This window comes from Oryx dammah, unplaced genomic scaffold (genome assembly GCF_014754425.2).
Source record: "Oryx dammah isolate SB20612 unplaced genomic scaffold, SCBI_Odam_1.1 HiC_scaffold_3, whole genome shotgun sequence".
Classification (NCBI taxonomy): Eukaryota; Metazoa; Chordata; class Mammalia; order Artiodactyla; family Bovidae; genus Oryx; species Oryx dammah.
The window spans coordinates 6,460,325-6,532,413 of NW_024070187.1; the positions used below are offsets into that span (position 1 = coordinate 6,460,325).

Here is a 72,089-nt window from a genome sequence, read left to right on the forward strand (position 1 = left end):
AAAGATCAGCTGTTATCCTTATGGGAATCCCCTTGTGTGTTATTTGTTGTTTTTCCCTTGCTGCTTTTAATATTTGTTGTTTGATCTTTGTTAACTTGATTAATATGTGTCTTGGGGTGTTGCTCCTTGAGTTTATCCTGTTTGGGACTCTCCGGGTTTCTTGGACTTGGGTGATTATTTCCTTCCCCATTTTAGGGAAGTTTTCAACTATTATCTCAAGTATTTTCTCATGGTCTTTCTTTTTGTCTTCTTCTTCTGGGACTCTTATGATTCAAATGTTGGGGCGTTTAACATTGTCCCAGAGGTCTCTGAGGTTGTCCTCACTTCTTTTAATTCTTTTTTTCCTATTTCATTTATTTCTACCATTCTATCTTCTACCTCACTTATCCTATCTTCTGCCTCCGTTATTCTACTGTTGGTTCCCTCCAGAGTGTTTTTTATCTCATTTATTGCATTATTCATTATATATTGACTTTTTTATTTCTTCTAGGTCCTTGTTAAACTTTTCTTGCATCTTCTCAATCCTTGTCTCCAGGCTATTTATCTATAACTCCAATTTGTTTTCAAGATTTTGGATCATTTTCACTATCATTATTTGCAATTCTTTATCAGCTAGATTCCCTATCTCTTCCTCTTTCGTTTGGTTTGGTGGGCATTTATCCTGTTCCTTTACCTGCTGGGTATTTCTCTGCCTTTTCATCTTGTTTATATTGCTGTGTTTGGGTTGGGCTTTCTGTATTCTGTCATTAGTGATTCCTCTTTATTGTGGAGGTTCCTTGCTGTGGATGGGGTTGGACAGGTGGCTTGTCAAGGCTTTCTGGTTAGGGAAGCTTGTATTGGTGTTCTGGTGGGTGGAGTTGGAGTTCTTCTTTCTGGAGTGCAATGAAATGTCCAGTAATAAGTTGAGATGTCAGTGGGTTTGGTGTGACTTTGGTCAGCCTGTGTATTGAGGCTCAGGGTTATGTTCCTGTGTTGCTGGAGAATTTGTGTGGTATGTCTTGCTCTGGGGCTTGTTGGCCCTTGGGTGGAGCTTGTTGGCCCTTGGTGGTGCTTGGTTTCAGTGTAGGTATGGAGGCGTTTGATGAGCTCCTGTCAAAATTTGGACTTAAGCCTCCTGCCTCTGGTTTTCAGTCTTATTCTTACAGTAGCCTCAAGACTTCTCCATCTATACAGTACCATTGATAAAAAATCTAGGTTAATGAAGTTTCTCTACAGTGAGGGACACCTGGAGAGGTACACAGTTACATGGAGAAGAGACGAGGGAGGAGGGAGATAGAAGTCACCAGGAGAAGAGGGGGAATCAAAAGGGGAGAGAGAAAGCTAGCCAGTAATCAATTCTCAATGTGCTCTCCACAGTCTGGACTCCTCAGAGATGTTCATGGAGTTACACAGAGAAGAGAAGAGGGAGGAAGGAGACAGAAGTGGCCAGAAGGATAAAAGGGGAAATCAAAAGAAGAGAGACAGATCCAGCCAGTAATCAGTTCCCTAAGTGTTCTCCACAGCCTGGAAAACACAGAGATTCACCAAGTTGGGTAAAGAAAGGGGGAGAAGGGAGATAGAGGCCACCTGTTGGAGGAAAAGGAGAATCAAAAGGGGGAGAGAGCAATCAGGCCAGTGATCTCGCTCCCAAGTAAAAATGGGTACTGAAGATTGAGTTCTTAAAGGTACAAAGTTGATAACAAATACCAAAAAGCAAATATTAAAAATTTTGAGTAGAGGTTAGATTCTCAAAAATATGATATTAAAGAAAACAAAAACAAAAAAACAAAGTCACAGAAATTATAAAATATATATATGAAGTTTGCTTAAAAATAGGGTCTTTTTTTTGGCAAGGTAATTATAGGCTATAAAAATGAAAATTAAAGGAGTAATGGCGACTTAAAAATAAAAAAAATAAAATTTTTTTTTAATTTAAAAAATGGTAATAGTAAAAATATATCTAAGACTTTCTCTGGAGCTGTTGCAGACAGTGTAGGGTCAGTTCATTTTCAGATAGTTCCTTGGTCCAGCTTGTACTTCTCACCGTCTATAGGCCCCTTCCTATGTAGTCAGTACTAACTACAGGGTTTTAATCTATTGCACCTGTCACTTCCCAAGTGGTTCCCTCTGCTTATTTTAGCTTCTTCTGTTTGCTGGTTTCTTCAGTGTCTAACTTCTGCCTTGACATAAGGGGCGCGGTGGTGAGCACTTTTTTTTTAAGGCTTACTTGTTCAGTCATGCTTTGGGGAGGGAGGAACACTGCAAACAAATATCACTGGCGTGTGTTCACAGTGATTCAGCCACACTGGGTTTGCCCTCTCTCACGGCATGTGTGCTTTCCCAGTCTACTGCTCAGACTCTAGGTTGCTCTGCTGGAAACTCTGCTGCGGGCCCTGGTTTGCATGCACTTCCCAGGTCTAAGCCCCTCAGGTTCAGGTTCTCGGGTACTCTACAAAGGCACAGACTTACTTGGGGCTGCGTTTTGCGCCTGTCCCAGGTCCGAGCAGCTCAGGTGACCATTTCCTTGGTGTGCATAGTCACTCCCAGTTTAAGGCTGCGACTTATCCCTTCCCCTGTCCCAGCTCGGTTTTCTGGGTGTACAACGAGCAAGCCTTTTGTCTCTTCTGGGAAGCTGATCTCTGGCTGCGACCCTCTCTGTGGATGTCAACCGTCCAGAATCCTAAGAAGTCTTGAAGACTGGTTGCAGTTTGGTACAGGATGCCTCTCTGGGGCCGCGATTGCCCTCTTATGGCTCTGGCTGCCCTCGCCTGCCTGTCTCCAGCAGGGGATGGGCCAGTCCACAGCTGGCTAGTTCTGCTCAGTCCTTTGTTCTGTGAGTGTGCCTGGCGGTGGTTAGGGCTTTTCCTGCGATTGCGGGATAGCTATCCCACAGTCTGGGTTGCTATTTTAAGCTAGTTCCCTCCGATGCCCTCAGGGCATTCAGGCCTGGTCCTTATTGTAAGCAACGCCACGCACTCCTCCCTGTCCCTTTCCAGCTTGCTAGTAGGGGATGTGAGCATCTGGGGTGTTGGACCACTGGGAGTTGCTATTAGGCATGTAATCTGTGGGTTTTAATTGTTTACTTATTTTTCCTCCCGGTTATTTTGCCCTCTGAGATTCCACGGCTTGCCACAGACCCACCAGAGAGAGTGTTTCCTGGTGTTTGGAAATGTCTCTCTTTTTTAAGACTCCCTTCCCGGGATGGATTTCCGTCCCTACCTCTTTTATCTTTTTATATTTTGTCCTATCTCCTTTCGAAGACAGTGGGCTGCTTTTCTGGGTGCCTGATGTCCCCTGCCAGCATTCACAAGTTGTTCTGTGGAATTTGCTTGGCACTCAAATGTTCTTTCGATGAATTTGTGGGGGAGAAAGTGGTCTCCTCACCCTGTTCCTCCACCATCTTCCTCCTTGATTCTTTGTATTTCTTGGTAAGAAAAGGGCTTATTAACTCTTATAGATTATTTCTCCCAGTGGGTGTTTCATGAAGAGGCAATGGCTTGTGCAGCTGTTCCTCAGCCTCTCTGGCTGCTCTGTGCATACGATCCCAGGGATAGATTGGAGAAATCTGCTTTTCTTTTTCTCTGTCTTCTGTTCTCCATCTCATCCTGTATTTCACCCTTAGTTTTTGCTGTCTGAGCTTCTCTTACTTCGATGGTCTTCTTGAAAGCTTCTATTGAAACCAGAGTACTCTTGAGGTTGTACTGAGACAGGGTTTGTTTGGACCTCTACCCTACTTGGGCTGTTTGAATCTCAGTTTGGGTTGTTACTGAGACCAAGGCAACCATTCCTGGGGGGATTCCCTTTCAGTTTGCCCAGTTTGGAGCCCCAGGATCAGGGGGCAAAGTAGGAGGACAGGAGGGAGCTGAAGGTTTCACACCCAAATCTGTACCCTTAGGACATAAATCTGGCATGTATCACAGAGAGAAAAAGGGCAACACATATGCTACTTCTAACCATCTCCCTTGTTTTCTACAGAACCAGTCTAATTGTAAAACAGTATTATACTTAAGAGACCATCCAACCGGCCACCATTCGCCGTCCTCCAGTGTGTACCGTGCCCATGCAGTATCACATATGAAGACCAGGCATGTCATCTTTAAGCCCTGGGGGTCAAATCTATCCCAGTTTTTCAAGATACAGTTCACAGGAGTGAGGCTGGAATTGTTAGCTACCATCTGTAAGAGAGAAAAAAGTGACCAGCACCCTCTTTCTACTGGAGGCATCCCTCCCTGCTCTAGATGGGGGTGTAGACAGACTTTCCACTGAAGCTTTCCTTCCCTGGTCGGACTTAGTCTGTCCCTTACCAACACAGGCACCATACTCGTCCCTCCCAGTTCCACCACTGAGATGGGGCAGACCTGATGGCATCCCAGACTAGTGTCCAGTTCCTCACCATTAAAGCCTTGCTTGCCTCTGATGCCACCCAGGGTGCAATCTAAGTAACCTTCCAGAATACCTCCCTAGCTAAGACCACTGGGGGAAACATTTGTCTCCTGAGTGCCTGTGCATGACCCTGAGTATATTCCTGACCACAATAAGACCAGTATAAACATAAAACCAAACTGTTCCTTCTGAGTGTCATCAAACCAGTATTCTCACAGATTCCACAGAAAGAATAGCTAAGGAGTTGGGACAAAAGCCACCAGAGAGCCTCCTCTGGTCCACTAAGAGCTAGTGTTAGCAAAGGAAGAGGCCCACTGTACTTCCTGAGTAACCTGGAACCTGAGAGATACTCTTGGAGCTAGAGCTTCGTCTAGCTTCTGAACTTTCGACTCCTAGCGAAGCGCACTTCCTGACTACCAATCTAAGTTTGGGACCTAAGTAACAGCACACAGTAACAGCATAGATCACAAGTCTCTTGAAAGTCTGTGGTCCGACAGTTTAGGTTAGTAGTTTTAACTTCCCAGGTGATTACGAAGTGGTCAAAGAGACCAGGAAAAGGTGACTGAGAAAGGAAAGTTCAGTCCACACGCTTTGCCCATCTCTGGTCGCTCCCCTCGCAGGGAAGTTGTGTGTCTCTTGGCATTGGCAGTTCAGTAAAAACCCCCAATAAGGTTCCCCTTTTGGGGGCTGCCTTCAGTCATTACAAGTCACCACAAAACCACAGAGCAGGGCTCATCACTTGTTTCATGCAGGGCGTGTCATTCAGTCACACAAGCACACTGAAAAGTTAATAAAGCAGAAAACGTGTATACTGATAAAGCAAAAAGGCTACAGCTCTGAGTGTTCTTACCTTGTCCTGAAGATCTCAGATGAGCCCCCAAGAAGATAGCTTACAGTGAATGGTGGCAGATTCGTGATCTTTGAAGATTTAACTTCGGGACCAGGGACCAGGCTTGATCACTCAAGAGCTTTTGGGTGGCAGAGTTTTATTAAAGTATGAAAAGGGACAGAAGCTTCTGACATAGACCTGCATCAGAAGGGGATGGAGAGTGCCCCCCTGCTAGTGTTAGCAAGCTGTTTTGTGTCTGTTAGAAAGCTATTAATCAGGTAAGAGAGACACTTCCAGGCTGACAGAGTTTCACCAGGCCCCTCCTCCACAATATGCTTTTTTGAGATAGGATGGCATGAGGTGTGTCATCCCCCAGCCATAAAACAGTTGATATGAATACTGGTTTGTTGAGCTATTATCAGCCCAAGAGAAAAGAAAAGTTACTTTTAGGTGGAACCATTTTGAAGAAGGGCAAATTTCAAAGCAAATACATAGTTTCATTAGCGTAGCTTAAGGAAAAAAAAAAAAAAATTCCATAGAGTTTGTTTCCTCCTGCCGCTTAAGGGAGAGAGAAAAAATGTCTGAGACTTGCAGCCTATTTTCTCCATTTGTAGACCCCTGACCTTCATGCCTGTTACCCTCTCAATAGAGAAAGCAATGTAATTCCAGAAGAACATCTACTTCTGTCCATTGACTACGCTAAAGCTTCTGGTTATCCACTTGTTGTGGATCACAACAAACTGTGGGAAATTATTAAACAGATGGGAATACCAGACCCTCTTACGTGCCTCCTGAGAAACCTGTATGCAGGTCAAGAAGCAACAGTTAGAACCAGACATGGAACAATCAAATGGTTCAAAATTGGGAAAGGAGTACATCAAGGCTGTATATTATCACCTTGCTTATTTAACATCTCTTCAGAGTACATCATGTGAAATGTGGGGCTGGATGAATGTCAAGCTGGAATCAAGATTGCCAGGAGAAATACCAGTAAGATATATGTCAGATATGCAGCTGATACCACCCTAATGGCAGACAGAGAAGAGGAACTAAAGAGCCTCCTGATGAAGGTGAAAGAGGACAGTGAAAAAGGTGGTTGAAAGCAATATTCAAAAACCTAAGATCATGGCATCCGGTCCCATCACTTCATAGCAAATAGATGGGGGGAAAAGTGTAAACAGTAACAGACTTTATTTTCTTGGGCTCCAAAATCATTGTGGACAGTGACTGCAGCCATGAAATTAAAAGACGCTTGCTCCTTGGAAGAAAAGCTATGACAAACCTAGACAGCGTATTAAAAAGCCTAAACATTACTTTGCCAACAAAGGTCAGAATAGACAAAGTTATGGTTTTTCCAGCAGTCATGTACAGATGTGAGAGTTGGACCAACCATAAAGAAAGCTGAGCACTGAAGAATTGATGCTTTCGAGCTGTGGGGTTAGAGAGCAGTCTTGAGAGTCTCTTGGAGAGCAAAGAGATCAAACCAATCAATCATAAAGGAAATCAACTCTATATTCATTGCAAGGGCTAATGCTGAAGCTCCAATACTTTGGCCACCTGATGTGAAGAACCAACTCACTGGAAAAGACCCTGATTTGGGGGAAAGACCGAAGGCAGAAGGAGAAAAGGGTGACAGAGGATTAGATCGTTGGATGGCATCACTGATTCAATGGACATGAGTCTGAGCAAACTCCAGGAGACAGTGAAGGACAGGGAAGTGTGGTGTGCCTGCAGTCCATGGGATAGCAAAGAGTCGGACATGACTGAGAGACTGAACAACAAGACAATGATGAAAGAAATTAAAGACAATACAAGCAGATAGAAAGGTATACTGTGTTCATGGATTGGAAGAATTAATATTGTTAAAATAACTTATCTATCTAAGGCAATCTACAGATTCAATGCAATCCCTATCAAAATACCAAGGGCATTTTTCACAGTAATAGAACAAATAATTTTAAAATCTGTATGGAAACATAAAAGGCCCCAAACAATCGCAAGAAAGAAAACCAGAACTAGAGGAATCACACTCCCTGACTTCAGCATATAATATGAAGCTACAGTAATAAAAATACTATAGTACTGGAACAAAAATAGACAAATAGATCAATAAAACAGAATAGACAGCCCAGAAATAAACTCAAGCATCTATGGTCAAAGCAAGAATATATAATGGAGAAAAGATAGTCTCTTCAATAAATGGTGGTAGGAAAACTGTAAAGTTATATGTTAAAGAATGAAATTAGAACATTCTCTAACACCACACACAAAAACAAACTCAAAATGTATTCAACACCTAAATTTAAAACCAGAAACCATAAATCTCCTGGAGGAAAACATAGGACAAACACTCTTTGACATAAGTTGTAGCAGTAATTTTTTTGTCTGTTTCCTAAAGCAAAGGAAATAAAAGCAAAATTAGACAAATGGGACCTGATTAAATTTAAAAGCTATTGTACAGCAAGGGAAACCATAAAATGAAAAGGTAATTACTAAATGGGAGAAAATATTTGCAACTGATATAACTAATAAGGGAATGCTATCTAAATATATATAAACAGCTCATAAACAAACAAAAAAATCCAACTAAAAACTGGGCAGAAGACCTGAAGAGACATTCTTCCAAGGCATAAAGATGGCCAGCAGGAAGGTGAAAAGCTGCTCAACATTGTTAATCAGAGAAATGCAAATCAAAACTACAATGAGCTACTAGAATGGCTAGCATCGAAAAGGACACAAATAACAAATAACAAGTGTTGGTGAAGATGGAGAAAAGGGAACCCTCACATACTGCCAGTGGAAATCAAACTGGTACAGCCACTGTGGAAAACAGTATGGAGGTTCCTCAAAAAACTAAAAACATAACTACCACATGACCTAGCAATTCCACTCCTGGGTACCTATTTGAAAAAAATAAAAACACTAATTTGAAAAGATACATGCACCCCGATGTAACACAGCAGCGAAGCTAAGCTAAGGAATAGTACAATAGCCAAGCTAGGGAAGCAGCCTAAGTGTTCATCAACAGATGAACAGATAAATATGTGGTACACACACACACACACACACACACACACTATCTCTCTCATACAATGAAATACTACTCAGCAACAACAGCAAAAAAAGAATGAAATTTTGCCAAATGCAACAATATGGATGGACTTGGAGGGTATTACGCTTAGTGAAATTAAGTCAGAAGATAAATACTGCATGTTATCATTTACATGTAGAGTCTAAGAAAATCAAAAAAAACTAGTGAACATAACAAAGAAACAGACTCACAGATATAGAGAACAACGGCTACCAGTAGGTAAAGGGAAGTGGGGTGGAAAGAACAAGATAGGAATAGGGTGTTAAGAGGTATAAATGACTATGCATAAAACAAAGTACAAGGATATATTGAACAATACAGGGAATATAGCCAATATTTCATAATAACTATACATGAGGTACAACTTAAGAAATTTTTTTTAAAGTCTGATTATTGCCCTGTGTGTTCCCAAGGGTATAGAAAATAGAACCAATAAATATAAGTGACAAGGTGCAACTCAACTGAAAGAAGGAACTTCTCAGTAATTAGGTAGGTGCTCAAAGAATGTACTGTTCAAAGAGGTAATCTGTTCTCACCTAACAAGTATTTATTTCACAGCTGCTGTGTGCAATGTGTCAGGCACTATACCCCTACTGGGGAGACAAACAACAAATAGTTAAGACCACAAACAAAATCTCATATATATACACTATATACACATATGTCTGTATGTATATATATCATATATGGGCTCCCTGGTGGCTCAACGGTATAGAATCTACCAGCAATGCAAGAAACGCAGGTTCAATCCTTGGGTCAGAAAGATCAAGGAAATGGTAACCTGCTCCAGTATTCTTGCCTGGAAATCCCATGGACTGAGAAGCCTGGCGGGCTTCCATCTGTGGGACTGCAAAAGAGTCGGGCATGACTGAGCACGCAGGCACATGCATGATATAGTATATATATTAGGGATATCTCATGTAATCTAGCTGGGGGCAGGGTATAGTCAGTAAAGATTTCACAGTACTTAAAACACTGAGGCTGAGACCTGGAAAATTTGGTAGACATCAGCCAGGTCATAGGGAGTACTGGTAAAATATTCCAGAATAGGGAAAAAAAATGCATGAAGGCCCACAGTGACAGACAGCATATACTACCCTTCCAATAAACCTAAGGGATTTTAAGTTTAAAGTTGACTGGAACTTACTAAGGAGAAAAAAGCAGCAAAAGAGAAAACTGAGTGAGTTCTGGTCGAGGGGAAGTTTGGACTTAAGCCTAAAGGCAAACTGCATACATTCAAAGTAACTTCAGCAAGCCAGATAAGATCATCCTTTAGGAAGGTCACTTTGGGCTGTGAGATAGCAGAACTAAAGCAGAGAAACCATTTAGGCAGCTCTCAGAACAGTCCCTTTGAGGACACATAGGGTGGCCTGAACTAAAATGATGGTATTTGACAGAAAAGGGCAGGGAAGAACTGGAGTTAGTGAGGGAGAAGGAAGTGTCTGAAAACGATTTCTGCTTTGGATAGCTGGGTAGACAGACCATTCCCTAAAAAAGGAAACATGGAGTTGAAACAGATTATGTGTGTGTCTTTGTGTGTAAGGGGTAGTTCACATCTGTACATGAAGGTACGTTGTAAGTTATGCAAGTGAGACCAACTACAGCACCTAAAAATATGGGTCTGAGGCTCAAGAAAGAACTCTGGGCTGGAAATGTGCAAGCCATCTACACAGAGAGGGGAAAAGCCACATAGGTGGATAAAATGAAAAAAAAAAAAAAAAAAAAACAAACCCATGGGAAATCCCGTAGTAACAGCACAACAAATCCTGGACAGACAGTAAAATAGAAACCTGGAGACTGAGAAGGAAGTGCCAGAGAAGGCGGAAGACATGGCAGGAGGGTGTCACAGCACCAAGGGAAAGGGGTACATGGAGGTGGACAGGCAAGTTCCAGGCTTCCCAAAGGCAAGCTATAAAGACTAAGAGGTACACTGGAGTTAGTTGAAAAAAAAAAGTCATGGGGAACTGGTAAGAGCAGTTTTACTGGGTCAATAAGCTTAAATGCTAGATGAGAAAAGGTTAAGGCATAGGAGACAGATGGAGGCAGCTCAAGAAAGGGATGAGAGAGGGTCACAGACAGAAGGAAGGATTTTGTTCTTTAAGACGGGTAGGGATCTGACATTTAAATACTGGCAGTCCAGTATTATATTGGAAAAAAAATAGTGGCAGTACTGTTTCATTCAACTCTAAGAATGCTGAAGGTTGAAAACAGAAAAACAGAAATAGAAACAAACAAAACCCTCAAGAGTCAGACTCAAGAGCACAGAATACAGAGTACAATAGAGACTGGATTTTGATCATTGGTGCATGTGCTAAGTGGCTTTGGTTGGTCTGACTTTGTGACCCTATGGACCATAGCATGCAAGGTTCCTCTGTCTATAGGATTCTCCAGGGAAAAATACTGGAGTGGGTTGCTGTGCCCGCCTCCAGGGGATCTTCCTGTCCCAGGGATCGAACACACATCTCAGGTCTCCTGCACTGGCAGGCAGGTTCTTTGTGACTAGCGCCACCTAGATAGACCCTTCAATGGTAGAAGAACCCAATATACAATGGAAGTGCGCCAGTGAATCCCAAATGACTACTTGCTGAAAATGGTGCAAGTGCTGTCCCATAGTGTTCTGAAAGTTACCCCATGCCCCAAACCCTGAGAGGCAGGAGGGCATAATGGCTAAGAGCACGGGCTCTGGACCAGCCATGTGGATATCTACTATGGTTCCTCCACACAGGTGTGTGATACAGCTAAGTTAGCCACCTTTCTGTGCTTCAGTTTCCTTTTCAGCTGTTTCATGGATTAAGTTAACACAAGGCTTAGAATAGTTCCTGGCACACAGTGGTATCCCATCACCAGTTTCATGGCTATTAATATTAGGTTTTTACATTAAACTTGCTAAGAATCAAGAAAACTACATGTTTCATGAATATCTTAATTTATGTCCTTAAAACCAAGCATCTTTAAATTCTACAGAAGTATCCAATTAAAAGATGGTCTCAGAGATTAAAATAAACTCTTCAATGAGAGAAATATTAAACCAAGGTACTTTAGGTTTAACCAAAACTTAAACTAACCTGCTTTAACTGTTAAATCAAACTTTAGTTAATATATAAACCAAAAGCAAGAATTTGTATTTGGAATGTTGAAGAATCAGTGTGAGAAAAATAAGAGTTCACTCACTCAAAAAGGCACATCTTTAAGGATGTTACTAAATGGTACTCCCTTCACTTCCTAGAAATCTAACCTAATAAGATTGAGAATAATTAGGAGTAGTATATTAGTCTTTATTAAAAATGCTGCTGGATGGAAACATGTTTCTCTATTAATAAAACCATGAAAAGTAGAGATCAAAATTTAGATCATGTTCAAAGGTAACTTCAGCTCCATTAGGAGGCATTACACACTGAGGTCTGGAAACCTTCCAAAAAGTTTAGTTGGTAATTTTCCAGAGAAGACAATTCTTTGGGGGAGAATTAACTACATAAATTATAATTACTGAAAACAAGACATAACACTGAATAATCTGGATAAAAAGGAAAAAAATCTTAGTTGAAAGAAGCAACAGAAATCCCCAGTCATCATCTCTAACAGATGTTTCTTGGCCTCTGCTTGGAAACAATGTGCTAAGAAGCTTACTCCTTCCCAAGCAGCCATTTATGAATAGTTCTGTTAGAAAATCAAATTTAGCAGACTTCATTCCTTTTGTACAAACTCTGTCTGAGGTCACAGGTGAATTCTTCCACTTGATGACAGTTTTCAGAAAGTTCAAAGGCTACCATGTATCCCTATCACATCCCTTGTCCAGGCTAAACTCCTCCAATTCCCAAAGTATATCCTCATGAATATGATTTCCAGAGCCACTGTCATCCATGAAAATTCAGTTTCAAACTACATAAAGAATGAAGTCAATTTGGGAAGCAAAATACTAATGTCTAGTTTAGGAAACTATCATAATAGTGACTACAGACCCAGTCTCAAGAGTATTAGCTGTGCAAGGATTTTCAGGGTATGTTTTTTATTTTCATGACATTAAAAAATATTAACAGTTATAAACACAGAGCTCTTATATGATAAGAATTTTCTATTTTAAGATCTTTTACAGAATAAGACTTTGAAGCCAGTATTTTTCAAACTAGGGTATACCTTAGGTCCATGAAAAACTCTTCTTTAAAAAGATATTGTTTCAAAAATACAGTTTTAGAATACCCCATGAGGTTTAATGTTACCCAATCAATGTTTTAGGGACTCATCATGCCTGTTCAGCAAAAAGGCTATTACATTATGGCTAAGATCAAGTGTAAAAATCAACCTGAGTCAGAATCTCTATTTCACAGAACTGGCAGGGAAGATTTCCTGTCTTCAGTCCACAGTGATGACTAGTGTCGAAGCCCTACAGTCTCTTTAAGTCCAGGACTCCTCTGCTTCCACACTGTGTTTGGGAGAAATAAATGTGTAGTCCGGGGACCCACTTTCCTGTGTGCACCATTCAGCTACTTCCCAGTGAGGTCCTCTCTGCCTGAGGCGGTGTCACTGACCCCCAGCAGTTTCCCAAGACCCCCAGGGGCCTCCCTATGCCCATCCACAGTCATCCTGTGCTCTCCTCACTCTTAGGCAACCTACTCTCCCTCAGGTCCACTATCATAAATAGGAAGAAGAGTCTAATTTTTTACTGAAGCTGTTAGCAACAAGGTGATACAGATGTGGTTAATTAATCTGCCTTACTTTAATAGGCTGCACTTGAGACAGTATTTTAAAGACTAATGTCCTGAGGGAAGTCAGATGCCTTTAAACTCAGACCAAAGGAAATTGATTCTGTAAGTCCACTGGTAAGTAGTAAGTCAGTGGAAATTACTTCATTTCCTCAGCCTCAAAGACGATGTTCTAATACTTGAGAGGAAAAAAATCCTTACTATTTAGAAAATCAGTCTTATGGAGCAAGAAAGAAACAGCGAAAGGGAAAAAAAGTGAAATGTGAACGATTTTAAAAATCCTCTGGGAATTACTTCCAATTATTAGTCAAACAAAAAGTAAAGCGTTATTTATTTACTGAGCACTTGCAATGTGCTGCACATTAGAAGCTGAGAAAGCATATTGCTGCCATTATAGAGTCTGTGACAAAGACCAATTGCTAAGAGCATGAGCAGCAGAGTTTAGTTCAGAACTAAATGAGCAGGCAAAAGCAGGTACCAGATGGAATGGGAATCTTTCACTTGAAAAACATCACTCTAAAGCAATCAGAATTGGGAATATTCCCCAACGAAGTTCTAATGATATTCTGACCCAATATGTTATCAGCATCATCTCAAGGAAGTGATGGGATTTAAAATTCAGGGGGTCATAGGACTTCCCTGGTGGTCCAGTGGCTAAGGCTCCACAGTACCCAAGCAAGGGGGACCCCAAGTTCAGTCCCTGGTCAGGGAACTAGATCCCACATGCCACAACTATGGAGTTCACATACCACAACTAAGAGTTCACACACCACAACTAAGCGCTCACATGTTGCAACTAAAACTCTGCATGGTGCAGCTAAAAGATTCTGCATGTTGCAAAAACGATCAAAGATCCCATGTGCCACAACTCAGACCTGATGCAGCCAAATGAACAAATACTTAACAGAATAAAATAAAATTCAGAGAGCCAATTAGCTGACAAGCTTACATGCGCGCTTATAGTTTCTGAAATTTTGCTTTGGATTTATTTTTATAAGCATAATATTCTTAATCATACTTATATGCTGTAAGATTTTTATTTCAGTAAGATACAGCAGTAGAAAAATAAGCTAGAATCTTGAGATCCTATTTACCACTATAAACACCTTGCTTTTTGGACAAGGCAAAATAATCCCTCCACCTGTGCAGCTTATCTGAATCATGGGCAACATTATTACATCCAAACTCTCTCCTTGTACTTGATATCAAAGTATGTTCCTACCATCTTGAAAAGCATAAACCTATAAAATGACAGCAAATTCCTTAAGACATCCAAGCAATTACCCTGGAAATTTAACCAGCATAAACTACTGAACTGGGTATCCCAGCAAAATAGTTTGACATTTTGTCCTCTACTTTAAGAAAACATGCAAAAAAACCCCCACAGAATGATGATGTACTGTTTTATGACATTAACAGCTGTAATTCTAAGCTAAAAGATGGGGCAGATGTAGGTTTTATAAGGAAGTGTGGCAAATAGGCCTAGCCTCCACATTCCCTCCACCGGACAGATGAATGGCTGCAGTCACACCCCTATATCCAACTTTAAAGCATTAGTCCATGTCTGCAATCTCTTTAGTGTGTTTCAAAGTGTACCAACAACATTCTCAAAGTGAATGTTTCCTGTCCAAATCAAGTAAATTTTCTTCCTCTTTAAGTGACTTTGGTAACAGTATTTAGAAGCCAGAATTTAAAACGTATGTAGAATTTAGCTAGGCAAACTAATTTTCAAAACTTTCAGTTCTTTGAAAGGAAAATGTAAGCAAAGGACACAAAGTGTTTTAACTGCCAACATCTAGGGAGATTTCACATGAACATTTCAGACTTACCATCCTCCCTCTGTGGTGACAATCAGTTGGCGTTGGGTATGATGTCTGCCTTACCTCTGAGCTCTGTTGCCACCTCTCTCTCATATCTCCACGGCCCTGAGATCAAGTCAATGACTACTTATTAAGGTGCTCTGTTCTGCTCCCTTAGAGAGGAGCTAAGAAAATCCACCCATGTGGGAAAGCAGCAAAGACAGGACAAAAGGGAGACAGTAAATGAAAGTAAATAGTCCTGCATTAAATATGCAAATAGCATTGTCAAAGTCACTCAAAATGTCTAAAAAAAGAATTCAGTTCAGTTCAGTCGCTCAGTCGTGGTCCGACTCTTTGCGACCCCATGGACTGCAGCACGCCAGGCCTCCCTGTCCATCACCAACTCCCAGAGTTTACCCAAACTTATGTTCATTGAGTCAGTGATGCCACCCAACCATCTCATCCTCTGTCGTCCCCTTCTCCTCCTGCCTTCAATCTTTCCCAACATTCAGGGTCTTTTCCAATGAGTCAGTTCTTCACATCAGGTGGTCAAAGTATTGGAGTTTCAGCTCCAACATCAGTCCTTCCAATGAACACCCAGGACTGATCTTTAGGATGGCCTGGTTGGATCTCCTTGCAGTCCAAGGGACTCTCAAGGGTTTTCTCCAACACCACAGTTCAAAAGCATTAATTCTTCTGTACTCAGCTTTCTTTATAGTCCAACTCTTACATCCATACATGACTACTGGAAAAACCATAGTCTTGACTAGACAGACCTTTTTTGGCAAAGTAATGTCTCTGCTTTTTAATATGCTGTCCAGGTTGGTTATAGCTTTCCTTCCAAGGAGCAAGCGTCTTTTAATTTCATGGCTGCAGTCGTCATTCCACTATAAAATGAACTCATGGCTTGCTTCACTGATTCACATTATATACATAATTCCTATATGCACTTTATATCACTGACTTCAAATTTAATTTTTTATAAGTATTTTTGGAAAAAACCTACCTTATTTGATTTCATTGTTCATCAGCCCCTCTAGTTACAAAAGAACTATAACACAGACTCAAACTGATCATTTTAATATTTTGTCAAATTCTAGAAAAAGGGTTTACAGGAAAAGAACATCTAGATTAAATGAGGTAGTATTTCCTCTGTGCATTATACCTAACAATGTTCACATGAGTAACTAACTGACTGGGGGTCTTGAGAGCAGAAGCAAATGTGACTTTTCAGAAATGGGAGTCTTCGGTGGGCTCAATTTGCCAGATAAATGTTCTAACCTCCTGGGGAGTCCCAGGTTTATAACTTAAAAACTGACAGCATATACTTAAGTCCCTATCAGTTCAGTCCCTATCACTGAACATCAAAGATAATGCTAATATCCTATATGGACCCCAAGATTATACAGGACTGTTCCAAGAAAAGCCTTTCTTATACACAAAAGCTTATGTTTTTAACAGCACACTCAAAAAGAGACCTTCCGATCAAAGACTATCATTTAGAATGAATCCCAACTGGGCCAAGGACTTATAGGAGGTAGCTCTTCTACTTACCAAAGTATTAGCTAGTGCAGCCCTGATTCCCACTCCAACTCTGGATATGCGACCTGTGGAGTCTGACTCCACACCTGATCCCCCACTAAAAAGCTCGATGCCTCGTGCACTGTGCTGTCTCATTCTACACTGTGACTGACATCACAACAATTCCCTGGTCTAATATGGTTCAGTAGTGTTTGGGTACAATATTCCCCAAAATGAACTCTGTTCTAGCTGACCCAGAGCAGGAACCAGGCTAGAGTCCTATTTAAAGGACAGAATCATTCCCTAGCTGGTGTGTCTAAGGACTCCCACTGGGCAACTGAGTATCTGTCTTCTTCATTTCCAGGTCATCTTTAACAAATAGAGTTCTCTCTATTAATTAATGGAGCTGAAAATGTACCATTTCAGTAAAAATTCTAACCAACAGTTCCACATCATATCTACATCAAGAAGAACATTAGTCAAATGCTACCTGTACTAGAAAGGTCTAACAGGTTGAGCAAGTAAAATTCATCACGCTTTTAAGGATCTCAAGCATATTCCTATAATTCAGTCCCTATCTTCAAACTGAGTCTATAAAGGATATAACATAACCTCATTTTATGAGCCAATGCACATAAAGGACTACTCACAGACCAAGAGAATAGTCTCATCTGAGGTCAATCCTTTTTCATTTGGTAACAACGACAATCCCACTCACAGAAAAGAGACTCTCGAAGTTCAAAGGTTTAAATTTCATTAGAAAAATCATACATAAGATAAAAAATGTTTATCAACAATAATGGTATTATTTCATTCAGCAGATTCATGCAAAACATGAGTGACAGTATAGAAATGACCATATAAAATCTCATACAACTTATCTGGAAAACCAGTCCCTTAGAAGGCAACTGCAGTTCCATTTTTCCAAGCTCTCTTCTTAAGTTGAGGGTTTTCTGTAATTGGTTTTACCTTTTCTCCATAAAAAGTTTAAAGATGCATGTCATTTTCCCATCACCAAGTACTTTATTCCCCAAAATGTTTAAACCAAGCACCTGATAACCAGGTGTATCTGTTGCTTCCAATTCTTTTATTTTGCTAAGGAATATGAAACTGCTTTGAAAGTCAATCCAAGATCACACCAAAGTTTTATTGTCCTTAGCTACTTGGCTATTTGTCCTCGTCAGCTTCTTAGGAAGCATGAGTAACAGTCATCGGTAGCTGCACAACTGAGATCATAATGAGCACTTTTTTCCCTCTTTGTAAAGTATGTCTATGGGCTCTACCTCCTCTCTGCCCGGTGGCTCCATCTCCCTGATCAGATTTAAGCCTGGGAGGAGTCTCTTAATTTCTTCTGTGATCAAATTACACGAGTTTACTTAAGATTTTTCAAAAAGAAAAAAGTCTCTTTTATTGTTTCAATGAGAAAATGTTGAAACCATAAGAGAAGTTTACCATCTGTCCCAACTTCACTCCATCAAGGCTGCAAACAGCTTCCCATTTGCTGTGACAGCAGTGGTGGGATGCCCATGATCAACTACTCTCAGCACCCGTATGATACTTCAGACTGGGTCTTTTTCACTGCTCACTTTATTCCTAAAAAGCAAAAGCCTTTGTAATTAGACTAAATTCCGTTTCTGAAAGCGAAGGTATTTCTGTTGTTCCACTCTGTTTGGTTTCATGCACAGGAGAAAAGACAGGATGACTCATTTACCCTGAATAAAACGCGACAGTGACAACTGCAAGGGAGGTTGATTAAAATATTCCTGTAGCTTAGAGAAACTAAAGCAAAGTGCAAGCTGGAACAGAGTTCTAAACACCTCCTGGGTGAAATTCAAACTATCGGAAAGAAGGTGAAGGGGCATTAATAGGATCAGTGTCCTAAAAACTATCGAGGTGGAAAGCCACCTCTGTGTGCTCCTCCACGGCCCCCCCTGAAGCCACCTCTTTCTCCTCGGAAGTTAGATCGATTTCTCTCTCGCCCACGGCCAGCAGAAGTGCCACCTCTTCCGCCTCCTCTGGGAGCTCCACCTCCCCGATCAGATTTAGATTTGGGAGGAGGTGATTTTGGTCGAAGTCTCTCAATTTCCTCTGTACATCCAGTCAAATAGGAATTCGGGGCACTGAAGTAGGATGCATACGTTTCTGCATTGTAGTTACTATTTGTAAGAGTTGGTCCAACTGTAAGCCACCCTGAAACGGAGGGAAAAAACATTAACCTTTTTCTTCCCCCCAATTCTCTTACTTATCTTTAGGAGCCATTTCAAATCTCCAGTGTATTTCCAAAGATGCCCCTATCACTTACCCAATATTGATATTTTACATAGAACATGTGGCATTTAACTATGGTCTTTGATTTCATATATATATATTTTTTGTTTTGTTTTTCCTCTTAAAAACTTTTATAATATAATCATCATTTCCATCCATATTTCACATTCTGTGAGAATAGGATTTAGAAAATATTAGACACTACACTGAGTTCTGGCTTAGTGAAAATTTATTAAATTTTATATTATCTTCCTACTTGTAGAAATGGTTCCAGTTTTCTGACTAACATCCTGGAACTAACTTTTGCTTCTTCTCTTCCAACCACGTTAACCCAGCTGGCAGGTCTTAGAAATTCAACCTACTACCATGCTGCTCCTACTTGTTACCATCTTTCCATTTCTGCTGCCACCCTTAGAGTTTTTGTTTTTCTACTAGTTTTGTCCCCTACACATACAACAGACATACTTGTGTACTGTAATGCTTTCCCAACCTCTCCTCCTCTAAAAGTGGAAAGCCTAAAGCAAAGCTGAAACCACATTCCTTCTCTGCACAACCTTCTGGGCTTTCCACTAAGCCAGAATTCAGTAACATGGAATCGGAAGCCTTATACGATGAGGTCTGAACTAGCTTTCTAATCACACTGCTGAAACAATGAACCACTATAGTTAACTGTTTGCACACTGATCTCCACCTTGTGCCTATAATTTTTTCTATCCTGTCAACCTGGTGAAAATTCCATCCTTCAACATCCACTTTAAACATGTGTCTTCATGAAATGAATTATCTTTCTGAATTTCCATTACATATTATATTTCTATAGGTAAAAAGGTTTTGTCAACTACATTGCTAGATAATTTTCCTTATAAGGATGGTTTCTGATTGATTATATTGTATCTGCAACAGGAAGAACTACAAATTAACTGTAAATGCCTGATGGAGACCTCGGGCCTTCAGGTTCCCTGCAGGTGGCGATTCCTGATCATCAGGGCAGGTTGAGGAATCTCTAAGAATTAGGTTCTTCACCTGAAAAATTAATCTCACACAATTTCTGCCTTATCAAGATTATTTCTTAGACTATTCAGTTCAGTCCAGTCGCTCAGTTGCGTCCGACTCTTTGAGACCCCATGAATCACAGCACGTCAGGCCTCCCTGTCCATCACCAACTCCCGGAGTTCACTCAGACTCACGTCCATTGAGTCAGTGATGCCATCCAGCCATCTCATCCTCTGTCGTCCCCTTCTCCTCCTGCCCCCAATCCCTCCCAGCATCACAGTCTTTTCCAATGAGTCAACTCTTCGCATGAGGTGGCCAAAGTACTGGAGCTTCAGCTTTAGCATCATTCCTTCCAAAGAAATCCCAGGGCTGATCTCCTTCAGAATGGACTGGTTGGACCTCCTTGCAGTCCAAGGGACTCTCAAGAGTCTTCTCCAGCACCACACTTCAAAAGCATCAATTCTTCGGCACTCAGCCTTCTTCACAGTCCAACTCTCACATCCATACATGACGACTGGAAAAACCATAGCCTTGACTAGACGAAACTTAGTCAGCAAAGTAATGTCTCTGCTTTTGAATATGCTATCTAGGTTGGTCATAACTTTTCTTCCAAGGAGTAAGAGTCTTTTAATTTCATGGCTGCAGTCACCATCTGCAGTGATTTTGGAGCCCCCAAAAATAAAGTCTGGCACTGTTTCCACTGTTTCTCCATCTATTTCCCATGGAGTGATGGGACTTAGATTATTAGGTCCATGATAAAATGCAAAATATTTTACTGGGGTCACATTCTAAAATGTAGTAGCCTTTTTTTGTACAAAACTGTGTTCATCATTTAAATTGTCTAACAGTGCACAGATAAAATCTGTTACTATCTGGAGAAAAATAACAGATAAAATCATATGATGCTTTTCATGTCTCATCAAGTAGACACCTTGATAAAAATGAGATGAAACAATACACTGCACATCTATGTGGTCTCACTGACAATTGAACCTATGAGACTTTTACTTGCTTTTGGTTTATTTTCTACTATACATATGGTGCTGTGGAACACAACACACAAGCAAGAGGTAAGAAAAAATTCAAAGATTTAATAAAAATAGTTAATATTGTCTCCATGCTATATTGCCCTACATAAATAAGACGTAAACCTTTACAAAGTAAACTGCAAGGGACACTGCCTCCCACTCACAAATTCTTCACTGCAACAGTGTTCTATTAAAATTTCGAATCCTTAATTTCTAAGAACCAAGTAAATTTAAATTAGCCTGGCTTCAGTGAATATGATACACATATCAACTTTTAAAGATTTAAAGCAATAATAAAGACTATTCCTCTGGTATGTGTTATATACCTTAGACTATCTCCTTGAGGAAGAAATGTATTTGAGGATTTGACCCAAATAAATTATAGCCTCTTGAACAGACTTCTCTCAATTGCTCCTATTATTATTTACATGGTTAACTTTCTACTACATAATTTTCCCAAATGGATATTCTTTCTTAATACTAAAATAATTTGTGCAAGAATGGGCAAAGATAAAGAATCAGATAGTAGTTTACAAGCAAAAAATAAAATCTAAATCTCTAAGACTTTGTACAACTGGTATAGATATAGATAGAAGGTTATCAGAGATATAATGTATAATATAAAGTGGGTAGAGTGGCCATAGCTAAATGAATGGAGAAAATTCCCATTATGTTATAGTTATAGAATATTATAAATACAAACTGGCACCAAAATTTGTATTTTTATTTCAGTTGCTGTTTAGGTTTATATCTATAGCTATACTTAATAATTATCTGCTCTCTCTACTCCTTAGGTTCTTCCACTCACATTAAAAAAAAAAAACTTAAAATAATGCTATAAAGCCATTAAAAGCATCATAACTAATTACTTAAATGTAGAAATAATTTTGCCATATATTTTGACATAATACTGAGAAAAATACAAAATGATGAATGACACAGTTATGTAAAAATTTATATGCACAAGAGGACTGGAAAGTATTATGCAAAAAAATAATACTTCTTGGAAGTAGTGAGGTTGAATCTTTTTTCCTCTTGAAAATTTTCTTTAATGTTGTTACACTGACTTTTCAATTACTAAAAGATTACCATCTGTTTGATGTTCCCTTTTATTGTTCAAATAGCTTTGCTGTTTTTTAAAGTTTTCTACTTCCTTTAAATAGCAGTTCCCACTGGAGATTGTTCCCAGATTCAAGAGCTATTTTTGAGTACAAAGGTTAATGATGGAAGATAAAAATCTGTTCCTTATTTCCTCAAACACTACAGCCATAATCTTAATATTCAATACCTATAGACATCTACACTTTCTGAAAAACATACAACTCCAGCTGAGCATCTAGTCATATTACTTTCTTTTAAGCCAGTGAAGAGGAAATATTTGCTTGCCACAAGCTCTGTTGCCAAAATATTTTACTTTTATAAGAGTAAAATCATCTACTAAACCTCCAAACAAGATGTTCATGTACATGTACAGCAGAAGTCTCAACAACTCAAAGTTCATTCTGTAGCTGTATATCTAGTATGTGTGTAAAACTCAGGCATGACTGTATATATAGAGAAAAACTGCCTTTAAAAGACTAAAGAAACTATGACGTTTAAACCATAGCCTTCCTACCCTTTAAAAAAAAACCAATATGCTACTTTAATTTAGAATTTAGTAATTCAAGGGTACATGCTGCAATTTCCAAGAAAACCAGTGAAGGAACAATAAAAGAATATCTAACAAGTTAATAAAAAAGAAACACTTGAATAATATAAGAATTCTTAATCCAAAAGAAATGAGAGAGAAAGAGACACAGAACTGGTTGTACCAATGTAAAGCAAACATTAAGGTGGCCATAGCAAACACCCTCTTCCAACAATACAAGAGACAACTCTATACATGGACGTCACCAGATGGTCAACACCGAAATCAGATTGACTATGTTCTTTGCAGACAAAGATGGAGAAGCTCTACACAGTTGGCAAACACAAGACCAGGAGCTGACTGTGGCTCAGATCATGAATTCCTTATTGCAAAATTCAGACTTAAATTGAAGAAAGTAGGGAAAACCATTAGGCCATTCATGTATCACCTATATCAAATCCATTATGATTATACAGTGGAAGTGACAAATACATTTAAGAGATCAGATCTGATACAGCGTATAGAACTATGGATGGAGGTTCCTAACACTGTATAGGGAGGCAGTGGTTAAAACCATCCCCAAGAAAAAGAAATGCAACAAGGCAAAATGTTTGTTTGAGGAGGCCTTACAAATAGCCAAGAAAAGAAAAGAAACAAAAGGCAAAGGAGAAAAGGAAAGATATACCCATCTGAATGCAGAATTCCAAAGAAGAACAAGGAGAGGTAAGAAGGCCTTCCTCAGTGTTCAATGCAAAGAAATAGAGGAAAGCAGAATGAGAAAGACTAGAGATCTCTTCAAGAAAATCTGAGATACCAAAGGAACATTTCATGCAAAGATGGGCACAATAAAGGACAGAAACAGTATGGACCTTACAGAAGCAGAAGAGATATAAGTGGCAAGAATACACTGAAGAACTGTACAAAAAAGGTCTTAATGACCTAGATAACCACAATGGTGTGATCACTCACCTAGAACCAGACCTCCTGGAGTGCGAAGACAAGTGGGCCTTAGGAAGCATAAATATGAACCAAGCTAGTGGAGGTGATAGAGTTCCAGCTGAGCTATTTCAAATTCTAAAAAGTTATGCTATGAAAGTGCTGCACTCAATATGCCAGCAAAGATGGAAAACTCAGCAGCGGCCACAGGACTGGAAAAGGTCAGTTTTCATTCCAATCCCAAAGAAGGGCAACACCAAAGAATGTTCAAACTACCACACAATTGCATTCATTTCACATGCAAGCAAAGTAACACTCAAAATCCTTCAAGCTAGGCTGCAACAGTATGTGAACCAAGAACTTCCAGATGTACAAAGTAAATTTAGGAAAGGAAGAGGAACCAGAGATCACATTGCCAATATCTACTGGATCACAGAAAAAGCAAGAGAGTTTCAGCAAAATGTCTACTTTTGCTTCAATGACAACACTACAGTCTTTACTGTGTGGATCACAGCAAACTGTGGAAAATTCTTAAGAGATGGGATACCAGACCACCTTACTTGCCTCCTGAGAAATCTGTCTGCAGGTTAAGAAGCAACAGTTAGAAATGGACATGGAACAACAGACTAGATCAAAATTGGGTAATGACTATGTCAAAGCTATATATTGTCACCCTGTTTATTTAACTTATATGCAGAGTACATCATGAGAAATGCTGGACTGGATGAAGGACACGCTGGAATCAAGATTGCCTAGAGAAATATCAATACCTCAGATATGCAGATGACACCACCCTTATGGCACAAAGCGAAGAGGAACCAAACAGTCTCTTGATGAAAGTGAAAGAGGAGAGTGAAAAAGCTGGCTTAAAGCTCAACATTCAGAAAGCTAAGATCATGGCATCCGGTCCCCTCACTTCATGGCAAATAGATGGGGAAACAGTGGAAACAGTGACAGACTTTATTTTCTACAGCCAATTTGATGACTACAGCCATGAAATTTAAAGACACTTGTTCCTTGGAAGAAAAGCTTTGACAAACCTAGACTGCATATTAAAAAGCAGAGACATCACTTTGCTGACAAAGGTCTGTATAATCAAAGGTATGATTTTTCCGGCAGTCATATACAGATGTGAGAGTTGGACCATAAATAAGGCTGAGCACCAGAGATCTCATGCTTTTGAATTGTGGTGCTGTAGAACACTCTGTAGAGTCCCTTGGACAGGAAGGAGATCAAACCAGTCAATTCTAAAAGAAATCAACCTTAAATTTGGAAGAACTGATGCTGAAACTGAAGCTTGAATACTTGGGCCACTTGATGCAAAGAGCCAAGTCACTGGAAAAGGCCCTGATGCTGGGAAAGATTGAAGGTAGGAGGAGAAGGGGATGACAGAGGATGAGATGGTTCGATGGCATCACCAACTCAATGGACTTGAGTTTGCGCAAACTCCAGGAAATAGTGAAGGACAGGGAAACCTGGGGTGCTGCAGTCCATGAGGTCACAAAGAGTTACATGACTGAGTGACTGAACAACCACAAATATCAGAAACTACATTAAAGGTTTTCCTAGTGGCTCAGTGGTAAAGAAACCCCACACTAATGCAGGAGACACGAGTTTGCCCTTGATCCTGGAAGATCATACATGCTGTGGGACGACTAAGCCCATTTGCAATTACAGAGCCTGTATTCTAGAAACTGCAGCTACTGGGGCCACATGCCAGAACTACTGAAGTTCTCCTGCTCTAGAGCCTCTATTTCACAAGAAAATCCACTCAAATGAGAAGATTGTGCACCATAACTAGAGTAGCCCTTACTAGCTGAAAAGTCTGTGCAGCAACAAAGACCCAGCACAGCCAAGAATGAATAAAAAAAAAAAACATTTTTTTAAAAGAAATTACATTAAATATAGACTTGACTCATAGCTCAGTTGGTCAACAATCTGCCTGCAGTACAGGAGGTTAGGGTTCAATCCTTGTGTTGGGAAGATTCCCTGGGGAAGGAAACAGCAACCCACTCCAGTATTCTTGCCTGGAGAATCCCATGGACACAAGAGCCTTGCAGGCTACAGTTCGTGGAGTTGCAAGAGTTGGACATGACTTAGCGACTAAACCACCACTACCACCATCACCAAACAATTCAATTAAGGGACTTTCCTGGTGGTCCAGTGGTCAGGGTTCCACACTTCCAAAGCAAGGGGCACGGGATAAATTCCTGGTTGTGAACTGAGATCCCATGTCTCTCAGCCAAAGAAACAAAAACCAAAAAAAAAAAAAAAAAAACACCAGAAACCAAACATGGAAAAGGAAGCAATCAATTTTTTTTTTTTTTCAGGTGTCTGAGCCGAGTCCCGGGTGCAAGTCCCACAGCTCAGGGAAGCGCACCGCAATCAATTATTTAAAAAAAAAAAAAAAAAAAATTCAAAGATAAAGATTAAACCTACCTATTTAATGAAAACTACCTCTGTGTTTGATCACAAGAAGTATGTTAAAGGATATGGAAGACTGTAAATACAGGATGGAAATAATATACAGAGCAAACATAACCCCCAAAAAAGCTGGAATCACTGTAATAATGTTAGATGAAGTAGGATTTAAAGTTAAGAAACTGGATGAAGAAGGACAATTCATAATATTAAGAGCATCAATCTACAAGGAAGGCATAAAAGTCCTACATTTTAAATACACCTAATAACAATCTTGAATAGGCATAAATTCAAAACTGACAACTAAACAGAACCACAAGCCCATGATCTTAATAGATTTAAACATACCTTTCTCATAGAATAGTTAAAAACATCAGTAAAGACATGGCTGACAGAAACAGCATACACAAATACTATAACCAACAACAAAAAATTTACATTATTTTCAGTTATCTAAATTCGGTCAAAGCAAATTACAAATTAGTGGTATTTTAAGATACATATTATTTGACCACAATATTAAGCCAAAAAGCAATGATAAATGATAACATAAGCAACGCAATTCTGAATAACAAACTGCCAGGAGAAAAACCATTTAACTTTTAAATACAGAAAACATTTTCTCTAAACCTAAGCCACAGAGAAAAAACATTTCACACGCAAAATATTTCTTTGTAAAGAGAATGCACTTTTATTTTTCCCTTTATCATTTTACAGAAGTTTATGAAATTCAAGACCAGTTTCTACAAACGAAGATATTTCTATGTGTTCACTAAAGCACACCCACAGAGAATAGCTGACCAGTCTAGGGAGGAGGAAGGGAGAATGGATCCCATTATACCTACCTCAACTTAAGGGTTACTTTTTTTAGAATGAACATCAGAGTTTCTTTTAAATTCTTATGTACTTTGAAGGCAAATTATTCCACTGTACCTTCTTCAGCTTTTACCTTGTGTAAAATGTAGACTTTTTAAAACAAGTAAGATTCTGGCTCCTTTCAGCTTTAAACAACATTTCTAGCATGGTAAAACCAAACAGGTTGATTTTATATACTGTGATTGAATGATGCAATGTCCTTAAAAGTAACTTTTATATTTTCCGAGAAGAAAGAGAATGTATAATTACTTCAACAATACTTTGTAAACAAAAGCTGTCCCCTCTGAAAGAAAATTCCAGTCTGTAACAGCTTAATTATTTTCTACTCAATTTTTCAAAATTGTAAATTCACATTATACAGATTAAGTAAAAAAGTTAAAGTTTTGATAAAACAGTATCATGATATATGTAAGGAGACAAGCCAAGTACTAATAAGGCTAAGATATGTCATTTATTTAACAAACGTATGGTTATTTTCTACAGGATCATTTGGTCAGTGCTATCTAAAAATAAGACATTTTGTTCACGCCAAAAGATCCTTGAAACCTGAGCAAATCTGGTCCCTGCCAAATGATTTTGGACAGGGCCAAATATCAAGAACCTTTTGGTGTGGACCAAATGTCTTACAGACATTTTGGACAGGACCAAATGTCCATTATGCATTTCTTCAACACAGTATTTACTTAATAACCTAAATGCTGGTTCAAAAGAAAATAAGACAGTCTTTGTTTTCCGTGAGACTGCAGTGCTAAAGAGATTGACTATAAACATGCCCAAACGATTCTATAATTCAGATAATAGTGCTATGAGTGAAAGAGTGGTGGAAGGTCTGGATACTACTGTGAAACTGGCTAATTTAGGCAGTGTTGTGAGAAAAGGTCTGTCAGGATCAGAATGAGAGGAAAGAGAACCCTGAAAGAGTACTGAAACAAGACTGAGCTTAGTATACTTAAAATATACCAAGAAGAGGGGTCAAATGTGTCATAAGCATTTTATTTTACAAAGCACCGTGTACTCTTTCTTAACATCTATATCTCAAGGAACTATTAACATTTCCCCCCACTGAGATCTTACCTGGTCGAATTGTACTATCTCTTCCAAACAGATGAAGGCGTCTTCTACCAAGACAAAAATGTTCAATTATATGAAAAATTTCTACAGGCTTTTCTATATTGCCAATTTCAGGTTCTTCTGTGATAATCAAGTCAATGTCAACATTAGCATGAATGAAGTCCCCATCTGTGCTACGCTTAACAGTTCCTTTGATCCCCATAAGGCAGTGTTCCTAAGTAACAATAGAAACAGGCCAATTAATTTCTTTTCATAAACAGTCATATTGCACAACATTTTACATTTCAAATTCCAAAACAATACTATTTCTCTGAATCTTTGGGATATAGTTCTATATCAGCAAAAACACAATAGGAAAAACCTGGATCTCTGGACCTTCGAAGACTGGCAGGGAAGCTAGACATTAAACTCAGGGCCGTCACATTTTAGATAACTGAGTCAATGACTGTGGGATCTTTTCCTCTGCAACTCTTGATAGTAACTTGTTCCCAGAAGTTATGGAAACATGGCACTTGATTTCAGAATCTGATGTTATATTGGGCCTCACATGATCCAAGAGCAAATCTATATACAAGGTGTAAGCCTTTTCAAATGGAGAGAAGACTTTAAGCAAGGATACAAACTTAAAATACTCAACATACATAAATGTGAAAGTCAAACAATTTCTTTTTTTGTTGTTTATTTTTTGACCTCTATTTAATCTGGACAACAGGGTAAAGTTTAAATAAATTTAATCTCACTTGACTCCATGAACCAATAATAGCAAAGATGGCTTGGATTCCCTTCAAAAAGAATTTCTAGCCCAAGAAAGACTTCAAAAAGACTCTCCCCGTGAAGCTCCCAGAACAGTGAAATGCTGGAGGACAAACTGTTAAACCCTGATAACTAGGAGGGTAGTTCTATGAATCAGAGGTTCTCAGGGCTTCTTCAGGTTCTTATGTAGAAAAAAGAAGGGAACGTGAAAGTTGCTCTGTCCATGGGATTTTCCAGGCCAGAATACTGGAGTGGGTAGCCTTTTCCTTCTCCAGGGGATCTTCCCAACTCAGGGATCAAACTAGGGTCTCCAGCGTTGCGGGTGGATTCTTTACCAACTGAGCCACCAGAGAAGCCCAAGAATACTGGACTGGGTAGCTTATCCCTTCTCTAGGGAATCTTCCTGACCCAGGAATCAAACTGGGGTCTCCTGCATTGCAGGAGGATTCTTTACCAACTGAGCTATCAGGGGAGCCCAGAAAAAAGAAGGGAAGAGGAGAGAAATATTCATCTCAGCTGGCCAGCTATGAGTCTTGCTGCCATTTCTTTTTTCTGAGTCCAGAGAAAGGAAAAACTATAGGGGTCAGAAGTACCAAAAGCCCACATCGGACTGAGAATGACAGTAATATAGGATATACGGGAATACATATTACTTTCTCCAGCACAGCACAGGCTTCTCTGAGTGAACAGAATTTTTTAAATGAACTTGGCTGTGTTACTTTAATGCTCAATGCCATCTGTGCAAGTCTCAGAGAAGAACCTTTCCACCAAAATGAATTAAACAGCATGGAGTCATTTGTAAAACTTGAGAGAAAATAATTAAAATATAGAAAAAACAGTAAAGACAATACCTTTGTTCTCTGGAAAACGGCCTTTGGATCTAAAGTCTTAGTCTTCCCAGGATTGTTTTTATTGGTTTTAATCCAACAAATATCTTCACATCTTCTGTAACCCCACTTGCGTAAACACTAGAAATAAGAGAATTTTTAAAAAATCCTTAGCTAAAAGAAATAAACAATACTTAACCAACTAGCATTAAAAACTTCCTAGAGGTTTTGAGACACTAAATTCCAAGACATCATAATAATTTTGTATTACTGTAGAAACAGAAAAAAAGAAATACTTGTCTTTAAATATACAGCCATTATAAAAACATATAATACCAAAACATGGAAAAGACTATATAATATTCCAGTTCTTTATACTACCTTCCACTGTCATCAATAGAGAGTGACCTTTAAATAAGAAAACAATCAGCCCCTCTTTAATCAAAAACTAATTCAAAAGGTAAACTGTTCTTGCCACCTCAATTTTTTATCCTCTGATAAAGCTAAAAACTGTTGAGAAGTTCTAATCAGTAACTTCCTTTCAAATGAGTCTTGCAAAATGTTATTTTTATATATTTAAAACTAAACCTCAAAAATCCAAAGACTTAAAATTGTCTGTATATTTCTTTATAAGATAAAACTTTACTTTCAGCTTTATGTAACCTAGACAATAGAGAGGTTTGAATCTTAGTGTCTTAGAATCTGTTATATATGAACATATAACAAATACTTGCTAAGTGAGTACACAGAGAAGCATTTTGAGCCCTACCATATGTAGGTGTTGGCTAGCTGCTGGGATTAAAAACATGAGTAAGATACAGTCCTTACCCCTAACTGACTAAGCGCAAAGTAGGAGGAATTAAGTAAATTGTGCAGTGCAACACTGTTGGCACTATGATCGAGTACAAATAAAGACACAGTAGAGCATAAAATATATGTACTTTTCATTGTATAAACTGAGATACACCTCAAAATGGAACTTACATTTTTAACTTAAAATCTCAAAAATCACAATGACTATCTGTTCCTGTTGCCAAATATTTGTTTAGCACTGGATATTCATGAAGTATCACAAGGGCCTAAATTCAACATGCCCTAATCAACTTAGCACAAGTTCATGAGTATTTCTCATGCTATATTATTTTTGTAATTATTTTGGGCCAAAATCTGCTTCCACTAGTATGATAAACTGATGCATAAACAAATAAGATAAAGCCTCCTAATCAATTTCAAGCTAATCTGAGGGGTGGGAGAAAAGCTCAAAGCTAGATATTTGATCTAAACAGGGTAATATAACTATAAAATATACCGATATATCTATAAAAACATATGGCGTGTTTCTATTTTCTTAGATTTTTTTTACAGCATCTTAGGGAGATACCAGCAATAAAACAGATTCCCAGTATACAGTTATAGTCTTACCATGGAGTTAATAAATGACTGAAGCAATGATGTGATCCAACAATCTCAAACTTGCTATTTATACAAAAAATACAAAGCAACTGCAGAACTTCAGGATTTGAGCACAAATTTATCTCAATATAATCCTACTTAAATTCTTCACCTGTCAAATGGACACCTCCTAAAATTACCAGGATTAAATGAGATCTTGGTAGTATATCAAGTATTAATAATATGTTCTAAAAATGTAAATATTACCCCATAACAAGTGAGGAAAATGAAACACAAGAGTAAATACCTCCTTACCCAAAGTTTCACTGCTGGACAGCAGATCTGAGACCAAAACTAGCCACAAAGCTACCAGTATTAAGAAAAAAGCTTTCAGTATTTTGTTTCTATTTAGAAATTCAAAATACTCCAACCAAAAAGACAAAAGAAGTTCTGAATATGATAAACATAAGGTACCTAAAATAAACTGAGATAATAAACTTCTTTCTCACTCTCATTAATCCCTTCAAACTATGTGTTCTAGATGCTGTGTTATTATCCAATGCAATTCGGGTTACATTTGGAATTCATGAGTTAAGGCTACTCAGAAGAATACATTTTAGCTACTATGCTGGGAGGGATTGGGGGCAGGAGGAAAAGGGGACAACAGAGGGTGAGATGGCTGGATGGCATCACGGACTCGATGGACGTGAGTCTGAGTAAACTCCGGGAGTTGGTGATGGACAGGTGAGCCCTGGCGCGCTGTGATTCAAGGGGTCGCAAAAAGTCGGACACGACTGAGCGACTGAACTGAACTGAATGGACAGTATACAACAGTAAGCTGCACACTTCTGAGCTGCAATTCAATTTCAAATCTCTAAACGGTTCTCTTCCTGAAGTAAATTGTAGTTTGATTTTTCCGAAAGCTAGTTAACTGACTAAGGGGTACTGTCTTTTACATATTCTTTTTTTTTTTAATTAAAAAATTTTTTTACATATTCTTTTTAAAAGTTTTCCTTCCTGAATATTTGAGTACTATTTAATAAATGAAGAACAATGTAAACTTAATCTTCAAATTTCTTATACAACATACTGTTATTGTTTCTTATGAATTTTAAAAAAACACTTAAAAAAAAAAACCACCATCTTACCACTCTTCCAAGGTCCAATCCTTCCCCAGAACCACACCAGAGAAAAATAAATGATCGAGGTGCTGCAATCTCATCAATTTCTAACTTCATAATCTGGAAGAAACCAAAACAGTATTGCATTGAAGTATCTTGTTTCCCATTCATTCTAAATCCAAAAGAACAAGCACTGGGATTTATCAGGACTTACAGTATATGTTTATATACTTATAATATATGCTTCCCTGGTGGCTCAGATGGTAAAAGCGTCTGCCTGCAATGTGGGAGACGTGGGTTTGATCCTTGGGTCAGGAAGATCCCCTGGAAAAGGAAATGGCAACCCACTCCAGTAACCTTGCCTGGAAAATCCCATGGATGGAGGAGCCTGGTAGGCTACTGTCCATGGGGTTGCAAAGAGTCAGGCACGACTGAGTGACTTCACTTTCCTTTTCACTTACAATATATGTGTTCTTTAAATGTACTAATTTTCTTTAGGAAATACAATGGAAAATAAATTTTATCCTTAAAACTTGTTCTTATGGGTTTTTTTTTCTATATTAATACAACACAGATGAACACATGCACATAGATACACTTGATTTTATACGAAAAGTTTGCTAAGCTAAGTCACTTCAGTCGTGTCCGACTCTGTGCGACCCCATAGATGGCAGCCCACCAGGCTCCCCCATCCCTGGGATTCTCCAGGCAAGAACACTGGAGTGGGTTGCCATTTCCATCTCCAATGGATGAGACTGAAAAGTGAAAGTGAAGTCACTCAGTCGTGTCCGACTCCTAGCAACCCCATGGACAGCAGCCTACCAGGCTCCTCTGTCCATGGGATTTGCCAGGCAAGAGTACTGGAGTGGGTTGCCACTGTCTTCTCCATGAAAAGTTTATAGGAAACCATATCTATAGAATTATGGAATTTTATAAGGTATAGCTTTAGAGCAACCTGTTACCAGTTACAGAAAAAGAAACTGAAAAGAAAAGGGATTCAATTACCTCAAAGTTAGGGGCAAACTTAAAATAAAACATAACCACAAATGTTTGTGGAGGACAATGTTTCCAGTAGAACAATTCTAAATGAAATAAATCAATATACATATTTCATTGTAATGATCACTTTAGGTCTGAAATGTAAAAAAAAATTAGGCTATAATTGTTGGCTTTGTATGTGCTGAGTATCTCAATTAAAAAAAAAGTTCTTTAATAATTAACTCTCTAAATTTGGGGACTACCATAGTGTATATAAATGACTACAAAAGCAATCATTTTATATGGTATTCTTATTCTACTGCTTCCTATTACAGCTAACAAGTTCCACAAACCATGGATCAAGCTAATACTTATTAGTTACATTTAGGAATTAGGAATTTTAAGTTAAAAAATTTTTTTTCCTTAATTTTTTTCTTTGACCATACCTCACGGGCGTGTAGAACTTTCCCAACCAAGGACAGAACCCACATTCCCCACAAAGGAAGTGCAAAGTCTTAACCACTGGACTACAAGGGAAGTTCCTTAACTTTTACTCGAGTGCATCATAACCATATCACCTATAACTTATCTAGGTAAAAAGAAACATTATTTGAGAGTGGTAGTGGAAATAAATTACAATAGGCATAAACCTATTCAGTTTTACACTTCCAATTTTGTCTTGATATAACGCCTGATCTAATATTCTCTTAAGAATATGAATAAACATTAATACGCACACACACACACATCCATTCCTACACACACTTACACATGGCATAGCTAAGGTAGGTAATGGCACACAGTGAAGAACATTAAGCAAATAACTCTTGACATTACAATTATAAATACTAAATATTGGTATTTTAAGTAAGCGCTTATATTCTTAACTAAAACACAGTGACCTCCACTGACTCTAACATGAAAAAGAATACCTGAGAAACTCACTTTTTAAATTTATATTTAGCTATTGGCACTTTCTTTAGGTTATTACTACATAAAGGTTAAGAGCTTAGAGTTCTTAGGGCTCCAGACAAAACTTTTCAATATGCATATAAAATGGAATTTCTTTATTACAAAAACTGTATTAGTTTATCATATAAAATTTAAACTCTTGGATTTCACTGACCAACTCTTAGAGATTGGCCAGAGAAAATAAAGCTCAACCTAACTACTAACCATAGACATAATAAGATTAATTTTTCAATTTTCTTTTGCCTAAATTGAAAAAGATTACTTTCTATATTAATTTTGATGAGAAAAAACAGATATTTCTTAAACACTATCAGAACGAATATTAACTTGTACAACCTATCTGGAAAACCTCTCAGCCCTAAGTATCAACAGCACTATGTCTTTAACCTTAAGTTTTGGGGATAATATATATTTCTGTGTTTCAACAATAAACACAGATTATACTTATCAGAGGGGAGGAAAAACATGTAAAATAAAATAAAAATGTAAATAAATGTGACAGAGGTATTGAGGCTGGTAGGAAAAGCTTCAAGGAAGAAAAACTGAAGTTATATCTTGAAGAGTAAGTAATACTAACAACAGTAACGACTATTAACTCAGAAGGGGATATGCAAGGATTCAAAGCAGTTTCCTGTGAAACATCACTTTACAGAGTTTGAGTCCACTGCCTTCCTTACCTCTCTTCTGTGTTCAGCGCTTTTGATCACATGCTCCTCCTCAATTAGGGAAGCTCTCTATGTCCTTGGCTTCCATGACATTCAAACTATCTTGATTCATCTCATTCATCTGTGACCCATTCTTTTCACATCTTTTCTATGTGCCTCTTAAATGTTTAGTTTCCTGAGGCTTTACTGAAAATTCACATTGTATCCTAACTGAGATACTATCTCAAGACATATTCATTTATTCTCATAGGTTTAATATGCTAAGCCTTTAAAATCCATCTTTGGAGATGGCCAGATCTTTCTGTTAAGTTGCATACTCCTATTCCAACCTCCACTTGAATGTCTCTCATACACCTCTCATCAACACATTCAGCATACCCTAAACCCTCTAATCCTGCTCCTCTTCTTAAACTGACTCTCACCCAGTGATAACTGAACCCATTCATCCCAAGACTCAAACTTCTGAACATCCTTACCTCTTTCCTTCATCTCAATCATTAGATCTCACCAGACATACCTACAAAACATTACTGAATTTATCACCTTTCTATCCTTACTACCATCACCCTAATTCAGGGAACCTTCATCTTCTAACCAGACTACTACAACAGTCTTCTACCTGCTCTTCCCTCTCCAGTCTTCATTTTCTCTGGACCATCCTTCTCCACAAATTAGACCATTTTACTAAACTAGTTAAAGCCCCTCAAAGATTCCTTAATGTCTTCAGGATAAAAGTCCAAGCTTCTAAGAAGACAGCATCTCTAGATAGTCTCCATCTGTGTTTCAACACAATCAACATACACACAGACCTCCATTCTCACCTCTTTGCCTCCTGCTCTTGCTGTGGCTTCAGCTTGGAATTCCTAGCCCAGCCCATTCTCAGCGGCCAATTCTGGCTAATCTGTTCAGGCATCACTTCCTCTTTATGTCCCCCAGCTTCCTAAACTTGGTCAGGTTTGTTTTCAGATCACCTTATGTAATCCTCTATTACTGAACTAACAAAATGATACTGCAATTATCTATTTAGGTCATTGCTTATCCCATTTAACTGTGTGTTCCTTAAGGCCAAATACTAAGTCTCATTCATCTTTGAATCTCCAGTACCTAGTTGCCTAGTACAGAGTGGTACTCAATAAATATATATTTGCTATTTTTGTTATTGACCAATAAAAACAGATTACTTTATGTAACTCACTGAAGCTATCAGTTTGTTTACTTTTATTTAGGAAAACAGAACTTTACTGCAACTATATAAGACTGAGATTATATATACTTTAAATCTATTATACCGTTAAGTTCTTTAACGAGTAAAAATTATGCTAATATATATGTGTGTGTGAATACTCTGACATTCACTGAAACAAACCAAATACAGAAAGCTATCAACCATTCAATCTGTTTTTAGACTTATTTCTAGCTATACATCCAAGGACTCTAAGACTGGAATTTTAAGGCTTCTACAAACAACTTACTTATTCCCTGCTCAACTTCTGCCTCAAAAAGAAAGACCAAAGATATTATAATAATTGTTACTGTCCCTTACATCTTCAGCCATAATATATACTATAAATCTATATTTATAATTCCTAAAACAGTATTTATAATATTATTCTCTGATCAAATAAAGATATATTCATTTGAAAAATAAATAATTCATTACAATGTAGAAAGTTTCATCATACATCATCCCAAGTCCAGCATTTTTCATTAGCAGTGATGCCAGTCTCTCTGTAATATTCTTCTAAAGGTGGTTCAAGAAGAATCACATCAAATTTGGGTGTCAGTTCTCTGATGTCAAAGGCTTCTATATCTGCTTGTAAGTACCTATTAGATTAAAACATAAGAAGTAAAAGATTACAGATGGTAATGAAAAAAAGTTTCTTAAATATTTCCTAATACTATTTCAAAGTCATCATGAGCTAATAACTAAATACCTTTTTATGGAGGAATCTCTCTCCTCAGTACAGACAGTAAAATAATCTACCATTGTTCTTCCTGAGGACATGGATAGAATCATACTGCAAAGCAAAACCATGAACCTACAGGAACATCTTGAGTATAAACCTCTCCCATTTTTATACTGAAAATCCATACTCAGATGTGAGTGTCTGAGTCCCTTTCCATTATCATCATAATACTTCGAGGAATATCACATTATTTTTCCTTCAATTGTCCTTTAGAAAAATTGTTTTGTTTTAAATTCCTCCGTCTAAAAAAGTTTCTAAAGCTAGACATAATTTTCTTTTGCTAGTTTGTTTGTTAGCAATAGTGTTTATATTAACAGTCCTTTCCAGCCATCTAGTATAAATTACTACTAGCCTTTATTTAATGGTTATTTCTACACAGTATAAAGGTATTTCAAATATAAATATAAAACACTTTGGGGCTTCCCCGGTGGCTCAGCGGTTAAGAATTCACCTGCAATGCAGAAGACCCAGGTTCAATCCCTAGGTTGGGAAGATCCCCTGGAGGAGGGCATGGCAACCCACTCCAGTATTCTTGCCTGCATAATCCCATGGCCAGAGAAGCCTGGAGGGCTACAGTCGATAGGGTCACAAAGAGTCGGACATGACTGAAGCAACTTAGCATGCATGCATGCATAAGTTACTTTAAATATTTCTAAATATGATAAATATTAGCCTGTTAAAAATTTTTCTACAAACTCAGTTATCTTTGTGGTTCTTCTAATCATTAATAACATACATTTTAGCAAATTGTTAAGTGTACAATATGTTCAAAGTAAGCTAAAGAGTCTCCAATTTTAAGGATTATACACATTTTTTTGAGGGAAACATCATTCTGTTAGCAAAGGTTAAAATGAATTTTTGTATTCCAAAATGTTAAGAATAGTATCCCTAGATGCCAAGTTATAATTAACTTTCATTTATTTTCTCTCTCTTAAGTTTTCTAACTTTCTTCAATACGTAATTTTGAGAAGAAAAGATATTTAAAAACATTTAAAGACAGTTAAGAGTACAACAAATAAGATTTTCTAAAAAAAAAAAACTTAAAGACACTCTAAATTATCCAGTAAACTGTAAACAAATAAAATGACAACCTACTGTGTACTCAGTGCCAGAGTTTCAAACTAATACATTTCACTATAAAGAAGAAAGAGTGTGTTAACCTTTCAAAGATGCTGAATTTTTTTCAAACTTCAGAAAGGTTAGTTAGTTTAGTTGCTCAGTCGTGTCCGACTCTTTGCGATCCCATGGATTGTAGCCCACCAGGGTCCTCCATCCATGGGATTCTCCAGGCAAGAATACTGGAGTGGGTTGCCATTTCCTTCTCCAGAGGATCTTCCTGACCCAGGGATCGAACCCAGGTCTCCTGCATTAGAGGCAGATGCTTAAACCTCTGAGCCACCAGGGAAGCCTCTTTACATGACAAAAAGACTAATATTTTAAGCCTGAGTTGGGAAGAAAAAACCCCACTTACATAGGAGGAGTGTTAGATTTAGCTATTAACTCATCCTTCAGTCTGATGAGCTCCCGCAGTTTAGGGTATTCTTCAAATCTGTCGGCCAAACCTGGGGAGGAAAAATAGTAAATTCCAAATTTCAATACAATTAAGTATCAGTGAATTCAAAGGTGATAAGCCTGCTCAGGAAAACACAATAAGACATAACCAACTTATTATTCTCGCATCCTTTGTAAGTTAGTTTTGAGTATCTTTAAATACTTCATAAACACATTTTATACCTAATGACCCTAATTTCATATGTAGGCAAACACCCAGGTGTTTTAAAGGCAAGATGGTTTAAGTCAATAAACCACTTAATTTTTAAAACTTATTGTATTAAATAATCTGCTTAAAATATCAAGTTTAGACATTCTGTTCTCAGGAAATTTTTTTTTAATTCATGCTTTTTTCATTTTTACTAAAAAAACAAAAAACAAAAAAACAACTCTCCCAAAGATCTAGTGACTGTTCAGTTTTCCCCTAGTTTGACAGTTATCCAAAGCAGAGAAAATGAAGATTTCTTATCCTTACTACTGACGATCTTAAATGGCTTAAATTATGGACACAATCCCAGAACAAATTTAGGCAGGAAGATAATGAATCCCTATTAGTCGATTAGCTCTCACCTCACTCACTCTTGATTACTCATCTAAATTGTACTACCAACTCCAAGACAAGTCATTTTCTCTAAGAACATATCCTATATCAGTATTTATAGTTTTAAAGATCTCAGATCCCCACATATTATAAACCAAATCCTCATATATTTTTTCAAGCCTAGGATCTTCAAAAACACCTCCAAGTCCCAGAAAGGTTAAAAGCAGGAGCCTCACTGTTTCTATGTCCTCAAAAATATTTAAATCTTTGAACCTCAGAAGAGATTTTAGGTAAAACAGCATAATGCCTGTTTAAACAACTGTAAGGGTAAGTAGGGCTTTGAATATCAAAGATTCCTAAAAGATCTTATTTTACTTTATCCTGCTTCCTTACAAGAATCATAATCATCTTAAGTTAAAAACCAAAAGTACACCTCACAACCCTAATATCAAAGATTAAAAAAATGAAAGATTTCGTAAAGCATCCTTAATCAGTGGTTACAGATCAAATTTCAAATGAAACAAGTTTGAAGATTTTATTATATTTGAGTTTCAATCACAGTAGAGTCAGCTCTCAATCATCTACAAAACAGATGTACAACTTTTTCTCAATCCATAATAGTTTCCTAAGTACATTTTCTTTGCCTCGGAGAAATAAAACGTATTAAAAGCAGAAAGGCCAATAATGAAATTTGGCTATATTACTTATAACCTTAAAAAAAAAAGCTTTATTGAAGTATTTTTGATAAACAAATTTATTGAGGTATAGTTGATAAACAAAAACCTTATACATTAAACTTACATTTAATGGATGCAATCTGATGAGGTTTAACATATGCATATAGCTGTGAAACCATAACCACAATCAAGGTAAGACATATTAATAACCTTCAGAAGTTTCTTTGTGTTCCTCTGGTTTTGGTGTGTATGTGCAGTAAGACCCCTTCATGGATCACTGCCTTGTCATGGCGAACAGGCTTGCATAACTCAATGAAACTATGAGCCATGCTGTGAAGGGCCACCCAAGACAGATGAGTCACAGTGGAGCGTTCTGACAAAATGTGATCCGCTGGAGGAGAGAATGGCAAACCACTCCAGTACACGAGCCTTGAGGACTCCATGAACTGTATAAAAAGGCAAGAAGATGTGACACTGAAAGATGAGCCGTTCAGGCTGGAAAGTGTCCAATATGCCACAGGGGAAGAGTGGAGTACAACTACTGATAGCTCCAGAAAGAATGAAGCGGCTGGGCCAAAGCAGAAACAACACTCAGGTGTGGATGGGTCTGGTGATGTAAGTAAAATCGGGTGTTTTAAAGAATAGCATTCCATAGGAACCTGGAATGTTAGATTCATGAATCAAGGTAGACTGGACATGGTCAAGCAGGATATGGCAAGAGTAAACATCAACATCTTAGGAATCCATGAAATAAAATGGTTGGGAATGGGTGAAACTAATTTTGATAATCATCGGACCTATTACTGTGGACAAGAATCCCTAAGGGAAGCAACCTAGATGTCCATCGACAGATGAATGGATAAAGAATTTGTGCTACATACACTCAGCCATAAAAAAGGAATGCATTTGAGTCAGTTCTGATGATATGGATGAATGTAGACCCTATTATACAGAGTGAAGTGGGTCAGAAAGAGAAAGATAAATATTGTATTCTAACACATATATACAGAATCTGGAAAAATGGTACTGAAGAATTTATTTATAGGGCAGCAATGCAGAAACAGACAAAGAAGTCTTATGGACATCGGGAGAGGGGAGAAGAGGGTGAGATGTATGGAAAGAGTAACATGGAAACTTACATTACCATATGTAAAATAGATAGCCAACGGGAATCTGCTGTATTTCTCAGAAAACTCAAACAGGGGCTCTGTATCAACCTAGAGGGGTGGGATGGGGAGGGAGATAGGAGGGAGTTTTAAAAGGAAGGGGACACGTGTGATTTATGTTGACATAAATCTGTGAAGCAATTATCCTTCAATTAAAAAAAAAAAAAAGAATCCCTTAAAAGAAATGGAGTAGCCCTTATAATCAACAAAAGAGTCTGAAATGCAGTACTTGGGTACAACTTTAAAAATGACAGAATGATTTCAGTTTGTTTTCAAGGCAAACTCCTCTACATCACAGTAATCCAAGTCTATGCCCTTACCACCAATGCTGAAGAAGCTGATCAGTTCTATAAAGACCTAGAAGACTTTCTAGAACACCAAAAAAAGGATGTCCTATTCATCATAAAGAAAGCCAAGTGCTGAAGAATTGATGCTATTGAACTGTGGTGCTGGAGAAGACTCTTGAGAGTCCCTTGGACTGCAAGGAGATCCAACCAGTCCATCCTAAAGGAAATCAGTCCTGAATATTCACTGGAAGGACTGACACTGAAGCTGAAACTCCAATATTCTGGCCACCTGATTCGAAGAACTGACTCACTGGAAAAGACCCTGATGCTGGGAAAGACTGAGAGCAGGAGGAGAAGGGGATGACAGAGGATGAGATGGCTGGATGGCATCACCGACTCAATGGACATGAGTTTGAGTGAACTCTGGCATGCTGCAGTTCAGGGTCACAAAGAGTCAGACATGACTGAGTGACTGAACTAAACTGATTCATCATAAGGGATTGGAATGCAAAGTAGGAGCCCAAGAGATACCTGGAATAACAGGCAAGTCTGGCCTTGGAGTACAAAATGCAGCAGGGCAATGGCTGACAGAATTTTGCCAAGAGAATACTCTTGTCATAGCAAACACCCTTTCAAAACAACACAAGAGATGACTTTACACATGGACATCACCAAATGGTCAATATTGAAATCAGATTGATTACATTCTTCATAGCTGAAGATGGAGAAGCTGTATAGAGTCAACAAAAACAAGACCTGGAGCTGACTGTGGCTCAGATCATCAGCTCCTCATAACAAAATTCAAGCCTAAACTAAAGAAAAGTGGGGAAAACTACTAGGCCAGTCAGGTAAGACTTAAGTCAAATTCCCTATGAACATCAGGGGAGGTGACAAATAGACTCAGATGATTAGATCCAGTGAACAGAGCGCCTGAAGAACCACGGACAGAGGTCTGTAATACTGTACAGGAGGCAGCAAACACCACCATCCCAACAAAAAAAAGGCACAGAGGAGGCTTTACAGATGGCTGAGGGAAGAAGAGAAGCAAACAGAAAGGGTGAAATGGAAAGGTTCACCCAACTAAAGGCAGAGTTCCAGAAAACAGCAAGAGACCAGAAGGTCTTCTTCAATGAACAATACAAAGAAATAGAGGAAAACAACAGAAAGCATAAGGCTAGAGATCTCTTCAAGAAGACTGGAAATATCAAAGGAACATTTCATCCAAAGATGGACACAAAAAGGACAGAAACAGTAAAGACCTAATTGAAGCAGAAGAGATCAAGAAGAGATGGAAAAAACACACAGAAGAACTGAACAAAAAAGATCTTAATGACCTGGCTAACCACGATGGTGTAGTCTCTCATTCAGAGTCAGACATCCTGGAGTGTGAAGTCACATGGGTCTTAGGAAGCACTGCTGCCAAAAAGCTAGTGGAGGTGATGAAATTCCAGCAGGTATTTAAAATCCTAAAAGATGATGCTATTAAAGCTCTGCACTCAATAAGTCAGCAAATTTGGAACATCTAGCAGTGATCACAGGACTGGAAAAGGTCAATCCTCATCCCAACCCCCAAGAAGGATAGTACTAAAGGATGTTCAAACCAATGGACAACTGCACTCATCTCCCATGCTAGTAAGGTTATGTTCAAAATCCTCCAAGGCAGGAGGAGCTTTAGCATTACATGAACTAAGAACTTCCAGAAATTTAAGCAAGCTGCATTCAGAAAAGGCAGAGGAACCAGAGATCACATTGCCAACCTTCACCGGATCACAGACCAAGCAAGGGAATTCCAGAAAAACATCTACCTCTGTTTCACTGACTACACTAAAGCCTTTGACTGTGTGGATCATAACAAACTGTAGAAGACTAAAGAGATGAGAATATCAGACCAAATTACCTGTCTCCTGAGAAACCTGTATGCAGGTCAAGAAGCAACAATTAGACCCCTACTGGGAACAACTGACTGGTTCAGGATTGAGAAAGGAGTAGGACAAGGCTGGTATTGTCAACCCTGTTTATTGAACTTATATACAAAATAAATCATTGGAAATACTAGGTTGGATGAGTTACAAGCTGGAATCAAGATGGCCAGGAAAAATATCAACAACTTCAGATATGCAGGTGATACCACTCTAATGGCAGAGCAGGAAGAGGAACTAAAGAGCCTCTTGATGAGGGTGAAAGAGGAGAGTGAAAAAGCTGGCTCAAAACTTAATATTAAAAAAACCAACATCATGGCATCCATTCCCATCACTTCAGGGCAAAGAGAAGGGGAAAAGGGGAAAGCAGTGACAAATTTTCTCTTCTTAGGCTTTAAAATGACCATGGATGGTGACTGCAACCATAAAATTAGAAGACAACTGCTTCTTGGCAGGAAAACTAGACAGTGTGTTAAAAAGCAAAGACATCACTTGGCCAACAAAGGTCCTTATAGTCAATCAAAGCTATGATCTTTCCAGGAGTCATGTACGGATGTGAAAGTCGGACCATAAAGAAGGCTGAGCACCAAAGTGATGCTTTTGAATTAGTGCTGCAGAAGATTCTTGAGAGTCCCTTGGAAAGCAAGGAGATCAAACCAAATCAAATCTTAAAGGAAATCAACCATGAACATTCTTTGGAAGGACTGATGCTAAAGCTGTAGTTCCAATCCTTTGGCCACCTGATGCAAAGAGCGAACTCATTAGAAAAGACCCTGATGCTGGGAAAGATTGAAAGCAGGAGAAGATGGCAACAGAGGATGATGGTTGGATGGTGTCACTAATTCAATGGACATGACTTGGGCAAATTCTGGGAGATGGTGAGGGACATCAAAGCCTGGCGTGATACAGTCCATGGGGTCACAAAGAGTCAGACACAACTTGGTGACCCAACAAGTATCTTTAAGTAAGTTAAAATATACCCTCTTAAATTTTTTGAAGTATTGTTGACTATGGTCAGCAGTATTGCTGAGTATAGACAATTTGCTATACAGCAGATCTATAGAATCTTTTCATCATGGGGGCCTGGAATGCCCCTATGATAAAAAGAGTAGGAAATCAAGAGATAACTGAAATAACAGGTAAGTCTGGCCTTGGAGTACAAAATGAAGCAGGGCAAAGACTAAGAGACTTTTGCCAAGAGAACACACTGGTCATAACAAACACCCTCTTCCAACATCACAAGAAACAACTCTACATATGGACCTCACCAGATGGAAAAGATGGAGAAGCTCTTTGCAACCAAAGATGGAGAAGCTCTATACAGTGAACAAAAACAGGACCAGGAGCTGACTGTGGCTCAGATCATGAACTCCTTATTGCAAAATTCAGACTTAAACTGAAGAAAGTAGGGAAAACCACTAGACCATTCAGGTACAACCCAAATCAAATCCATTATGATTATACAGTGGAAGTGACAAATAGATTCAAGGAATTAGATCTGATAAGAGTGTGCCTGAAGAACTATGGATGGGGTTCATAACATTGTATAGGAGGTAGTGACTAAAATCATTCCAAAGAAAAAGAAATACAACAAGGTAAAATGATTGTCTGAGGAGGCTTTATAAATAGCCGAGAAAAGAAGAGAAGTGAAAGGCAAAGAAGAAAAGGAAAGATGTATCCATTTGAATGCAGAGTCCCAAAGAATAGCAAGGAGAGATAAGAAAGCATTCCTAAGTGATCGGTGCAAAGAAATAGAGGAAGACAACAGAATGGGAAAGACTAGAGATCTCTTCAAGAAAATCAGAGATACAAAGGGAACATTTCATGCAAATATGGGCACAATAAAGAACATAAACAGTATGGAACAGAAGCAGAAGAGATATAAAAAGAAGTGGTAAAAATACACTGAAAACTTTACAAAAAAGGTCTTAATGACCCAGGTAACCATGATGGTGTGATCTCTCACCTAAAGCCAGACCTCCTGGAGTATGAAGTCAAGTGGGCCTTCAGTTCACTTGCTCAGTCATGTCCAGCTCTTTACGACCCCATAAATTGCAGCACACCAGGCCTCCCTGTCCATCACCAACTCCCAGAGTTCACTCAAACTCATGTCCATCGAGTCAGTGATGCCATCCAGCCATCTTATCCTCTGTCGTCCCCTTCTCCTCCTGCCTCCAATCCCTCCCAGCATTAGAGTCTTTTCCAATGAGTTAACTCTTCCCATGAGGTGGCCAAAGTACTGGAGTTTCACGTTTAGCATCAGTCCTTCCAATGAACACCCAGGACTGATCTTCTTTAGAATGGACTGGTTGGATCTTCTTGCAGTCCAAGGGACTCTCAAGAGTCTTCTCCAACACCACAGTTCAAAAGCATCAATTCTTCTGTACTCAGCTTTCTTCACAGTCCAACTCTCACATCCACATGACCACTGGAAAAACGATAGCCTTGACTAGACGGACCTTTGTTGGCAAAGTAATGTCTCTGCTTTTGAATATACTATCTAGGTTGATCATAACTTTCTTTCCAAAGAGTAAGTGTCTTTTAATTTCATGGCTGCATTCACCATCTGCAGTGATTTGGGAGCCCCCCAAAATAAATTCTGACACTGTTTCCACTGTTTCCCCATCTATTTCCCATGAAGTGATGGGACCAAATGCCATGATCTTCATTTTCCGAAATGTTGAGCTTTAAGCCAACTTTTTCATTCTCCTCTTTCACTTTCATCAAGAGACTTTTTAGTTCCTCTTCACTTTCTGCCATAAGGGTGGTGTCATCTGCATATCTGAGGTTATTGATATTTCTCCCAGCAATCTTGATTCCAGCTTGTGCTTCTTCCTTAGGAAGCAGTAATATAAACAAAGCTAGTGGAGGTGATGGAATTCTAGCTGAGCTATTTCAAATTCTAAAAGATGATATGCCAGCAAATTTGGAAAACTCAGGAGTGGCCACAGGACTGGAAAAGATCAGTTTTCATTCTAATCCCAAAGAAAGGCAATGCCAAAAAATGTTCAAACTACCACACAATTACGTTCATTTCACATACTAGCAAGGTAATGCTCAAAATCCTTCAAGCTAGGCTTCAGTAGTACATGAATCGAGAACTTCCAGATTTCTCAATGTACAAGCTGTATTTCGGAAAGGCAGAGACCCAGAAATCACATTGCCAACATCCTCTGGATCATAGAAAAAGCAAGGGAATTTCAGAAAAACATCTACTTCTGCTTTCTTGACTACACTAAAGCCTTCAACTGCATGCATCACAAGAAACTGTAGAAATTTCTTCAAGAGATGGGACTACCAGACCACCTTACCTGCCTCCTGAGAAACCTGTATACAGGTCAAGAAGCAACATTTAGAACAGGACATGGCACAACAGACTGGTTCCAAATTGCAAAAAGAGTTCGTCAAGGCTGTACACTGTCTCCCTGCTTATTTAACTCATATACAGAGTACATCATAGGAAGTAAGGAGCTGGCTGAATCGATTGCCAGGAGAAATATCAGTAACCTCAGATATGCAGATGACACCACTCCAACGGCAGAAAGCAAAGAGGAACCAAAGAGTCTCTTAAAGAAGGTGAAAGAGGAGAGTGAAAAACCTGACTTAAAACTCAACATTCAAAAAACTACGATAATGGCATCTGGTCCCATCACTTCATGGCAAATAGATGGGGAAAAAAAGTGGAAACAGTGATAGATTTTATTTCCTGGGCTATAAACTATTACAATCCTAGACAGTGTATTAAAAAGCAGAGATATCAATTTGCTGACAAATGTCCATATAGTCAGTTATGGTTTTTCTAGTAGTCACACAGGGCTATGAGAGTTGCACTATTAAAGGCTGAGCACTGAAGAATTGATGCTTCCAAAATGTGGTGATGAAAAAGATTCTTGAGATCCCTTGGATGGCAAGGAGATCAAACCAGTCAATCCTAAAGGAAATTAACCCTGAATATTCATCAGGACTGATGCTAAAGCTGAAGCTCTTAATACTCTGGCCACCTGATGCAAAGAGCTGACTCACTGGAAAAGTGATGCTGGGAAAGATTGACGGCAAGAGGAGAAAGGGGAAGCAGAGGTTGAGGTAGTTGGATAGCATCACCAATTTGATGGACATGAGTTTGAGCAAATTCCAGGAGACAGTGAAGGACAGGGAAGCCTTGCATGCTGTGGTCCATGGGGTCATAGAGTCAGACATGACTGAGCGACTGAACAACAAGATCTACAGAATTAATTTATCTTGCATAACTGAAACTTTATGCCAACTGCACAACAATTTCTCATGTTCCTCTCTCTCCAGCCTCTGACAACCACTGCTGTTTTCTCTTCTTCTATGAGAATCACTATTTTTGGTAGCTCATAAAAGTGTATGTATTTATATATGTACTACTGATATTTTAAGTACCTCTTTAAGTGTGTGCATTTTTGTCATTCTGTAACTGGTCTATCTCACCATTATAACTTTTTGTGCTACATCTAAATTGTGACCATGAAAACATTCTTACAAGCAAAAAAAGAAAAAGTGTATTGGATTACATCAAAATAAAAATTTTGTGTGGCAAATGGCGCCATCAAAGAAGTGAAAAGACAACCCACAGAATGGAAGAAAATATTTGCAAATCATACATCTGATAAAGGACTTACACTGAGAATAGATAAAGAACTCTTTCAATAAAAGTCAAATACCAAAAATAAAGCTTTTAGACATTTCTCCAAAATAGATATTTAAATGGAAAATAAGTATAGAGAAAGATTTTTAATATCGTTAGTCACTAGGGAAATGCAGATCAAAACCACAATGAAGGAATGGAAATTGACTGCTAATGACTGAGAGTACTGAGTTTCTTTAGGGGAGATAAAAATGTTCTAAGGATGTGTAATCTTGTTGGTAGGAATGTAAATTGGTTGCAGCAACTGTGGAAAACAGTACAGAACTATCATACTGCTTTCTCTAAAAACTAAAAATAGAAGTAACTATATGAATACAGAAATTCCACTCCTGGGTATGTATCTTAAGAAAACAAAACCACTAATTCAAAAAGACACATGCACCCAATGTTCTCAGCAGCATTATTTACAACAGCCAAGATATGGAAGCAACCTAAGTGCCCATCAACATATGAAAGAATAAAGAAGACGTGGTACATATACATATGTAATGGAGTACTACTCAGCCATATAAAAGTGATTATTTTTTTCACCATTTGCAACAACATGGAGGATAATATACTTGGTGAAATAAGTCAGAAAGACAAATACCATATATTATCTCTCATATGTGAAATCTAAAAAATAAAGAGCAACCTAGTGAATATAACAAAAAGAAACAGATTCAGAAAACAAATTAGTGGTTACCAGTGGGGATAGAAGAGGTAGAGCAAAATTGGGGAGGGAATTAAGAAATACAAATTTCTCTATATATAATAAGTTACAAGCATAATGTTCAGCAGAGAGAATATAGCCAATACTTTACATTAACCATAAATGAAGTATAAACTTTAAAAATTGTGAACCACTATTTGTACATCTAAAACTTATATAATATTGTAAGTCAACTATACCTCAATTTTAAAAAAAGGTCTAAAATTAGATGGTGGTGATGGCTGCACAAACCTGTAGATATTTAAAAAAATTAAATTATATTCTTTAAATGGGTGAACTGTATAGTACATAAATTATCTTAATCAAGCTATTTTCAAAACTGCAGGGATACTGCCTCTGATGAGCATACTGGTAGACTGAACACAGCTGAGGAAAGGATCTGAGCTTGAGGATATCTCAACAGAAATCTCAAAAACTGAAAAGTAAAGGGAACAAAAATTGGGGGGAAAAAAGACTATCCAAGGAACATGAGATAACTACAAAAGGTGTAATGGAAATATCAGAAGAAGACTAAAACCACAGGAACAGAAGAAATATCTGAATCAATAACAACTGAGGGGACTTCCCTGGTGGGCCAGTCATTAAGAGTCCACCTTGCAATTCAGGGGATGACGGTTCGATCCCTGATTGGGGAACTAAGACCCCACATGCGGCAGGACAACTAAGTCCATGTGCCACACTACTGAGTCACAACAGTGAGCTCACATGCCACAACTAAGATCTGAGGAATTCAAAAATAAACAAAATAATGACTAAACATTTCACAAATTAATGTCAGACATCAAACCCCAGATGTAGAAAGCTCAGAGAGTACCAAACAGGATACATACCAAAAGAAAAGAAAAAAGAAAAACTCAACTATACCTACGCATATCATTTTCAAGCTATAGAAATAAAAGTCCTAAAAGAAACCAGGAAAAAAAAACAAAACACTACTATGGAACAAAGTTAAGAATTATATCCAACTTCTCAGAAAAAAGCAAGCAAAAGGAGAGTGAAGTAAAATATTTAAAGTACTGAAAGAAAGAAAACATCAATCCAGAATTCCATACTTTACAAAATTAATCTTTCAAAAGTAAAGGAGAAATAAAGACTTTCTCAGAGAAACAAAAACTGAGGGAATTTGTTGCTAGTACGCCTATCTTGCAAGAAATGGTAAAAAAAATTCTTAGAGGAAAGGAAAATGACATAGGCTAAAAAATCAGATTTACCTAAAGAAAGGAAGAGCATCAAAGAAGGAATAAATAAAGGCGAAATAAAAATGAAGGATAATCACAGAAACAAAATGAAGGAAAGGAAGGAAGAAGGAAAAAAGCAACACTGCTTGATGGAAAAAGAGCATTTACAAGAAGTACTATGAATGGAACGGGGAAGCCAAGTCAGGAAAAAGTAATTTTGTTAGAAATAAACCACAAAATGGATAAATTACATGCATGTAACCGACAGCCAGCAATCACATATCCCCAACAAATCAGACATACCTACATCCCTGATGAAATTCTGGGGTCTATGTCCAGTGTCTACAAAATGTTGGCAGTAATCATTATGGGGATTTAAACTCTGTGTTCCCTAAAGAAAAAGTCAAAATTAAATTAATAGCTTTCACTCTGGTAGCAGATACATTAACTCGGAGCTTTATTTTTTATTATGAGGCCAAGCAAAATATAAGCTAACTGATAGATTTAAAAAATAAAAAACATTACTACTAAAATGAGTTTATAATTCAGTTATCTACAGATATTAATAACCAAGCATCAGAAGAACATTTCATGAATGATTTTAAATGATATTTTATTTTATAACAATAATGATCCTTCAATAACTGAAAAAGAAATCTTAAACATAAATAAGTATTTAAAATCTTTTCGGGCACAAAGCTGAAACATGAAAAGCTAAAGATCTGAAAATTATTTACCTTAAGAAAAGTACTAGAATCTTTATAAATCTCTTCTTCATATGGCAAATTCTCTTCCTCCTGCTGCATTTCTAATTCATCCTTAAAAAAGGAAGATTAAGTAGATATTTTATGTATAAGAGGAATCTTATGTATTACATCGTAAGTATTAATACTCATAAATATTTTATTTCCCTAAGATATAAAATTTTCAAATTACCATTAAAGTCAAACATTGAAGTCTTTGCTTTCTCATCATTAGCTTCTTTATAATAAAAATTTCCTTTTCATTCTCAATAACTGCCTATAACTACTAATTTTGTTGACTAAGTTATCCAGATTTACCTTAGATATAAAACTTTAATAAATTATTAGAATTTAGCTTAAATCATGAAAGATAGGCCCACTAATGGGGCAATTTTACTTCCACTAGAGCAAACCAAAAGAAATCACTATTTTATAAGTCAAAAATGTTAAAATATGAGGAACTGTATATGCTTTGATCTAACATAATCACAAATATTTAAGTTATATATTAGGATATATCAAATGCAACCAACACACAATATTGTTTCCCTAAGTTGTGTCCAACTCTTTGCAACCGCATGGACTGTAGCCCGCCAGGCCCCTCTGTCCATGGGATTTCCTAGGCAATACTGGAGTGGGTTGCCATTTCCCTCTCCAGGGGATCTTTCAAACCCAGGGACTGAACCCACATCTCTTATGTCTCCTGCACTGGCAGGCACATTCTTTACAACTAAGCCACCAGGGAAGCCCAACACACAACATAGTTTTTATGAAATTAGGTAATTATACTTAAGAGATTTACTGAAACTATTTATTCTCTTCTGTTAAATATAGCTGTATAACAGTTAATTTGAAAAAATGGAGATAGGTTTTTTGCCCTTTACTTTTTTTTTCACCTAAATAATGCAACTACAAGTTCAGAAGTTGGATTTTTTCCCTTGGGCCTCTATTAGAAATGCTTCTACACTGCTATCTAGCCCATGAATTCTCAAAATATTTTAATTGCACTACCCTATATTGTTAAGATGGAACAACACAACTCATAAAAGATAGTACTGTAGCCTCCTGAAAACTGATCCAATTATCCAACGTTTCTGGTACATCTACCTCCTTGCTCTTATTTAAGAATGTTGTTGCCTAGAGCTTACTAGGCATTACGCTTAGTGCTTTATATACATCACCTGATTTAATCCACATACCTCTTCTATTAAAATGAGTAAACTGATATAAATGGTGACATATATGCTACTGACATTATTCAGTATTTTGTCAAAATTCAACTGTTGTCAAATTTGTTTTTCTAGATGAGACTCTACAGATTGTAAGGACTTATTTTTTTCGTGACCAAAACACTGTCCCATTCTCCACTTGCCTTATATTCTTCCATCTTGTCTTCGTCTGTCTCTCCTTCATCCTGATACTTACGTTTTGCATTTGGAGCAGAGGTATCATAGGAAGCCCTGAAAATTAAAACTGAAATATCACTCACAAATACATAAGATGTATACATGTATCCATTAATATTAAAGGATAGTTTTACAGAGACAGAATAAGGCAAATTTTTCCTAACTAAACAGTATCCATTCACTCGGTTTATAAATTTTAGAAGTATTATAACCTGATTAACAACTCTGTATTTTTGAGAAAGCAACCAAATGAGAAAATAAGTTTTTATAAGGTATGTATGGCAAAGAGAAATTTCTACATATCATTCTAATCTGTCTTGAGTGAAACTGATGTTCTAATTGGTAACTACCATACTGAAAAATTCTAAATGCTTTATGAACTATCAAATGAATACTACTTTTAGGGTATTCTTTTTTAAATAAGCATTTTTAAAATAAAATTATATATGGTACATAAGCTAATTCTCAGTTTAATATTCCATTTTCTAACTGGTTCATAAATGAGAACTTACTTATATTCAGAAAATAAGCATTTCATAATTCATAGACAATAAAAATCAATTTTTTCCAAATTGGTATGCTGATGCTTATCATAACAACATATTTGATACCTAAGATTATTGTTTATTAAAGCAATGATTCTTTTGGAAATATTAACATGTCATTCATAAAAAGCCATTATTCTACTGACCTGCAAGTTTCTCTCGTTTCAGCAATTTCTCTCTGCTCATCTTTGCTATTTAACACAGCACCAATGCTGTCAGCACTTTCAGCTCCCAACTGAGAAAAGGCAAAACTCAACATTAGAACACAATGCACTAAGCATCCTTTCTAGCCATTTGCAGCAGCATTTAATACATCAAATATTAAAAAAAGAAAAAAAAAATCCCTAACTACCGTAGCAAGCAAATGGAATATTTACCTTCCAGGAAAAACAGAAAGTACCTTGAAACAAAACCACATTATTTAAGAATGATTTCAACAGCTGAAAAGTATTTTATGCTTTAAGTTATACTGAAATCAAAACAATTAACTTGAGCCAATCTTCTTTTAAAGTAAATAATAAAATACGATTTAGCAGTAGTAACCAAAAAAAAAAAAGCAGGTAACAGGGTTTATAGTTTGATAGGCATTATGTTAAACACTTTTCATCCATCTGTGTACCATACCTTATTTATTTTATATAGTACATATACTTCATGTGCTATACCTTATTTATCCCATACTGTAATAAATACTATTTGGTTTTATTCAAGCCAAGTCTTTATATAATGATTACAGGCACAATACTAAACTTTCCAAATACCTGAAAAATAGTTATGCAAGTTATGGCTGGCAGTTGGGTAAATTCTACAAAATATAAATGTAAAAAAATCACTAGTAGAGATAAGTCTGGCTACAAACTGTGGCGTCAATTCATGGAACACTTAAAAACCAAACCAAAGGTATAGAAAGCAATTTACAGGCCATGAGGAATCACTTAATATTTTTAAGCACAAGAAGAACATGAGGAAGTCTGCATTATATAGCCCCTTGAGCTCAAAAAAGGTAAGAAAGCATACTAGAGCCCAGCCTTTATTAAACAATTTTTATTACACAATTACATTAATTCCCACTGCCTCTTTATACTATTCCATGACTCCCCTAAGGTTTCTCCAATGATAAATCTCTTCCAATATATTAACTGTTCCTGATATTTTAACTCTTCCATAAAATTTTCCTGACCCCTACTTTGTTTCATTGGAAACCACATCTACTTCCTGTAGGGGAAATGCCTTTTAACCTTCTTCCCATAAAAGTGACTGACTCCACTCCCTTCAGTTCTCAGATAAATACACGTCACTTTCTCAGAGAGTTTTTCTATGAACAGTAGAGAGAGAACAGGTAGTCTCCTTGCATTTTTCTCTTACCTCCTCATTTTCTCATTCAGATCATAGTTCTCATTCAGATCAAAATACAAACTAATTTTGTTTTACTTTTGTTTATTCCCTATTTATATTATTTTATACTTTATATTTGTACACATCAATTATTTTATGTTTACTTTTGTCTACTTCTTCCCTCACTGAATTGTTAGCTCACCAAGGAAGAACTCTGTCCTGTTGATATCTAATGTTCAGGAGCTATTATAAAGTCTTACTTATACTAGATGCTCAATAAATATGTGAATAAACCAATGAGATTTCTTGCCAGGGCCTAAATTAGAATACGATGTTTTATAAGACAAACGTTTTAAATCAAATTGTGCTTACATACATAATCGTCTTCTTGTACTCCAACTTTTTTTAAATTGTGGAATGACTGGAGTAATTAAACAGACTTTCCATTGTGGGTGTGTATATGTGTGCGCTCAGTCGTGTCCAGTTCTTTGTGATTCCCCCTTGACTGTAGCTCACCAGGCTACTCTGTCCATGGAATTTTCCAAGCAAGAATACTAGAGTGGGTTGCCATTTCCACTGTGGTAGCACTAAATATGTTATTTGAATAATTATGACAATTTGGTATCCTCTGAAAGTATACTACTTTTAAAAACAAAGCTACAAGTTAAAGAGCAGGTGTAAATTACTGGTGGCAGCATCAATGGCCACAGTCATAGTGTGTGCCTATACACTGCCTGGTGGCTCAGACGGTAAAGCGTCTACCTGCAATGCGGGAGACCCGGGTTCGATTCCTGGGTCGGGAAGATCCTCTGGAGAAGGAAATGGCAATCCACTCCAACACTCTTGCCTGGAAAATCCCATGGATGGAGGAACCTGATAGGCTACAATCCATAGGGTCTCAAAGAATTGGAAACGACTGAGCGACTTTACTTATACACTGCATCTGATATTTTCATCCAGCAGCCAAAAGCAAATCCAGCAAATTACATACGTTGAGTTGTGCTCTACTTTGAAGTTCATGAATCAACAAAAACTTATTAAAAACTAACTTTGGGTAAGAAACAAAGTTAGGGTAGAAGATTAACCCAACTGGAACTGTCTGTACGAGTTAGTGATGTACAGCAGTGGCCTCAACATTCAGTCAGGACAATGGATGCACAGAGCGAGAAAAGCCTAAACCAGGGAGTTCCAGGCCAAGTTTCATCACAAAGTTCTGCCCTGGGCTGTGCCATAAAGGATAGACAGAAATCAGAAAGGATGCTTCTTAAAAATTACAATGTTACACAAATAACTTTCTGGAGAGCAACCAGTCTGTCTTGTTCACATAGTCAGTGAGAAAAAGGCTTCTGGTAAAGTGGAAGTCTACTATTGATTATACTGGCCATCCTCACCCAGGTGGAATGGTATCTAACCAGTTATTCCAAGAGGGAACCAGGTGTATTGGAAAGAGCACAGAAAGGCCTAAGACTGAAGCTGGCAAACTTAAGTTTTGTCACCTTCAGCATGTAAGGTAAATTCTTTGAGCTTTATTTTCTTCACCTATAAGATCCAGATAGCATCTGACTTGTATGATAAAATAACATATGTAAAAATTTGTCAAGTCCCTTGACACATAAAATGGACTTAATAAATGGCAGCCATTATTAAATGCTGTACAGTATTTAAGTTCTCTAAAGGTAGGATAACCTATCATTCATAGCGGACTTACCAACATCTGCAAGAGTTCCTGGTACATAGTAAGACATTCAAGAAATAATTTTTTATGTATGTATGTATTTTGAGTCAAATATAGGTCTGAATTCAAAACTTAAGTGTCAAAATCTTACTTGGTTTTAATAAAGAGCCACTGGACATTTTCAAACATAACATGATAAAAGCAACTGGGATAAAGAAGGCTCGAAAAAGATACCTGATTTGTCAAAAAATCATAATGTCAGAGGCACAGAAACAGATCTAATTCCAAACACCCACTTTTTCTTTTTTCGTTTTGGCTTACACCACGGGGCTTAAGGGATCTTAGTTCCCAGACCAGGGACTGAACCCGGGCCACAGCCATGAAATCGCAGAGTCCTAACCACTGGACCAACAGAGAAGTTCCCCAAACACCGACATTTTAAACACTATACCATAAATCTTTTCATCATGTCATAAAAGAAGGTATATCTTTGATTTTCATTTACTAAAACCAAGATTCATTACAGAAAAAAAAATAACTATTTTTGAATAACTATTAAGATTCCTCATTAAAGCTTATGAGCATTTCCCCCATCACTGTTACTGATCCGAGGGGTAGAAAGGAAAAGACAGCCTCTGACTTTAAGCAAAGGTGGCATCTGCATTTTCTGCATGTGTACTCTACTAATCAGCACGGGTCAACTTACACGCAAGCAGCGGTGAGGACAAGCTTTGGAGAGACAAACCAGGGTTCAACTTACTGGCCTAGCGGTTAACGACTCGAGGGAAAAATTCGTTAGCCACTGGCTCCCGTGTTTCATTATGTGAAGATAATGCTACCTCTGGGAGAGATCTGTTGTGACTGAGGAAAGAATTCAAACATTTAGCTGTGGGTAATGACGAGGATACCGTATACAACACAGTCGACTGCAACACCCATGATGCAGAACCTAAAACTTACACTCAGGCTACTGCCAATGCGGTCTTTAGATATTATCCCAGAAAAAAAACACTGGAAACCTATTTCACAATGAAGCCACAATCTCATGAATCAGGCGCTGATACGAGAAAAAGCAAGACACAAAAGACTATTCAAAAAGTGAAGAGAAACTGAGGGGCTAACGACTCCCCTGTCCTCGCGTGAACTGCGACAACTTACACACATAGTTTTGTATCCTCATCACTGAGGATGCCAGACCCCTGGCGGGCATTCCACACATGATGCTGAAGACCAGGCGTGGCGGTCGGTTTAGCACCACCGCAAGGACCACAACATGAAAGGGGAACGATTCGGGGTACAGAGGGTAGAGAGGTCCTGGGATTAAAGTCGCGAGACCAGAAAGGGCTGCCGGGTGGCAGGTGAGGAGACGGAAAAACGGGGAGAACGGGACGGGGAACGCGGCGCACGCGCATTCGCGACCCCTCCCTGGGCCGCGGACCTGCTGCGCGAGAAGCTGTCGACGTAACTTCTGCCGCTCCCGGATCTCCTGCAAGCGGCTGTCCATGTCCCGACTTGTCTTCCACTACCTCGAAAACTTGGCAATTAGCGGATGAACCCTTGCACCAATTTCTCTTCGGAATCTGTGGATCACCAGATTTTCCAGCCGCTTCAGGAGGCTGGTACCTAATACCCTCTCCTCAAGAGGTGTTTCCGGCGCGGCCGGAATTTTGCGCCACGGACCCCGGAAGTCCCGCCTCCCCCTGGACGCCCGCGATTTGACGCCGTTTAGCAGAGGCCCAATGAGTGTCCTGCGGCGCCCGGGGCGTCACGGAAGGTAACCGCCCTTCTGAGAGCGCGGGCTGTCAGAGTGGTGCGGGCAGGTGGACTGGCTTCTCGCTGCCCTCTCCTGGGACTGCAGGCTTCCTAGGTCTTCTAGTACTGTTTCCGAGTTGTGGGCCGTATTGTCTATTCCCTTTTCCAGTAATTCCCCAGTGGCCAGTGCTGGCGTTTTAAAAATTGCTGGATACCAGGTTTTTTGCTAAAAGCACAGACTCGAGTCCGATTGCTGGGTTTAAACTTGGGACTGTCCTTTACTAGCTGAATGGCCTTGGCTAGTTAATCACTCTCTGTGTGCCTCTAGTTTTCTCATTTGTACAGTGGGAGGGATAAGAGGGCCTACTTCACAGAGCTGAAGATTGAAAGAATAAGCAGAGCTAAAAGCATACCACCAAGGAGGTGTTTATTGAGATTTTCATTATTACTTCTATTTCCCTTTAGGCAGGGAAAAACAATGCAGGAGACATAAGAGACACGGGTTCGATCCCTGGGTCAGGAAGATCCCCTGGAGGAGGGCAGGGCAACCCACTGCAGTTTTCTTGTCTGGAGAATGCCATGGACAGAGAAACCTGACAGGCTACAGTCCATAGGGTTGCAGAGTTGGACAGGACTGAGCGACTAACACTTTAACTTTTTTGTCCTCTATTACAGTTCAGTTCAGTTCACTTGCTCAGTCGTGTCTGACTCTTTGCGACCCCAAGAACCGCAGCACCCAGGCCTCTCTCCATCACCAACTCCCGGAGTCCATCCAAACCCGTGTCCATCAAGTTGGTGATGCCATCCAACCATCTCATCCTCTGTCGTCCCCTTCTCCTCCTGCCCTCAATCTTACCCAGCATCAGGGTCTTTTCAAATGAGTCAGCTCTTCGAATCAGGTGGCCCAAAGTATTGGAGTTTCAGCTTTACATCAGTCCTTCCAATGAATACCCAGGACTGATCTCCTTTAAGATGGACTGGTTCGATCTCCTTGCAGTCCAAGGGACTCTCAGGAGTCTTCTCCAACACCACAGTTCAAAAGCATCAATTCTTCGAGGCTCAGCTTTCTTTATAGTCCAACTCTCACATCCATACATGACCACTGGAAAAACCATAGCCTTGACTAGACGGACCTTTGTTGGCAAAGTAATGTCTCTGCTTTTTAATATGCTGTCTAGGTTGGTCATATGGAGAAGGCAATGGCACCCCACTCCAGGACTCTTGCCTGGAAAATCCCATAGGCAGAGGAGCCTGGTGGGCTGCAGTCTGTGGGATCACTGGGAGTCGGACATGACTGAGCGACTTCACTTTCACTTTTCACTTTCCACTTTCATGCACTGGAGAAGGAAATGGCAACCCACTCCAGTGTTCTTGCCTGGAGAATCCCAGGGACGGCGGAGCCTAGTGGGCTGCCGTCTATGGGGTCGCACAGAGTTGGACACGACTGAATTGACTTGGCAGCAGGTTGGTCATAACTTTCTTTCCAAGGAGTAAGCGTCTTTTAATTTCATGGCTGCAGTCACCATCTGCAGTGATTTTGGAGCCCAGAAAAATTAGTTAATCACTAAAGAGATGCTGTCTATACACTTAAATTATACATAAATGGCCCACCTCTGGGAACCCTGCTTTCCAGGGAATGCACATTAAGCTAAAATCCTTCTCATAGGAAACATCCTGACCAGACCCTCCTGTGAATCACTGCCAGGAGAAAGACATTAACACATCCATCTCCAGAGGCTGATAGGAAACAGAAAGCGTTTGACTTTACTCCCTCCACTTTTACTATAAAAAAAAGCCTAAATTCTAACTCAGGCAAGATGGTTCTTTGGGGCATGAGCCCATTCTCTTCTTGCTTAACTGACTTTCCAAAGGAAGTCATTATTCCTTGTCCCAACTACTTGCCTCTTGATTACTGGCCTTTTGTGCAGCAAGCAGTATGAGCTTAGACTTGAATAGATGGGCCAAAGGAAAACAAGTCTTTGTATTCTAGAGGTCAGATGCTAGGGGGCCCCTTTTTTGTGCTTGTGCATTTGTCTTAGCTGGAAATAACCCTGAGATATAAAAAAATATAGTCTACTGAGATAACATGCTTATAGAAGGGGGCTCAGTAATGATTCTCCTCTCTTTATAGGAAGGCAGCAAAGACGAAGTCTTATTACTGCTATACACCATATTATCATCTTATTCCAAATTCAAAGTACTAGCAGAAGTAGGCTAAGAAAGTCATGTGGCTCCATGTTTAGTTGGAAATTGTGGCAAGTACTTAGTAACATTAGTAACAAGTCTATATTCTTCAAGAGGGGATTTACTTTTTGAAAATAGTATTAAATCCTCCAGATCAAAAGCAAGTGGTCCAGGCTAGGCCAAAAGGGCTAAACTCAGTAACAGGTGGGTCATCGTAAAACATGTCTTGGTTCATGTTCTAGAGGTCAGATGCTAGGCATCCCCTTTTTGTATTTGTTCATTTGTCTTTGGAAATAACCAGTACTAGACTCTACCAAGTGTCATGAATTTCTCGATAAGTAGCTCTGAAAGGCAATTTCAAAAAAGGAGTCCTAAAAATCCTTTGAGTGGTGGCAGCACTAGTTGAAAAATTATGCTGACTTCCAAGGACCCTATACTGTAAAAGACAATACACTTGCCAGTCACATGAGTACTGATTTGAACTTTTACTGATCTGTGATGTAAATAGACATTTTGTTCACTCAAATATGCATTGATATTTATTGAGCATTTTATACGACAGACAGGATGATGGACCCTCAGGTATGCTGCTGCTGCTGCTAAGTCGCTTCAGTCGTGTCCAACCCCGTGAGACCCCATAGATGTCAGCCCACCAGGCTCCCCCATCCCTGGGATTCTCTAGGCAAGAACACTGGAGTGGGTTGCCATTTCCTTCTCCAATGCATGAAAGTGAAAAGTCAAAGTGAAGTCGCTCAGTCATGTCCGACTCTTAGTGACTCCATGGACTGCAGCCTACCAGGCTCCTCCGTCCATGGGATTTTCCAGGCAAGAGTACTGGATTGGGGTGCCATTGCCTTCTCCAACCCTCGGGTATATCAGTGACCGAAAACCAAATCAGATAGTTTTTCTTTAGGGAGCTTACTATCAAAAGGAGGGAAAATGTTTTTTCCTGGTAAAGTGCAGTGCAGTGAGTTGTACTTGAGCCCCATACTCACCCACACTCTGCTCTGTGATGATGGTTGAGCTGGGAGTTCACAAACTGAATTTCCCAGCTTTCCTTGTCTGATGGCTTCCTGTAAGATTCTGCAAAGAATTCTGCACAGGCAGACTAGAAGGTGGAACATGGGAAAGCTATTGTCCCTTATTTCTCCACCTCTCTGCTTCTGTATCTGGGGGAATGGCTGTGGTCTTTACAAAGTTGTAGAGCCAGTTGAGGAAGCCCCTCCTTAGTGGTCCCACCTTCCCTTTCCCTACACTCAGGTGGGTGTCCCCAGAAGTGACTTTGCTCTTGGGCTCTGAAAATACCATCTCCCCACTCTATCCTACCAGCTCTAGGGCTGGCAGCTACTTCCTGAAGTTAGGAATTTATGATTTAATCTCACCTTCCACTTTTTGCTCTTCTAGCCTTCAACATTTCTCCATAGCAAATGCTGTCTCTTTAGAATTCCTTGTGTGATTAGTTTTCCTGCCTGAAACGTGTACTGATAAAGAAGCAAATGTATGCTACCTTATAGTATTTACAAAGCCATTGCCGTGTAGCAGAGAGTTGTCGCAGTTTTCACAAACAAAGGGATATAACTCTGAAGTCTGTCTCCCAGTGAATTTTAAAACACCAGACCACACCAGCACACCTGTAGAGTACTGTACATGTGCATCAGTTATATTTCTTCATCACGACAAAATAAGGGCCACTAGGGAATGTGTGTGGCAGGGGCGGGGGGAGAAGAAATTTGAAAATTCCCCAAATATAATTCATATTCTTTGAAAAAGCAATTTTACTTGTAGGCATGTATTTTAAGGAGGTAATGACAGATGCAGGCTTCCCCAGTGGCTCAGTGGTAAAGAATCCACCTGCCAATGCAGGAGATATGGGTTCAGTTCCTGGATTGGGATGCTCCCCTGGATGAGGGAATGGCAACCCACTCTAGTCTTCTTGCCAGACAAATCCCATGGACAGAGGAGCCTGGTGGGCTACAGTCCCTGGGGTCACAAAAGAGCCTGACATGACTTAGTGGCTAAACAACAACAAATGAAAGATCTAGGTAACAATTAATGCATCTCCCCTCTTGGGCTCAATCCCATAGGCCTACAAGTCCTGTGCTCACCCAGCTTCAAGCCCAGAATTAGCAACAGAGACACACATGGTTTAATGGAGGGGGAACTAACATGTGTGAAGCAAAGTCCTGGAGCAACACCTCATGGTGTATGGCAGATGGCAGGCAAGACGTGGTGGCCATCTTCACTAGGGGGATGGGAGTGTATAACCAGTTATAAGGGAACTGATGTCAGAAGGGCTCATTAGTTACTAGGGAAACCAGTAGAGGGGCATGCCCCTCACCACCCTTTGATGAGAACAATCACTAAATCACTAGCTGAAGCCTGAGGCAAGTACACAGGAAGCTCAGTCATGTGATCAGGGTGCAGGCAGTAGGGGTGCAGGGGATGTACAGAGAGCAAGAGAGCAAACGTCTTCAGTGACCTGACCATGCATTCCCCCTAAGTTCCTTGTGGATGACTCTTCCAAACTTATGTATCCAACTGCCTATTGTCCATCTTACTAAAATGTCCCTCACAGTCTCAAAGTTGAGATGGCTATAAGGTGAATTCATCAATTACCCCATCCATTAATTTTTTAAATTAATTTTTATTGAAGTATAGTTGCTTTACAATGTTGTGTTAGTTTCTGCTGTACAGCAAAATGAATACACGTACATATCCCCTCTCTTTTGGGTTTCCTTCCCATTCGGGTCACCACGGTGCATTAAGTAGAGTTCCCAGTGCCTATCTTTTTAATTATACTCCGAAAATATTTCCTCTTTCAGTGAGTGGGATCAATCAGTTCAGTTCAGTTGCTCAGTCGTGTCTGACTCTTTGCGACCCCAAGAACCGCAGTTCGCCAGGCCTCCCTGTCCATCACCAACTCCGGGAGTTCACTCAAACTCACGTCCATCGAGTCAGTGATGCCATCCAGCCATCTCATCCTCTGTCGTCCCCTTCTCCTCCTGCCCCCAATCCCTCCCAGCATCAGAGTCTTTTCCAATGAGTCAACTCCTTGCATGAGGTGGCCAAAGTACTGGAGTTTCAGCCTTAGCATCATTCCTTCCAAAGAACACCCAGGACTGATATCCTTTAGGATGGACTGGTTGGATCTCCTTGCAGTCCAAGGGACTCTCAAGAGTCTTCTCCAACACCACAGTTCAAAAGCATCAATTCTTTGGGGCTCAGCTTTCTTCACAGTCCAACTCTCACATCCATACATGACCACTGGAAATACCATAGCCTTGACTAGACGGACCTTTGTTGGCAAAGTAATGTCTCTGCTTTTGAATATGCTATCTAGGCTGATCATAACTTTCCTTCCAAGGAGTAAGCGTCTTTTAATTTCATGGCTGCAATCACCCATTTTCCTAAATAAGAAGCACTTTACCTCTCCTTCAGCCTCCTTATCTGCTTTGTGACTGTAATCTCTTCCCTGCCCTTAACACTCACACAGACACCCTAGTCTTCATTTCTGTAAACACAACCTTGGATGATACGTATCCTGATTCATATCCTAATTTTCCTATCAGTTTTCAGTCTTACTAGAGATTTGTGGAAAAAGTAAAATTTATCACTTCCGACTCTATTAAATATTTTTACATGCTTCCCCACTAAACATTTTTACATGCTTTCCCTCTCTCTGGCGGAGAAGGCAATGGCACCCCACTCCAGTACTCTTGCCTGGAAAATCCCATGGACAGAGGAGCCTGGAGGGCTGCAGTCCATGGGGTCGCGAAGAGTCAGACACGACTGAGAGACTTCACTTTCTCTTTTCACTTTCCTGCATTGGAGAAGGCAATGGCAACCCACTCCAGTGTTCTTGCCTGGAGAATCCCAAGGATGGGGGAGTGTGGTGGGCTGCCGTCTATGGGGTCGCACAGAGTTGGGCACGACTGAAGCAATTTAGCAGCAGCAGTCACTGTCTGTTGGCAGTGCTGTCCAATAAAATTTTTTATAATTATAGAAATGTGTTATTTGCACTAAGCCACTAGCCATATGTATCCACTGAGGATTTGAACTGTGCCTGGTGTAGCCAAGGAACAGAATTTTTATTTGATTTTAATTAATTAAATGTAATTAACCATATTTGGTTTATCAGCTACTATATTACATAACACAGCTCTAGGTTCAAGGGCATTAAAATCTAAACTACCTAGCATTATATGCAAAACAGTCCTCTGTTACCCCTCCCATTTTCATTCTATTCTCCTTTATGTACCCAATCTTCCAGGTATATTAAAATTTTTATCTATTTTCCTAAAACATACCTTTTTTCTTGTACTTTTTATGGACTTATAACTGGGTGAAAGAAAATCTCCTAAAATAAAAAGAGATATTTTTAAAAGACTTTTAAAAAATACATTTGGTAAGAAACTTTTTAGGAAAGAGCTAAAGAACTATAAATGAATGCTTTCTCCCTGTGCCTTGGAAACAACAAACGTGCAACAAACGCAACAAATGTTTATTGATGAACTGGTTGAGGCTAACTCTCTAATTTTTCTGAGTTTCACTGGGAAGGTTGGTTGTAAGTAGCTGTTTTGGGAGGGATGGGAGACAGCCAGTTAGCATCTGACATTTTCCACATCATCCGTGGAAATTCATTTACAGGCATTGGGTGCAGGTTTCTCAGTCTGTACATGTGTTGTGCCCAATAGGACAGTGGTTAAGATCTAGTGCAGCTGTAGCACAAGAGAATATTTAGCAAGCTTCATGTGTCAAATAAATGGACTACATAAGAAATAGGGATTAAGATGGTTTTTCTTATCATCTGTCAATAGATTTTTTAAAAGGCATTGTGATTAAATTATTCTGGAGACTTTCCTGGTGGACCAGTGGCTAAAATGTCACGCTTCCAAAGAAGGGGGCCCAGTTTCTATCTCTGGCCAAGGAAATGGATTGCACATGCCACAATTAAAGAGTTTGAATGCTGCAACGGAAGATCCTGCATGCTGAAATGACGGTCAAAGGTCACACGTGTCGCAACTAAGACCTGGTGGAATCAAGTAAATTTTAAAAAATACTTAAAATATTTTATAACAGATTCATTTTCTGGAATATAAAGATGAATATTTCACAGATTATATGTCAGTGTTAACTGGCAAAATGTGGAGAATGGAGTATGTTTGATTTACCTGGAGAATTAGCACAAAAAAATCCCTAGTCTTTTCAAAATGACAAAAATAAGGGAGCAAGTGAGACAAGGCAAAGTGAAAAGCATAAAATAATGCAAAGACAGTTTAAGTAATGTCAACACACCTAAATAGATGGAGAAAAATATTTAAGTATTGGTTAGTGTGACGTTAAATGACTGCATTATTTGCAAAAATCAGTTCTGCTGGAGCGCACAAAAGAGGGTGGATGAATCCCATAGGATAGGTTCAGTACAGGTAATGAGTAAGGCCTTGGAGTACAGAATGAAGCAGGGCAAAGGCTAACAGAGTTTTACCAAGAGAACACACTGGTCATAGCAAACACCCTCTTCCAAAAACACAAGAAGTGAAGTGAGGTGAAGTCACTCAGTCGTGTCTGACTCTTTGCGACCCCATGGATTGTAGCCTACCAGGCTCCTCTCTCCATGGGATTGTCCAAGCAAGAGTACTGGAGTGGGTTGCCATTTCCTTCTCCAGGGGATCTTCCCGACCCAGGGATCGAACCCCAGTCTCCTGCATTGCAGGCAGACGCTTTAACCTCTGAGCCACCAGGGAAGGCCATAAAACACAAGAGAAGACTCTATACATGGACATTACCATATGGTCAATACTGAAATCAGATGGATTATATTCTTTACAGCCAAAAAAGAAGAAGCTCTATCAGTTCAATTCAGTTCAGTCACTCAGTCGTGTCTGACTCTGTGACCCCATGAATTGCAGCATGCCAGGCCTCCCTGTCCATCACCAACTCCCAGAGTTCACTCAGACTCATGTCCACCGAGTCGGTGATGCCATCCAGCCATCTCATCCTCTGTTGTCCCCTTCTCCTCCTGCCCCCAATCCCTCCCAGCATCGGAGTCTTTTCCAATGAGTCAACTCTTCGCATGAGATGGCCAAAGTACTGGGGTTTCAGCTTTAGCATCATTCCTTCCAAAGAAATCCCAGGGCTGATCTCTTTCAGAATGGACTGGTTGGATCTCCTTGCAGTCCAAGGGACTCTCAAGAGTTTTTTCCAACACCACAGTTCAAAAGCATCAATTCTTCGGCGCTCAGCCTTCTTCACAGTCCAACTCTCACATCCATACATGACTACTGGAAAAACCATAGCCTTGACTAGACGGACCTTAGTCAGCAAAGTAATGTCTCTGCTTTTGAATATGCTATCTAGGTTGGTCATCACTTTCCTTCCAAGGAGTAAGTGTCTTTTAATTTCATGGCTGCAGTCACCATCTGCAGTGATTTTGGAGCCCCCCAAAATAGTCTGTACAGTCAACAAAAACAAGACTGGGAGCTGACTATGGCTCAGATCATAAACCTCCTTATTGCCAATTTCAGACTTAAATTGAAGAAAGTAGGGAAAACCACTAGACCATTCAGGTATGACCTAAATCAAATGCCTTACTATTATACAGTGGAAGTGATGAATAGATTCAAGGGATTAGATCTGATAGACAGAGTGCCTGAGAGCTATGGATGGAGGTTCGTGACATTGTATAGGAGGCAGGGATCAAGACCATCCACAAGAAAAAGAAATGCAAAAAGGCAAAATGGTTGTCTGATGAGGCCTTACAAATAGCTGAGAAATGAAGAGAAGTGAAAGGCAAAGGAGAAAAGGAAAGATACACCCATTTGAATGCAGAGTTCCAAAGAGTAGCAAGGAGAGATAAGAAAGCCTTTCTCAATGATCAATGCATAGAAATAGAGGAAAACAACACAATGGGAAAGACTAAAGATCTCTTCAAGAAAATTAGAGATACCAAGGGAATATTTCATGCAAAGATGGGCACAATAAAGGGTAGAAATGGTATGGACCTAACAGAAGCAGAAGATATTAAGAAGAGGCGGCAACAATACACAGAAGAATTATACAATAAAGATCTTCATGACCCAGATAACCATGATGATGTGATCACTCACCTAGAGCCAGACATCCTGGAATGTGAAGTCATAGCATCACTATGAACAAAGCTAGTGGAGGTGATGGAATTCTAGTTGAGCTATTTCAAATCCTAAAAGATGATGCTGTGAAAGTGTGGCCCTTCGATATGCCAGCAAATTTGGAAAACTCAGCAGTGGCCACAGGACTGGAAAAGGTCAGTATTCATCCCAATCCCAAAGAAAGGCAATGCCAAAGAATATTCAAACTACCGCACAATTGCACTCATCTCAAACACTAGCAAAGTAATGCTCAAAATTATTTTAGCCAGGCTTCAACAGTATGTGAACCGTGAACTTCCAGATGTTCAAACTGGATTTAAAAAAGCAGAGGAACCAGAGATCAAATTGCCAATATCCTTTGGATCATTGAAAAAGCAAGAAAGTTCCAGAAAAACATCTACTTCAGCTTATTGACTATGCCAAAGCCTTTGACTGTGTGGATCACAAGAAACTGTGGAACATTCTTAAAAAGATGGGAATACCAGGCCACCTGATCTGCGACCTGCCTCCTGAGAAATCTGTATTTAAGTCAAGAAGCAACAGTTAGAATTGGACATGGAACAACAGACTGGTTCCAAATCGGGAAAGGAGTACGTCAAGGCTGTATATTGTCACCCTGCTTATTTAACTTCTATGCAGAGTACATCATGAGAAACGCTGGACTGGAAGAAACACAAGCTGGAATCAAGATTACCAGGAGAAATATCAATAACCTCAGATATGCAGATGACACCACCCTTATGGCAGAAACTGAAGAACTAAAGAGCCTCTTGATGAAAGTGAAAGAGGAGACTGAAAAAGTTGGCTTCAGTCAGTCAGTCAGTTCAGTCGCTCAGTTGTGTCTGACTCTTCGTGACCCCATGGACCACAGCATGGCAGGCCTCCCTGTCCATCACCAACTACTGGGGCTTACTCAAACTCGTGTCCATTGAGTTGGTGATGCCACCCAACCATCTCATTCTCTGTCATCCCCTCCTCTTCCTGCCTTCAATCTTTCCCAGCATCAAGGTCTTTTCAAATGAGTCAGTTGTTCGAATCAGGTGGCCCAAAGTATTGGAGTTTCAGCTTCACATCAGTCCTTCCAATGAACACCCAGGACTGATCTCCTTTAGGATGGACTGGTTGGATCTCCTTGCAGTCCAAGGGACTCTCAAGAGTCTTCTCCAACAGCACAGTTTAAAAGCATCAATTCTTCAGCATTCAGCTTTCTTCACAGTCCAACTCTCACATCCGTACATGACCACTGGAAAAGCCATAGCCTTGACTAGATGGACCTTTGTTGGCAAAGTAATGTCTCTGCTTTTTAGTATGCTATCTAGGTTGGTCATAACTTTTCTTTCAAGGAGTAAGCAGAGACAACTGGACATCACCACATGGTCAATACTGAAATCAGATTGATTATCTTCTTTGCAGCTAAAGCTGGAGAAGCTCTATACAGTCAGCAAAAACAAGACCAGGAGCTGACTGTGGCTCAGATCATGAACTCATTATTGCCAAGTTCAGGCTTAAATTGAAGAAAGTAGGGAAAATCAAAAAGTTGGCTTAAAACTCAACATTCAGGAAACTAAGATCATGGCATCCAATCCATCACTTCATTGCAAATAGATGGGGAAACAATGGAAACAGTGAGAGACTTCATATTTGGGGCTCCAAAATCACTGCAGATGGTGACTGCAGCCATAAAATTAAAAGATTCTTGTTCCTTGGAAGAAAAGTTATGACCAACCTAGATGGCATATTAAAAGGCAGAGACATTAGTTTGTCAACAAAGGTCCATCTAGTTAAAGCTGTGGTTTTTCCAGTAGTCATGCATGGATGTGAGAGTTGAACTATAAAGAAAGCTGAACACCAAAGAGTTCATGCTTTTAAACTGTGGTGTTGGAGAAGACTCTTGAGAGTCCCTTGGACTGCAAGGAGATCCAACCAGTCCACCCTAAAGCAAATCAGTCCTTAATATTCATTGGAAGGACTGATGCTGAAGCTGAAACACCAATACTTTGGCCACCTGATGAGAAGAACGGACTCATTGGAAAAGACTCTGATCCTGGGAAAGAAAGATTGAAGGCAGGAGAAGGGGACGACAGAGGATGAGATGGTTGGATGGCATCACCATTGTGATGGACATGAGTTTGAGTAAGCTCCAGGAGTTGGTGATGGACAGGGAAGACTGGCATGCTGCAGTCCACGGGGTTGCAAAGAGTCAGACACGACTGAGCAACTGAACTGAACTGATATTTTAAAACATTTAAATTATCAAGAAGAGAGGAGTAAGAGGCTTTAAAAACACTTATAATTAGGAGGAAATGCATTATAGTTCTACCTTCTATGAATTCTTTTATTATTTCTATACAATTTCTTCAACATTCCCTGTATCTTTACTCCTATTTCAAAAACACTAACAGTGCAATTTTAAAGATCTATGGGATAAAAAATTTAATAAAATGAAATATCTCTATGAAATGAAAGCAATTTCCCCCTAATTTATCTCTCCTATAATTTATTTTAACAGGTCAGTGTATCTCAATATCTTGGAGGAAGAAAGGGCAACTCACTCCAGGATTTGTGCCTGAAAAACCCCATGGACAGAGGAGCCTGGTGGACTACAGTCCATGGGTTCGCAAAGAGTCGATCACAACTGAGCCACTGAGCACGCATGCAGGTGTCTCTATGTAACACAGAAAATGTTGAGTTAAAAATCTGTAAAGTTTGAAATACCTGTAACTGCATGTAGGGCTTTCTCTAAGAAGATTACCATACTTACGTAAGAAATGAAATTGCTTATGAAGCAAATACTTTTGGGAGCTTATTCAGTGGTTTTTAAAGAATAGGAAGTTTTGTTCTGTAGCTCACTCCAACTAACAGCCTTAATGCTTTACACTATTTTTTAAGTGTGTTTGTTTTTACAGCTTAATTCTCACTTTGAGTATTCTCTCTCCGCAGAATTTGAAATGTTAAAAACAATTAGAAAAAGAAAGTACATTCTGGAATGAATCAAAATAAATCCTATAGGGACTTCCTTGCTGTTCCAGTGGTTAAGAACCCACAGTCTGATGCAGGGGACACAGGGTCTACCCCTGACTGAAGAACGAATTCCCACATGATGCTGGGCAACTAAGCTTGCTTGCCACAAGTAGAGAAAGCCGGCACAGTGAAGACCCAGTGCGGCCAAAAATAATAAATGCATAAAACTCATATTCAAAGAGGAACTGATGATATAATAGTAAGTGCTGCTTACTTTTTAGTGATCTGTTTGGGATTTGGTGGATTTTTAAATATTTAAAGTATTTTATAAAACACACATACAAACTGTACAAGATTTGGTCTCAGAAATTACAAAGTACTATTATAAAGTAATCCACTGTTCCAGAAATTTGGATCCAAAAAATGCTAAAAACTATTTTTGTACCTTTATACCGAAACTTCCCAGGTGGCGCTCATAGTAAAGAACCTGCCTGCCAATGTAACAGAGGTTAAGAGACCTGAGTTCAATTCCTGAGTTGGGAATATCCCCTGAAGGAGAGCATGGCAACCCACTCCAGTATTCTTGCCTGGAGAATTCCATGGACAGTGGAGCCTAGCAGGCTACAGCCCATAGGATTGCACAGAGTCGAATATGATTGAAGCGACTTAGCACTCAGGCACCATAATTATAGATTTCATTGGATACATTCTTTAAAACAGGCGACATATTCATACAGAGTGCAGTAATCAGAAAGCGAACAATAAACATCGTATATTAATGCACGTGTATGGAATCTAGAAAGATGGGATGAGCCTGTTTGCAGGGCAGGAATAGAGATGCAGATGTAGATAATATATAAGTGGACACGGGAGAGGGGGGAATGGATTGACGTATACTACACACTACTCTGTGTAGAACAGATAGCTAGTGGGAAGCAGCTGTATAGCACAGGGAACTCAGCTCTGTGCTCTGCGATGACCTAGAGAGGTGTAAGGGGGGAAGTCGGAGTGGGAGGAGGCTCAAGACGCAGGGGATACGAGTATACATACAGCTGATTTACTTTGCTGTACAGCAGAACTAACACAACATTGCAAAGCAATTATATGCCAATAAAAAAAAAAGTACGACAGATTTTTGTAGCCAATGCAAATGCTGTAATTTTTACAGTATTTAAAATTAAATTTCTAAATTCCAAAGAACTAAGTTTCAAATGAATATGAAAAAGTAATTCTTGTATATGTGCTCAAAAATACAGATACTAAGACCAAATTATGGCTAATATGCTAAATCTGTTTTAGATTATAAATCAGTGCATCCAAGAGAAATCACTGGAGTCGCCCTACTTTCTCCTTCCCAGCCTTCTCCTCTGGGCATTTATGTCAGAAGATGTAGGAATGTGCAGAGTTAGCGTTCACTGGCTACTCACTGGTTATGCAGCATTCCCTCCGATTTGAATGATCACAACTGTTTTTTTTTTTTCTCTCTCATCTGTTTATGGGTCAAATATACAACAACTCCAAGCATGTTGATCCTAGTGAAATTTAGCCGAGAAAAACAGCTTTGGCCACAGAAAGTTGAAGAGCTTTACTGAAGGGAAAAAACTGGACATTTTCTCATCCTGGAGATGAGCTGGATAGGATTCTAACTTCAATTTCCAATATGTCTCTAAAGGGGGGACCTTACTTAGGTAGTCTCATCTTAGGCCAAAATAAACAGTTTCCATATTTGTAGCACAGTATTACTGCTCTGTAAGTTAACTAATTCAGGAAAACTGGAAACGACATTATTATGTAAGGAATTCTTTCACATCTGTACCCAAGTCTGAATTGGTAGTTTCTGAAAACAGGTATCATCTTCATAGCAGGGGGAAAAGCACGTGATTCTGTATGTACGTGCACACACATATTCACATATGGCAAAGTATAATTCGGAAAAATTTTGTTAAGATGTATAAGAAGATTGGGGCTTCCCAGATGGTGAAAAATCTGCCTGCCAATGCAGGAGGCTTACTATACAGAGGTTCGATCCCTGGGTCAGGAAGATCCCCTGGAGTAGGAAATGGCAACCCACGCCAGTATTCTTGCCTGGAGAATCCCATGGACAGAGGAACCTAGTTGGCTACAGATCATGGGGTAGCAAAGAGTTGGACACTGAGCCTGCAAGCGTAGGAAGATTACTTTTGTATTTAGAATACTGACCCAGCAAGGCTTGTAGCATATATTCATAAAGCAAATTAATTATCGTCTTCTACGACTCTTTCTGTGAGACTGGTTCTTCCCTTGTCCTTGGATGAAAACTTAAGCATCGTCATAGTTTTTCTGGTCATTCTTGTTTATTAGAAACAGTTATTTGGTTATTCACGTTTTCATCTCATTATAACAATCAATGAGACAGGCTTGTTGGGGGATGAGGGGGGGCCTTCCCTGGTGGCTCAGTTGGCAAGAATCTGCCTGCAATGAAGAAGACTTGGGTTTGATCCCTCAGTCAGGAAGATCCCATGGAGAAGGGAATAGCAACCCACTCCAGTATTCTTGCCTGGAGAATCCCATGGACAGAGGAGCCTGGCAGGCTACAGTCCATGGGGTTGCAAAGAGTCTGACATGACTGAGTGACTAACACATACATATAACAATCAAAGTAAGAAGTCACAACTTAATTCTGGCTTTCTGGTAAAGGCTTGTCTCCTTACCCCGTCTTCAGGCCAGTTGCAGGCGTGAAGCTCACCGTTGCAGAGGCAGAGAGGAGCGTGCTGTCTGCTGCTTCTCTCTGTCCTCCTGGGGATGCTCCAGCTCCACATCTCAGTCAGACCTGCACACTCCCACCCCCAAGGTAGGAGTGTGGGGATCGAGGGAACTTAATGGACAGCTTACCGGAAAAGTTCTTACTAAATTGGTACGACAGTACCTTTCATGATCTAGTATAGAAACTTTCTGGACTTGGCAGATGTTTAAAACTGACTCTTTTTCTTTCTTTAAAATATTTATTTTATGTAAATAAAGTGGCTGCGCCACTTCTTAGTGGTGGCATGTGGGATCTTTGCTCTTCGTTGCAGCCTGTGGAATCTTTAGTTGCGGCATGCAAACTCTTAGTTGAAGCATGTGAACTCTGAGTTGCAGCATGTGGAATCTCATTCCCTTGTGGAGAGTGAAGTCTTAGCCACTGGACCATGATGGAAGTCTCTTAAAATTGACACTTTCTCATTTTGCATTTTCATGGGTTTTTCCAAGACCCACTCTACTCTCCCTGTGGGTTCCCATGACAAGAGCTAATGTATCTCTGTTTTCTACTGTTCTTTAGCTTTCTTTATTTTCTTGGCTTCTTTCTGCAGAGGACTATGTTTACTTCTTGGCTATTCTTCGGGGCTTAATCTAAGACCGCATGCTGGCTTCCTAAGTGAGTGGCTTTCCAAGATTTGGTTCATGGAAAAACCACATTGTTTATCCCATTGGCCTCTGGGAGAAGT

The 72,089-nt window shown here is 39.1% G+C and overlaps 1 protein-coding gene across 3 annotated transcripts; it reads right to left on the reverse strand.

The window, feature by feature from the left end:
• Nucleotides 1-15,845: 15,845 nt before the first annotated feature.
• Nucleotides 15,846-56,279, reverse strand: METTL14 (methyltransferase like 14). Of its 3 annotated transcripts, none has more exons than XM_040237395.1 (11): nt 56,040-56,279; nt 51,738-51,826; nt 51,013-51,100; nt 49,635-49,715; nt 49,201-49,288; nt 37,669-37,759; nt 35,913-36,054; nt 31,643-31,735; nt 29,127-29,243; nt 27,526-27,736; nt 15,846-18,492 (listed from the first exon to the last, which is right to left on the reverse strand). In XM_040237395.1, the coding sequence occupies exons 1-11, from the start codon at nt 56,103-56,105 to the stop codon at nt 18,188-18,190; spliced, it is 1,371 nt and encodes a 456-aa protein (XP_040093329.1). In that variant the 5' UTR covers nt 56,106-56,279; the 3' UTR covers nt 15,846-18,187. The 3 variants fall into 3 exon arrangements, with proteins under 3 accessions (XP_040093329.1, XP_040093332.1, XP_040093331.1); XM_040237398.1 differs by lacking the exon at nt 56,040-56,279 and adding an exon at nt 55,760-55,984; XM_040237397.1 differs by lacking the exon at nt 56,040-56,279 and adding an exon at nt 55,362-55,465.
• Nucleotides 56,280-72,089: the final 15,810 nt, after the last annotated feature.

What these genes read in the sequence shown, in the direction of transcription:
- METTL14 (XM_040237395.1), bottom strand. Translation starts at nt 56,105, where the DNA reads ATGGACAGCCGCTTGCAGGAGATCCGGGAGCGGCAGAAGTTACGTCGA. An exon ending in GACAGCTTCTCGCGCAGCAG is followed by an intron (nt 51,827 to 56,039) that starts GTCCGCGGCCCA and finishes GCCTTTTCTCAG; the next exon opens with TTGGGAGCTGAAAGTGCTGA. An exon ending in AATGCTGGACTTGGGATGAT is followed by an intron (nt 31,736 to 35,912) that starts GTATGATGAAAC and finishes GGTTTCTTCCAG; the next exon opens with ATTATGAAGTTAGAAATTGA.